Source organism: Triturus cristatus, chromosome 2_2 (assembly GCF_964204655.1).
Source record: "Triturus cristatus chromosome 2_2, aTriCri1.1, whole genome shotgun sequence".
Classification (NCBI taxonomy): domain Eukaryota; kingdom Metazoa; phylum Chordata; class Amphibia; order Caudata; family Salamandridae; genus Triturus; species Triturus cristatus.
This window is the reverse complement of record NC_140582.1, coordinates 222,725,293-222,797,381: the sequence shown is the minus strand read 5'-3', so window position 1 is coordinate 222,797,381 and position 72,089 is coordinate 222,725,293.

Here is a 72,089-nt window from a genome sequence, read left to right as displayed (position 1 = left end):
TGGGTGTTTGCTCTTTGTGTGGAACCTTCACTGGTACACACAGCCTTTGCTGTGAACGAGGTATGCAGTACATCTCTTCTCCCTAAGAAACACTAGATTTCAATTTGCTCAGCCTTTCATACTCTCATAGTATAGCGCATAGAAGTAGACGTTAGGGTGTTAGGTTGTAGAGAACATTTTAAAATGGCATTTGAACAATGCTGGAAATTTTCTTTTTATTCTTGTTATTCACAACGTGTTTTGTCACTTTATTTAAAATAGTCTGTGTAATTCTTTTAGATGTACTGAGAAACAGATTGGTCTTTTAGTAATACTTTTAACTTAAAATTGTTCATGCTTCTTAGTGCAGTGTGTGATACTGGGAATAATGAAATAAGGTTGAGGCTGTTTCCACTGTGCCCCTGGTCCCTTTATGGGATTGTTAGTAACCCAAAAGCTATATGTCTATGTCAATTACACTTGAATAGTGATTTGTGGCGCTACAATAACTTGTCTTTCGCATTCATCGCTGGTGCATTGAACCAAGTTCATCTGTGACGCCCGTGGGTGGGAAAGCACACCTTGTAGAGTTACACCAAAGTTGTAATTTACGCAACATCCAGGTATTTAACTCGAGTTCCGTAGGAATTTATTGTTGTAAGTGACCACTTGCAATAAAGCAATACTCCCCACAAGCATTATGACTATAGAAACAGCAAATCTGTAACTATTTAAGCTTCCTTTTTTACAAACTGTGAATGCTGTCATTATGCGTATCTATTCCACTGCCAGCCATGATTGATAGCATGGAGAAACGCTTAAAAGATCTAATTTCTGTATTCTTCAGTTTTTAAATATATATAAACACAGAGAAACAGATGTTTCCCTGTGTATTCATTTGTAAAATAGAAATCTCTGAAAACGGAAAACTGGGAGCAGAAATCAGAAGTAACAATTATCATCTTCACTGCTTCATATTGAAACTGACAATAACAGTATGATGTAGCACCTTGAAGGCATTCTAATGATGCGTAATGCTAATTCACAAAGCATGGACATTTTAAAAGCAGGAGCAGCTGCTGAACAAGATTACGCTACATGTTCTCACTATGAATTAAAAGCATGGCTTCAGGCTCAACTAGCAGCTAGAGGAAGATCAGCCAGGAATCTGAAAGAACTGAGGTGAAAGAGTTAAATTAAAGTGCCATCCAGTGCGGACTATTTGGCCAATATCACTCCTCTAACAATCACCAAAATTAGGCATTCTAGAATGTTTGTTTGATTATGTCAGCTGGGTTTTTAAGATCTTTTGAGAAATCATTCATGGGATGGCCTCCTTAAGTTACTGGATTACTTTTTAAGAACGAATAAAGGAGCATATTTACAAGCTGGCGATAAAAAATTATCGCCGCTTTTGCGGCCGTTTTTGGCCGAAAAGCGGCGATAATTTTATCGCCTAATTAGCAAGGCCACGTGAACACGTGAGACCTTGCTTTAGCGTGGGGATTCCTAACGCCCAGCTTTGCATCTCTAATGAGATGCATAGTGGGCGTTACTGAACTAACATGACAGGAGAAATGTCGCTAAGCGCCATTTCTCCTATCATCAAGCCCCACGCTATGAAGCATAGCGGCAGGGAAAGTAGCGATAACCCCTGTTATCGCTACTTTCCTTACGCCTACTTCAGGACTGACTTAGCCATGATATCCTATGGAAGGTGGATATCATGGCTAAGTTTGTGAGTCCCTATCAGCAAGCTAACGCCACACTACGTGAGATTATCGCTGGGTTTCCAGCGATAATCTCACGTTAGGCTGTTAGCGCTAGGATTTTTATCTCTGAGGAGATAAGCGTTGCTAATAGCATGCTATCTCAGCAATAAAGATCAACGGTACCCGGCGATAATTATCCTCACACTAAGAGCGCTGAGCGATAATTATCGCCGGTTTTTGCTGATATGCCCCAAACTTCTTAATTGGCCAAGTATCAACGCTATTTTTTATATTTGCTTGCTTCCTTTTATGCCTTCCTCTCTCAATCCTAATGATGACAAATAATCCCAGCACCCTGAAATGGATGTGTTTAGGACCTGCAACCACTGGCATAAATTAAGCACTGGCTAGCACCCCCCACCACTCCTTACCCCACTGGTCCATGTGGCAAAATCATGTTTGAAAGCAAGTTCCAACTCCTTACTTGGAACTGACTTTTCGTTGTCAAAAAAACAAAACACAAATTCTAAACACTTAAATATGTAAACTCAGAGGGAAAGAACGGAACTCGATGTTGCAAGGGCTAGAGGTATTCTCGAAACCCACAGAGCGATGTAGACACAGGTCAGAGCCGGAAGGAAACTGAGCATTATTTATGGCTGCTACAATGGTTCCGGGAACAGACAGGCCGGTCCAGCCCGGTGGTCCTTTTCTGTCGCCATTTTCTTTCACTAATATTTGTTAAGCAAGGCCATCTGGTATTTGCAAAGAGTGTGCTGGCAAGCTATGGCCACTTGAAAACGTTTACATTGGAGGACGTCATGTTTTAACAGTGGTCCATAAAAAGAATATGGATAGGTAGGCATATTTGCTTTATTATGCATTTACCCGGGCAAGAGTCAAGTGATGGTTAAGCCAAGCAGTGTAAACATGCAGCAGCATATACGAGAGTAAGAGACACTAAAGTTCTGGGTAGGGGAAGGACACCGACGATTTTGAGAAGTTGGCCCCAAAAAAATCCCAAATTGCCAGGGACTATACTACTGAAATTTGTAAGTCACTATAAACAAGCATTAAAAAAAATCACAGGGTTTTTAAATAAAAGAAAAAAGAAAGGAAAGTCGTGCAAAATATTAATTCTTTGCAAAGGAGTAAAAGTTCACACATATGTTTTGTGGGACTGCTGACATTTTTTGATACTGCCTGGCATTGAAGGTGAAATTCTAGAGCTCTGAGACGTACTGGAAGTCGCACTGTGGATGTCCTGTAACACCGACAAGCCACTGAAAAAGGTCCCACTGCAGGAGTGCTGTAGTGTCGAGGAGGCACTGCTGGAGGAAGCTGTCAGGGATCTCAAAGTCACCAACAAGACATTCATAGAAGCCTTCACGATTGGAACCTAATATCACTGATAAGAGACTTCTGGAAAAATGCTCGCATCTCTGGAGTCCTCAAGTGCTGAGAAGGTGCCCCTCAATAAGTTGGAAGCTCACACTGATGGAATCCTCTAGTACTTACAAGATTCTGTTGCAGGAAGTTCTTGCTGCCCTAATTTTCTACCACAGAAGCAGATTTGCTTTCATCATCCAAGCTGATGTGAATTATTGAGAGTTGTGTTACTTTACCTGTGTGGCTCCTCTCTGTGCCACATGGTTTCTGGGTCCTGCTAACTTCTGCCATGCTCAGAGTTTCTGTGGGGACACTGTGGCACTTTTGGGTGTGGTTTCCGGTGCTGCATAGCCTGGCAGGCTAAGTGGGCCATTCACTCCACACTCTAAAGCAGAGGTCTTCAAACAGTGGGGCGCGCCACCCTGGGGGTCCGTGAAGGCATTCCCAGGGGGGCGCTGAAGATCGCCTGGACGTGTGGCCTTCTTTATTTGGTGCATTTCCATGCCGTTTTAATTTACAAACAGACTTGAAGTGTAAAGTATAGAAACCCTCAATATGGGGGCTGGGGTCATTGAGTGTGGTGGCAGGATCAAAGAGGTGGCTAAGAACAAACGATTCTGTAAGGATTTTGTTTTTTTATACGCAGTTACACAGGCAACAAAGTAACCCACACACTGAAATAAAAAAATTAATGCAAGTTAAAGGTCCTGTTTTTCTGGACAAATCACTTAATCTCCCATGCCTACAAACGAAGGTGACCTTGTGTACTGTAATGTGTGCTCATGTAAAGTGCTGCAACATCTCGGGTCAAATTTGCACTATATAAAATTACCCCCCAAAAAAGTAATCTTATTGTGCCAAATGTTACATCTCATTTGGTTAATGTGATCACTGTAGATGTCTGTGTGTTTGTGTGTGAGACCAGACAGGCACAGAATTGTATCCTAGTTGGCGCAGTGTGGAATACTGACTTATGTATTTATAGTGCTATGAAGTCCCAGCCTGCGACAGAAAGCAATGTGAATATGTATCATTATTAATTAGTAACGACAGAGGAGAAACACAAAAGGAACAAGATCCATGGGTAGTGACAAAGATACGGCTCAGAACAAGGGGCACTATGTGGGGGCTAATTTTTTAATTTACAAATGAACAGAGACGACTTCCTCAGAGAGATGCCCCCTAGGAAGGGTGCAGTATATAGGGGCGTTTTTTTTATAAAAGGGCCATCACAATCATTAGTGTAACATGCACTGAGGCAAGGGTGTAAGTGACCACTGTCCCACAATTATTTCTTCCTTACTATGAAAAAGGTGCTGTAGGGGCCCATTGTCCTCGCTAGCATTAGAACCCGGATCACACTTACTGCTTTTTTTCCCCACACTCGAGGCCAGAAACTATGATTGGTGCTGCAGGTAGAGTGGCACCAGGGCCCCATGGCACAAGGAGCCAAGTAAACCACAATCATGGCAGTTTTTCCACACTCCTAGACTTGCGTTAGGGCCCAATGCACACTTGTATGTCAGTGTTGCTTTCAGCCTTGGAGAAACGGCTCAAGGGAGGGGAAAATTGAAGCAGAGAAGGCTCCTTAGTTTAGCCTCACAGAGATGGCAGAGAGGGGCTGTGGCAAATGGGAGCCCTGTTTTTAACAAATGGCAGAGGAGATAGCTTCTGCCATGCAAAGCGGACTATCATTAGTGAAGTAGGTGCAGCAGTCTAGGGTTTTGAGGGGCACACTGCATCACAATTATCACTTTCACTTTAAAAAGGGGTCAAGAGGACTTATTGTCAAATGTAACTTTAGGGCACCCTTGCAGAAAAAAGAGGGATATCGTGTGGGAGCTCCTGTTTGTTCTTGAAAGAGACAGAGAGCCTGCTGCATGGTTGGCATGATGGTTAAGCAAGGTGGTGAAGAGGTGAAAGCAGCAGAGGTGATAGCCTGCTATGCAGGTCCTCAGTTATCATTGGTGCTGCAGGCGCAGTTGCATTGGGGCCCAGTAGTGTGAGGGGTTCACAACACCCCAATTATGGGGAGCAGTATTTTTGGGTCAATTAGTGGTTTTGTTCGATGTATTTGCGGTTTTAGAAGTCTCACATTCAGTGTGGACTGTGAACTACAGTACCACTGAAATGATCTCATAAGTTTGTCCCCTGTGCTCGGCCCGTTTCTACCGCTCCCCCAATCCTTCTCATAAAGTTTTGGAGGGGGGCCTGAATTCAAAACAACTTGCTTAGGGGGGCTCAAAGCAAAAAAGTTTGAAGACCTCTGCTCTAAAGGATGGCAATGTCGTCACACAGCTGGTTCTAGTGCTGTTGTGTGCCTGGCATGCTACTATGGAGGGCCCTCAGGGTGGGTCTAGATAGGGGCAGACTGGTGTTAGGCTACTAACAACTTGTGACATCCAGGACATCTCTCTTTACGTGGGTTTACCTAGCTTCTACATCTAATCCATCTAATCTGGGTGGGTCTTGGTGCCAAGCAACAGGTCTGCTCAGTCTCGGGAATGCTGTCTGAAACAAGCGACGGCTGGGATCTAGGGGTGGGGTAGGCATCCACAAAATTAAATTAAAATGAAAAGACTTACCAAACATGACGTCCTCTGCGCCGGAGCTCTTCTTTCACCGATGCCAACAGGAACAGGATGCTGCAACTCTCTTCACCAATCCTAGCGCTGATTTCACTAGCATGAGAGCAGTTCTAGGATCGGTGGGAGTGGTCTCATTCAGCGCTCCACAGCGCTCTGGAGTCTTTGGCTTTCTCTAACCCAGCTAGAGATGTTTAAAGTGTGCATATCTGGCTGGCAGTCTGAAGACGGCCGGTCAAAAAGACATGTATACTTTAAACAGTGGATCAGGCAGCCCAGCCTCCTCCCTGCAGCTGTCACTCAGCAGCGGCCCTGCCCCCTCCTTGACGCTCGACTCGGAACGGGACGATGAAAAATAAAATGGTATTAAATTACCATTTTATTTTTCATCGCTGGGGCTTTGAGGGGAATTTAAGTGGGGGCGACGCACCTCTGCTCAAGTGGAGGAGCTGCCCCTGTCTGAAACCTGTGGAGCAGCGCAATTTAGACTCCACCCTTACACATCTCAATACCACAATATTTACGTGCACTTGACACTATATACCTTGTATGTCTTAACTTTATTAATATGAAGTGAAGCACTTAAACTCATTTTTGAAGTGCATGCACTGTAAAAACTAGAGATTCATTTACGTGTATATACTAATGTTTAGCTTAAACATGGAGACTTGTCATTCGTATTCACATTTACACTTGTCGCCATTAGAGGGGTGAACGGAACAGTGCAATTTAGACTCCACTCTTACAAGTCACAATAGTGCAATATTTACGTGCACTTGACACCATATATCTTGTGCGTCTTTTATTAATGTAAAGTGAAGCATGTAAACGCATTATTGAGGTGTATTCACCATAGAAACTAGCCATTTATATACTTGTATACTAATGTTTAGCTTAAATATGGACACTTGTCATTCTTTTTTACATTTACACTTTTTTTCAAGTTATACTACATTTAAGTACATTGCACATGTAACGTAACCTTGAGTTCGTTTATTCATGTTTTGCAGTTATTCTGAGTTTATACGTGCGTATATAATCACATACTCAAACTCCACATTCATTTGACTAAGGCCTTAATTTTGAAATGCATTGTGCTTGGTGTAGGTGATCTTTTTTTTGCAGGTGCTCTCTCAAGGTTTCATTAGCTAGAGAAAAGGAGTATTGTTGTCTGCTTTACTTTCTTGATAGTAAGCCCTGAGAAGGGAAATCTTGGCAAGAATGTGAAGATCTAATAAGCAGATGAAGCCTCCTATTCATCGTGTATCAGGAACGAAGGGAGGTTCAAGGTTACAGCATCTGTCCACGTTTTGTGGGATGGGAAAGTCTGGTAATGTTGTACGATGCATACCGTGAGGAGGAAAAATAATTGGGTTTCTGGTGACGTGGGAAAGAAATATGGTTGCTGCTCGAGTCTCTGTTTGTTTTAATTAGCATTCACACTTTTAGAAGTTAGAGCAGATCCCTTTTGACTTTGAGAGGTCTCTGCTTCCTTTTATTCTTGCAAGTGTGTAGCTTTATGCCAAACACCTACTCCCAATTTAGGAGACTTCTACAGGAGTCTTCATTATGCTGACACCTTCCTGCATTTCTGAATTTTCTGATGACCTTCTCTCACAACCACTTGTAGTTTAGATTCAGAACTTAGGTTAGATGACTTTAGAATCTATTCATGTTTAGGAAGAAGGATCAGAGTTTCTTAAAGGAACACCAATTTCTATTTCTCAGTACCTGTATTGCTGTGGCATGGTCATTGTATGTCTTATGTTATCGAGTCTGAATCTATTTCGACATTTCAGTTTGCCAGTCCTAATTCTGTATCTGTATAATATGGTTTTGATCTGCATATATACTGGGTTGATTATTAGTTTGTAATAAAACCCACTTAACTTCTCCTACTGATTCATGGTCCTCTCTGTGTGGCCAAATGGGCTACATGAAAGTTGAATTGCTTATCATTGCTCACTTCCTTAGCCTCTCAGTCAACTAAAAAGATTCATCGGAAAAGAGAGATGGTAATTATTTCCCTGCGTCTCTCCAATGGTATCATTTCCTGATGGTTAGTTACTGAAGCGAAGGCAGTTAGAGTATCACATTCTGGACTTACCCAAACCCAATCCGAACCCCTGAAGCCTATGGCTTGATTCGGAGGTCTGACAGAGTTTGGGAGAGAGTTCTGACAACAGAGGGGTGAGTATCAATAGTGTCGCGAGTTGGAGAAGTGGCGCCAATCCAAGTGATTCCCCACTGTTCGAGGTTTAATTTGAGTATGAGTAGGCCAGAAAGTGTCGCTGCGGACCATTTCTTGTATGAGTGAATACTATTGATTCTTCAGAGAAAGTTGTTGCATTGCTTTGCGTTTGTTATTGTGTTTGTATTACAACAAATTATAAAGGAGGGTGAGCCGATGCGAGGAGTGAGAAAGGCTTTACAGTGTGCTGCACTGAGGATGGTCAGTTGGTGTTGAGCCTTGCTGTTATTGGGTGACTACGTCATAGAGTGCTGTGGTGTTATTGGTTGTTGACGCCAAATGAGAATGTGGGTGAAGAATTATTTCCTGGTTTGAAACACAATTCTATTTGTGATTGCTGACATTATTGTTGAAAAGTGAAACTCTATAGGACTATACGAAATCTGGTGAGGGTAGATGTGAAAATACCTGTTGGAGAGTTAGAAGAGGCACCACCTGAAGAAATGCCAGGTCATTATGTGGCCATAAATGTGGGCCTTCACACATGTATTTGGCTGAATCATCACAGAGAAAGAAGGTGCATTGTTTTTTTCACGCTATGGCACATTTAACATGAGAATCATTGAAAATTGGAAAATAGTATTGTACAAAATGAAGCCACCTCCAAGGCCCACACAGTACAAAGCACTTAATGCTTGGAATCGTGCAGCTCATGTTAGGCAAAAGGAAAAATATCAGGGAAAAGTCAGAAAGGCAGTGCCTACTTGTGGCGATACTAGGTGGGATGTAGAACAACGAAGTTCAAGACTCTCTCGATTTCACGGAACTATGCACCAAGTTGGATTTCATACTGTTTGTTGCCTGGTCCTGCCTGCAGTACAAAGAAGGAAATCTGAGAGTTGCATACCCAGTTTACAAAGCCTCAGGTTTTATCAAAGCTTCCTGGCTTCAAGGAGTTATATCCACACAAGTGGCTGAATAGATAGCTCTTACTAGGGCGTGCTGTGTCTCTAAACAGCTGAAAGTACTGATTTTCATTGATCGTCAGTATGGCTTTGATGTCTTTGGGAATTTATGACTTCTTCAGGCTCTCCAATTCCTGATGAGGCTACTTGAAGCATAACAGTTGCCTGCTCAGGTTTCAGTTGACAAATGTGCTGCACACTGCAGTGGAGGTGATTATGTGACAGTTGGCAACAGATATGCTGACAAAGATGCACGATACTGTGCCCCTGGGGCTTGCACATTCAATGGTGAATATTCCAATGAAACAACAGATGAGACCAATTACAACCTTTTGTTAAAGACAGCTGATACGTGGGAGGAAGTTAAGAGATTAAAGGTAGAAGTGTCAGAGGCAAAACAGCAAGGTTGGGTAAGAGCAGGTTGTGTTAAAAGAGATGATGACATTTGGGTTTCAACAGATGGAAGACGTGTGTTGCCAGACAGTCTGTTGCCTGCAATGGCGAGACATTATCATGGCCCCCCTCTTGTAAGGTGGAATGCCATGGACAGACTGTTTTGACAGACTTGGTTCAATCAGAGATTCTGATTGATGACTGGAGGATTGTGTCACAGATGTGCTGTGTGCCAACAGATGAACAGGGACAGTGAAGGCTGGCATGTCCAGAGGGTGGTAGTGCGGGTGGGACATTAAAAAAACAAAAAAAAATTTAAAGCACTTACCTGCAAGCATGACGCAACGTCCTCCTCAATGGTCGTCTCACCTTGAGGTAGGCAGACAGGCTCCAAACTCCCAAAACAATCCTAACGCTACTCACACAAGTATGAGGGCACTGCCACGATTGGTGGGAGTGGCCTCACTCGGCACTCCACAGCGCTCTAGAGGCTTTGGCTTTCTCTAACCTAGCTGTTTAAGACAGCTAGGTTAGAAAGGTTTAAAGTACCCATGTGTGACTGATGGCTGGTCAAAAAGACATGTGCTACCAGTCAGCAGCAGCTGTGCCCCAGTCCTGACGCTCAGTTCAGGGTGGGGTGAAGAAAAATAAAATGGTAATGAATTAACTTCATTACCCTTTTATTTTTCTCTCTCGTGTCATTCCACTGGGGGACGCTCCTCCGCACAAATGGAGGAGCCACCCATGCATAGGGAAAAGAACTGCAGTGACACTAAGCCACATATGAATATCAGTGGTCCATTCAACAGGATGCAGTTGGACTTTATAGAGATCCCTGTGTGCAACATTGTTAGAAATGGGGTCTCTTTTTGGCAGAGGTATGCAGCTTGTCCAAGTAGGGACCACCACTGTAGTCAGGGTAAGCTAGATACACTCTAAAAGATAACTTGTGCTCACCCTCTGGTAGCTTGGCACAAAACAGCCAGGCGTATCTAACGAGGCAATGTGTAAAGTATTTTTGAAACACAACCCACAGTCACACAATGAAAAACACCACAAATATACTCCACACTGGGTTAGAAAAATAGAATATATTTTTATGAGAAAAACAAGACCAAAACAACAAAAATCCAATAAGTAGGACCGGATTTATGAATTTGTAAAGATTATTTAAAAATATAGTGCTTAGAGTCCTAAAGCCTCCATCCTGGGGTATCTGGTCATGCTTGACCAGGTTAAATCCAGAGTTCACACTGACTGCGTTGCAGCACGGGTCGGATACATGGACCAGTCTTGGCCCGCTGAGAAAGTATCTTGGATGGAGGATGAGTCGACATCAAAGAACCAATACGAGGAGCAGAGGAGGCAATGCGTGGTCGTCGATCCCTCGGATGTAGGTGATACATCGGTTCCAATACGTGTAGTCGGCAAATCCCTGTCGGCGAACTCCTTTGCGATGCAGGTGATGCGTTGTCGTCGAGCCATGCAGTCCATCGTCGTGAAGCCGCACAGTCCATCGAAGCAATGTCCTCAATGCAGCACTGCGTCGGCGTTGAAGAAGATGCGTCGGTTCCGATCAGCGCAAAGTCGACGATGAGTGATTTCTGCTGGGTCAACATAGGAAAAGTCAAGTCCAAGGACCCAGAACTGGATTGGCAACACTTGGCATGGCAGGACTCACAGATGGCAGAGTCTAGGTTGCAGGGTTCCAGGAGATCTTTGAAGTCCCTGAGACTTCAGAACAGGGGACAAGCCTAGAAGCCCTCAGAGTCACTCTGAGTTTAAGGGAGATGGGCCCAGTCCTTTCCTTGGTATAGCAGAGTGTAGCAAGCACCAGGCAATAGGCAGCAGAGCAGAAAAGCAGTTCTTCCAGAGCAGCAGTTCAGCAGAGTGGCAGTCCTTGTAACAGCACAGCAATCCTTCTTTCTGGCAGAGTTCTTCACAGGTCCAGCAGTGTACTGCCTTGGTGGGTCATAGGCCCAGTACTTATACCCAGTTGTGGCTTTGAAGTGGGAGTGACTTCAAAGAAGGGCATTTGAAGTGCACAGAAGTCCTTTCTTACCAGCCCTGGTTCCAGACTATCCGAAGAGGGTAATCAGCCATTTGTATGGAGACAGGACACTGCCTTCCAGGTGTAATTTCAGCTCCCCCATCCCTTCCTGCCCCGGAGGAGCCATCAGAATGCAGATGAGTTATCAGACACACCTAACCTTCCCGTATTTGTATCTGTGTAGAGGGAATGCACAAAGTGTAGCTGTACCCACCCCAGAAATGTGTTGGAGACAGGCTACAGGCACACAGAGCAGAGAAATGCCCACTTTCTAAAAGTGAAATTTCTAAAATAGTAATGTTAAATCCAACTTTACCAGCAAAGAGTATGTATTATTACCATTCCAAAGATATACAACGCGACAATGCCACTCCTTTCTAATCAGGAATTACTACTTAAAAGTGTATTAAGGAATACCCAATGTTAACCTGTGAAAGGAGTAGGCCTCACAAAAGTGAAAAAACGAATTTGGGTGTTTGTCACTACCAGGACATGCAAAACTTAAAAGTACATGTCTTACCTTTTACTTACACTGCACCCTACAGGCTACCTAGGGCCAACCTTAGCGGTGATGTATGTGTAATAAAAGGGGAGTTTAATGCTTGGCAAAGGGTTGTACATGCTAATTCAGACATAAGGTAAACTCTACACACAGACCTTGCAGTGACAGGCCTGAGACAGGTTTGAAAGGTTACTTGTGTGGGTGGCACAATCAGTGCTGCAGGCCCACTAGTAGCATTTAATTTACAGGCCCTAAGTATATGGCATACCAATTTACAAGGGACTTATAAGTAAATTAAATATGCTAATTGTGGTTACACCAATGTTACCATCTTTAAGAGAGAAGTACATACACTTTAGAACTAGGCAGCAGTGGTGAAGTGCTCAGAGTCCTACGGCCAACAAAAAGAATCATCAAAAAGAGGAGGAGAGCAAGAAAAATGTTTGGAGGGAGACCGCCCTATGGATGACACGCATAACAAATGGGTTGAGATATGTCCTGGTGGTTGTGTGCATCTTCTCTCATTGGGTTTAAGCCTACCTGACCAGGAGAAATGACAGTCTCACAGTGGCTAAAATGTTGTTGAGGGAGCTCATACCAAGGTTCGGTTTCCTGACTGCTCTGGAGTCAGACTGAGGAACTCATTTCAATATTGCAATCCTGAAATTGTTGTGTGCGGCCTTACAAGTGGAGCAAAGACTGCATTGTAGTTATCAGCCCCACCTCAATAGGAGCAGTGCCATTAACCCAGTCCTGGCAACTGGGTTCTGTTGAAGACACATATCCAGAAAACGTGCCTGTAACCTCAATGGCGTGATCCTTACCAGGTGATTCTGGTGACAACCACTGCTGTCAAATGTGGAGGTCTCTCCAGTTGGATCCATGCTGCACATACTTGCAGAGTTGAGTGTTCCCCTGACGGTGTGACAAAAAGTCTCCCAGAAGTGCCAGCTGTAATCGAGAGACAGCAAGAGCAGGGTAAACAAGCTGGAGGGAACCAGCAAGAGTCTAAGGTAGCACATGTTTGCCTGAGTGGTATCTTGATGAGTCAACAGTTGAAAGTGAGGCAGGGGAGTCTCATCCTCTGGTGTTGACTGAGCCAGATTTAGACCCTTACAATGGGCCTAATGCTGTAGTAATGCAAGTGGGCGTTGAAGACTGTTGGCTAAGAAGGCAAGAGAGAGAAAGTCCTGTGCCCCACACTATTCCAGAGAATATGGAGGATTTAGACGAGCGACAGTGAAGGCGAAGAGCCTGCATTAAGGAGCTTAAAAACAACCAGTGTACCATGTCGAAGGTACTCGTCCCCTGAATGGAAATTCTTTGTTGATGATGACAGAGAGAAAGAGTTTTGGGATTCTGAGGATAACGGTGCAATTTCAACTGAATCTCCGTGAATTAAGTATTGTGGCTGAACTGTGTTTTGAATTTACTTTGCCACTGAATAGGCTGACACAATTTATCATTGACATGATCTCTCATTGAATTTGAATTGTGCATTTATTAAAGGCATTTAAAGAGACTTTGTTGAAAGAATTAAGAAGATTTCCTAAGCCCGAGTCTGCTGAAGGAGCGTGAGGGTGTCATTTAGAAGAACATGGAGTAGGGTTAGGGAAGATTCATGAAGACTTTGTAAATACTCTGTAAATGCACATCATTTGAACTTTTGTTTTTCCATTTGCAAAGGTGAAAACAAACAGAAAAGTTTCTGCTGCTACTATTTTTCACTCAACAGTCTGAGTTTAGAGAAGTTATGGAAACTAATAAACATCATTGACGTAGGTTTATATTAGTAGGTGTAGTAATTCATCTAGTAGCTGTTTTGGTTATTTTGCTTGCGGTGTTATATTCACCCACGTCCTCGAGTTCACCTGAGACTAGATCTAGACCCACCCTTATCACACTGAGTCCTACAGACAATAGTTTGCATTCACATGACTTTAAAGCTTTGCATGTAGCCTCATCTAGAGGTGATTATGCATCAAATGCTTATAAATTACTTTATGAATATTTTGACACTATGAATGCAAGGGACTGCTAAGTGTCCTGCATCAGCTGCAGAGGGTATTACCTATCACCATATTCCTCTTATATATGGTGTTATGTGTAGCCTTTTCTCAAGTCTGTTTTATGGGAATGGACATTTCCAATATTATTTCTCAAATTATGATATGGTTTTTGACAAGGTTCCTAAGTTTAAGCATTTGAATAGACATGTTCATGCTATGACAATTGAGACAGTTCATAGTATCCTTAGGTCAACAAGGGATTTCAACAAGGCTTATGCTCATAGAACCAATATGACCTGTTCCTTGTCTGAGGTTGAGAATTTGTTTTTTTATTTGACAGAAGACAGGAATAGAGCCATACATGAAAGGGAAAAAGCGGGATGGGATGAGCGATCTTAAGGACCATGGGATAAGGATGAAGAGAAACACCGAGAATTGGGAGGTATGCCTGCACTACTTTTAGATTGGAAACACAGGAAAATGATGTGTGTATATAAATGATCTTAACACTAAATTCATGGGCAAGAGTGATTGTGAACATATCTTTGAGTATAGAGGAGTTTGACTTCTGTTTTTGGGAGGACAAGATCCCATTACTTCTGGAGTATATTTTGATTGTGGGGAGTATGCATATTTCAAATTGCCTAAGAGATGGCATGGTACACATTATTTAGGTATAGATTTCCCAAAGATTTACCATGTGGAACATTTTGATAATCCTGTATGGAAAACGAAATCCAGAACTATACGAGTTGCTAGCAGTGCAGAAATTCCCTCTGTAGGTATAATCTTGAATGACCGCAAGATAAGAATGTTTCCCACCATATTAGATAAATTGTCTGCAACTATACAGATGCCCTACTGGTCGTAGATACTGAAATGGTAACTATGAGATCCATGGTTTCGCAAAATTGCCTTGCTTTAGGCATCCTCCTCACAAAAGAGGGCGGAGTCTTTAGGATGTAAAAGGTTCAGCAGCGCTGTACCTACATACATGACAAGAGTAAAGATTCGAAGAAATATATCGAAAACATTACTGATCTGAAGGAAGATTTGAAAGAGTTAGAAGCTACAGGTGCTTGGAAAGCGATTGGAAATGGGTTTGCCGCAGTAGGCAGATGGTTTGGGAATCTAGGAAGTGAAATATTGGGTTCCTTTTTGAAACCCCTTACTTCAAAATTGCTCTTTGTGCAATATCTCTTGGTGTAATCTTTAAGTGGTATAAGAGTGTTCAAAGAGTGTACAAGCAAGTAGGGGAGTGAAAAGAAAGAGAGTGGATATACAATTAGAGGAGAGTCAGTGAAGATACTATGATGACATGAAACATCTGGAGGAATCCAGATGAAAATGTATGAACCCCATGAGGTTTTGATTAGTCAATATGATTAGATTTATATCTTGATTGTGATGGCTAAAATCGCCATCAGAGGGGTGAACGAAACAGCGCAATTTAGAGACTCCACTCTTACAAGTCACGATAGTGCAATATTTACGTGCACTTGTAACCATATATCTTCTGTGTCTTTTATTAATGTAAATGAAGCATGTAAACGCATTATTGAGGTGTATTCACTGTAGAAACTAGACATTCATATATTGTATACCAATGTTTAGCATAAACATGGAGACATTTAGGTGCCGATTCCGATTCGGAAAAAAAAATTCCCGTACGACTCGCATCCGTATTTTTTTCCGTCCGAGTCGCCCAAGTACCGTACAAACTGGCAAGTACGATTCGCATGGGAAAAACTCCATACGAATCACATCCGGAAAAGTCCCCCACACGTCCTCGGGTCGGAAATTGTGTCCGACACATCCCCGGACGATTCACCGTACGAATCGGATAAATGAAGTCCGACCGCGCAAGTACGATCACTCCCGTCCTTCCGAATTCACAACTGTATGCAAAAAACACCGTGCGGACCGAACACCCATAGCAAGCTTGGAGACACGTGCCCGCATACGCGCCCAACACCCCACCACAGACCCCGCATGTACGCGCAAAATGCCCCCCGGCCGCGGATGTACGCGCCCAACCCCCACCCGTGTATGTACGGACCGTACCCCCACCCCACCAGTTCATGTACGGACCGTACCCACACCCCATCAGTTCATGTACGGACCGTACCGCCACCCGTGCATGAATGGAGCGTACCCCCACCCCACCAGTGTATGTACGGACCGTACCCCCACCCGTGTATGTACGGACCGTACCCCCACCCCACCAGTGTATGTACGGACCGTACCCACACCCGTGTACGCATGGAGCATACCCCCACCCCACCAGTGTATGTATGGACCGTACCCACACCCGCGTACGTATGGACCGTACCCCCACCCCAACAGTGTATGTACGGACCGTACCCCCACCCCACCAGTGTATGTACGGACCGTACCCACACCCGCGTACGTATGGAGCGTACCCCCACCCCAACAGTGGATGTACGGACCGTACCCCCACCCCACCAGTGTATTTACGACCGTACCCACACCCGTGCACGTATGGAGCGTACCCCCACCCCAACAGTGGATGTACGGACCGTACCCCCACCCCACCAGTGTATGTACGGACCGTACCCACACCCGCGTACGTATGGAGCGTACCCCCACCCCAACAGTGGATGTACGGACCGTACCCACACCCCACCAGTGTATGTACGGACCGTACCCCCACCCACGTACGTATGGAGCGTACCCCCACCCGTTTATTTACGGACCGTACCCACACCCGCGTACGTATGGAGCATACCCCCACCCCAACAGTGTATGTACGGACCGTACCCCCACCCCAACAGTGTATGTACGGACCATACCCCCACCAGTGTATGTACGGACCCTACACCCAGCCCCCCTTGTATGTACCGTGCTTAACACCACCACCGATGGACGGTGCGGACCAACACCCTGCCCGTGTCCGTACGCACCCTACCCCAGGCCCACACACCAGCACCCTCACCCAACATCGGGCATGTACGAGTCGTACTAAGCCATAGCAAAGGACAGCACTGTACAACAACATGGCCCATGTACGCACCGTACAGATGCAAAAAACACTCCTACTGAACCAGAAACAACCAAAAAAACACAAGGACAGTCAATCTGAGGCACACAACACCACAAAACATATCCAACAAGGCCAAATACATCCTATACACTGACCTGCAACTGACAAACAGAGAAACAGAGGCCCAAACCACTACCACTCCTTATAACACACCCACCCAAAGTTCAAACACAGCCACACCCACAAATGGACCAATAAAAAGGCCCAACACACACAAACCATGATCCTTTGCAACAGATCCACTGCTGCCAGACCCCAGAGACAACGCACTGCACCATACTTCAACCATCAATACACCTTACACTTGCACTCCTTCACACAACAACCATCAGAAACACACCCTCATCACATTCACACACACACACCCACAACCATCCACACCCACACCCCCACAACCATCCACACCCACACCCCCACACCATGCCCACCAACAAGAATCCAAAGTTCACAAAGGACGAGCTGGAGTCCCTTGTTGACGAAATCATCAGAGTCGAGCCACAGTTCTTCGGAACATTGATCAGACGGACCAGCATATCAGAAAAAACTGCCATGTGGGAGAGGATAGTCAATTCCGTGAATGCTGTTGGGTCCACCAGAAGGACCAGGCATGAGTGCCAAGCCAGGTGGTACGATCTGCGGAGGACGGTCCGCCGCAAAATGACCGACGAGCACAACCAGGCCAACATCACTGGAGGAGGGCCGCCCCGCAGACCGATACACTACCATCCCTGGGAGGAGAAGGTGATGGCCACGCTGCCGCCGTTGATAGTAGACGGACTAGGGGGAGTCCGAGAGCCTGGTGAGTACACAAACAACTCACCTCACATGGGGGGAACGCCATATACAACCCAAATACCAATCATGCACGCAACCCCCCCAAAGCCAGCACCGGACACAACCACACTCCAAAAACACACACATGCCACTAGCGCCTCCATGCCCCATGCCCCAAGCAAGGCCATGCCAAGTCAAAGGCCACACAAAACACCTACACAAGACAGGATGTCCCCGATGCCGGGAGGGTGGGCCTCAATACTGACATAGAGCAAATCTGAAGCACACAACAATGCCCTCAGCCCATATGGCGAAGGGCACAGCCATACAAACAGTGTGTCCCCACACAGTACAGTTTTGCCTACTAATGGTGGCCGCGTTGCAGGACGACATGGTATGAAGACACAATTAGCACATAACAGCAGACAATCAAGACGCAGCACAGTGAAAGAGTGTCAGCACACACTGTCACAGCAGCAGCGCAGACTCAGACACTCCGCCCAATGGGTGCCCGCAGAGAAGAAACAAACCCACATGAACAAGCCAATGGCCTTTGCAAGACCTGCAAACTGTGTGTGCCCACGAAGCTGGGCTGAGGTGACAGAGGGTGACACACAGAGGGAGGGAGAGGGGCACAGAGAGGGACAGAGACAGAGGTGGACACAGGGAGACAGACAGAGGGAGGAGGCTGACAGAGGGAGGGAGAAGGGGAGACAGAGGGAGACCCACAGAGGGAGGAGGCTGACAGAGGGAGGGAGAAAGGGAGACGGACAGAGGGAGGAGGCTGACAGAGGGAGGGAGAACGGGAGACGGACAGGAGGGTGATAGAGGGAGGGAGAAAGGGAGACAGAGGGAGACGGACAGAGGGAGGAGGCTGATAGAGGGAGGGAGCAAGGGAGACAGAGGGAGACGGACAGAGGGAGGAGGCTGACAGAGGGAGGGAGAAAGGGAGACGCACAGAGGGAGGAGGCTGACAGAGGGAGGGAGAAAGGGAGACAGAGGGAGACGGACAGAGGGAGGAGGCTGACAGAGGGAGGGAGGAGGCTGACAGAGGGAGGGAGAAGGTGAGACAGAGGGAGACGGACAGTGGGAGGAGGCTGACAGAGGGAGGGAGAAAGGGAGACGGACAGAGGGAGGAGGCTGACAGAGGGAGGGAGAAAGGGAGACGGACAGAGGGAGGAGGCTGATAGAGGGAGGGAGAAAGGGAGACGGACAGAGGGAGGAGGCTGACAGAGGGAGGGAGAAAGGGAGACGGACAGAGGGAGGAGGCTGATAGAGGGAGGGAGAAAGGGAGACGGACAGAGGGAGGAGGGTGACAGAGGGAGGGAGAAAGGGAGACAGAGGGAGACCAAATCACCCTTGGGTGGTGTGGCCATGTCCGCTCGTCAGCAGGTGGACTGTGTGCATGTAGACAAGGTTTGGCAGTGCCTTAACCCCCCCTTCAACCTTTGATAAACACTAGGCCATGTGTCAATCTGTGCACGAGTACCTCCGTGCTGCAGGCACAAACAGAACCTTACACCCAGTATACCTACCCACTGTGTTCGTCAGAACCCTGTCACAAATTGTTAAGTTACCTACCTGCATTCTCAAATAGCATGGAATAAACACCATTTGGCCACGTACAGTGCAACACGTAAGGCGGCTCTGCATGGCTTGCTACGCCCGCTCACTACACTGCTGACTGCGTTCACAAAAGATGCATCAACTAAGATTGTGTCACACATAGGTAAAGTGTCGAAAGATGTGGCCAAGGGACATACCCATGCACAAGTGCACTGTGTGAGGAATGCTAGCCAAATCCAACCACCCAGAGGAACTGTGCCAAATCAAAAATGAATGGATGTCGCATGTAACACAATTAACACTGTCTCTCTCACACACAGGTCAACGTCATCGATCTCCCCCCAACACTGGGGGGGAAGACTCACAGGACCAGGCTCTGCATGAAGAGGACCCCACCAGCAGCGACGACTCTCACCACTCCGTGGATGACCCAGACCAACCTGGCCCCTCTGGTGTCCAACCACCTGCAGCACCTGTGTCAGGGACAACTGTGCCAACCACCACCCCCATTCCTGCCACATCCCAGGAGACACCCAGGAGCCCTGCCCGCACACAACCACGCAGCCAGTCTGTCCAGGAGGGACAAGGTTCTCTGGGCACCCATGAGGAGGCAGGCGACACCGCAAATGCCATCCCTCAGGGGTCCCGGAGACCCGATGTGCCCACAATGGCAGGCCAGGCGCAAGTGGGCAGGGGTGGTGGGAGTGGAGGATGGCGGAGGCGCGAGCCTGACCAGCCAGCTCAGGACCCGGCTATGGCACACGTCAGAACCATCCTGGACGCATACCGGCATGACTCCAGAGGCATCGCCCAGGTAGTGGAGACCCTCAATGAGATGAAGGCCCTGCAGGTTGAGCATCATGCCAGGATGGAGGCAAGACATGCAGAGCACTTGGCGGTGCAGAGGGACCTGAGCCAATCCCTCCGTCAGATCGCCCAAAGCCTGGCAAACCCTCCCTGTGCCACCAGGCGTAGAGCAGCACCACACATAGGGAGGGAGGAGGAGGAGGAGGATTCATCTGACGGAGCGTCCCTTGCACCGTCAAGCCAGGCGTCTGAGGGCCCCCGCAGGAAGGTGGGTCGTCCACGCAAAAGACCGTGAGAGTCAGCGGAACATCACCATCTCCCAGGCCACCTGGCCTGGCACCTGGCCCTATGGCCCAACAGCAGCACAGCAGCAAAGGACATTCTCTGCCACATGGCCTTGCTGGTCACTGCCTGACCAATGTTGACAAAGACTGTGGCACAGACTCTGATGACTGTCAATGGCAAGGACACCAACTCCCCCTGTGAACTTTGGATTCTACACTCCCGCCAAACACCTCTTGTCACCCCCCCAAACACGTACCCCAGCACTAATAAAATTCATCACAATCACAAGGTGATGCCGTCATTTTGCATTATTCCACTACATGTGTGTGTTGTAAAGTCAAACCATGCCTGATTTCTGAATTAACTCCGAACTACCATACCCTGGGGTCTGAGTCTGGCACAGGACACACATGGGTCACAACGTACCATCCAAGACAGACATGGAGCACCATACTCACCCGTGATGGGCCCAACCAGATGAGGGGGTGCCCGCACAACTGTGCCCACAGACCTATTTAGAAGAGCAACAGTCATGCACAGAGGTCAGGGATCATGTGGAGTGTCCTGGGGTTGGAGTCCCAGGTATGTGTAGACACGTGGCAGAACCATGTCCTGCATGCTTGAGTCAGGTGGATGTGGAGAATGGTGGGCCAGCCAAGGTTGGATGCATGGAGATGGCACAATTGGGTGTTGGATCACAGTGCCACAAGGTTGTGTTGTGGGTGTGGGCTGCATCCTGAGTGTGTGCATGGATTGAGAAGGTCATCCTGCAGCTGGCAGTGATCCACTCCCCCCATCTCTGTTGGACGTTGATGTGGCCTGGTCGCCGGATATAGTAGCAGAGCTGTGCAGATGCACCCTGGATGTGGACAAGTAACATGGGATTACGAACGCACATGTCCGTAGAGTGCAGGGTAGGAGTAGACACGGATGCCATAGTTGACCTGGGGGATGGTCTCCCTCTTGCCTTGAGGTGGATGGAACTGGGGATCTTGTGCACAATGCAGAGTGTGCTGCCGCATGAGGCACAGATGTTGCTGATCAGCATAGCAAATGTCAGCAAGCAATCCACGATGGACACCAGCTTGTTTGTGTGGACACTGGGTGCCCTTGCAGCAGGGCCTGCAGCAGCATGCGCCATGTCAAGGAAACAATGCCACAAGTAGCACACAAAGACAAGGATCCCAGGAAGGAACCATGCAAAAGGTGTATGTCAAGGAAGGAATGTCTGGTTCAACATGGCACACACACACTCAATGGATTCACATGCTGCACAGTGGCCGTCGTGGAGACTGACATGCCACAAAACCTACACAGCCATGGACATCATGCACAATACAGAATCTAATCCCTGACAAACAGCTTGCATCTTGCTACGCTACACATAGATTCATATGCACCATCTCTGAGAACAATGCCAGACATGCCGCATGCACAGTGGCAACAGACCACCATTGACAGAGATGAGGCACCTTGGAGGCAGAGGGACACCTTTATTACTCATGTGTGTCGGAATGCTAATGCAACTCTGTCAACACATACACAGGTCATGTGGATGAAGACGTGGGACCAACACTGGCACCCCCCTTAGCACCACCGATGCTGGAAATCCATGGCACTGGCACTCAAGTGACGGGTTACAGCTAAACACCCCCTGCTGCTCACGGAGAGCCTGCTATACACCATTGAGCCTCTAATGGGGAATTCACACACCATGTCAACCCGGTGCAACCCGTATGTTTCCGAGGCCAGTGTTACAGACATTGATGGCTCCATCACAATCCCATTACAGATGACTGTCACCAAGTCTGACCATCAATTCAGGTGAATTCTGCTCCAGGTCATGTGCCCCATGGTGATTCTACATGTATGCTAAGTAACCAAACATGAACAGGAGCAGTGCACACACATTCCAAACAAATACCACTCCCAAAAAAACGTGCTGCATCCCTTACCCGAAGGAGATTTTCAAACTTGTCCGTGCATGTAACGCTGATTCAGCACATGTTGCTGTGTTCATGAGGAATAGCAGGAGCACAACGATGCCACCAGCAGACAGCATGCGCAAGTACCTGTGGATGGGAGACACACCAGAAGTCAGCCAAATGAAGTACATCCGCATGCAAGTGCATGTACTCGACACGTATTAGGTTGTCAACATGCTAGGTGACAATGATGACTCTGGAAAAACATTCTTCTATTGCACCATCACTCGACTGACACATCCAAACACTCCTCAGACTCACTTTGAAGACATGCAGATGGACACACACATTGCACCACCTGCCAAACACAGCCCAATGCGTGCACACTCAGACACTGGAACTCACCACTAAGCAAAGAAGTTGCGTATGAGCCGACTCCGCATGTCCTCTGCCGCATCCTCCTCCTCCACATCACTTGCCTCGTGCCCAAGCCCTTCATCCTCCACGGGTGGATGGTCCTGCTCATCTGGATCCAGGATGAGTGGCACAGCTTTCTCCACTGCCATGTTGTGCAGCATGCAGCACACAAGGAATATCTTGCAGACCTTCACCGGTGCATATGGGAGTGCGCCACCGGTCTTGTGGAGGCAACGGAATCGGCTCTTCAGGAGGCCAAACGTCCTCTCTATCACTCGCCTGGTCCGCCCATGGGCGTTGTTGTAGCGGTGATCGGCAGCCGTGCGGGGGTTGCGGAGAGGCGTGATCAGCCATGGCATGTTGGGATAGCCAGTGTCCCCTACATGGAAACATCATGGACAAGAGTGGGTCAGGAGAAGCAGTAAGACAGGAGGATGACGTTAATTACAGGACTGCCAGAGTATACCCACCAACAATACATGCTCGTTCGTTTCGCAGCTGCAGCATCATTTCAGGCACCCTGCTACGCCTCATGATGTACGCATCGTGTGCTGATCCTGGAAAACGAGCACAGACATGTGAAATCACCATGTTGGCAAGACACACCGCAAGGGCATTAATGGAGTGGTAATGCTTGCGGTTACGGAAGGCTACCTCCTGTGCCTGTGGTGGTACCAAAGCCACATGTGTTCCATCTATGGACCCAATGACATGGGGCATCGCTCCCAGGGCATAGAACTCACGCTTGACACCTGTCAACTGCTCAGGAGTTGGGAATTTTATGAACTCATCAAGGTGCTCCAACATGGCCTCTAAAAAATCATGCAGAACACGGCTTAACATGGTTTGGGACATCCCACCCACATGGGCAATGGTATGTTGAAAGGTACCCGTGGCCAAGAAATGTAGGGCTGCCATCACCTTCACCTTGGGTGTCAGTGCACCAGGATACCTGTGTAGCGATTGGAAGTGTGCTGCCAGCCGTGTCATCAAGTCCTCAATCAAACGTTGGGGGAAGCGGTAGCGGCGTATACAGTCATTTTCCCGCATATCTGCCAAGTCCGGAATTGCTCGAGGGAGAGGCGGAGCCCTGCAGTGAATTAGAAGGGACAACGAAGAGTGAGTACAGTACACCACCAATGTCAATGTACTGAGCACATGGTCAACAGGCAATACACATATGCTACATGCAGAGTCAGGTCTGTGCAATATGCCCTGGACACGTTTGCCAGCCATGTGACACTCCTGCCAAGAGACAGCTCCAAACGTTTATTCTCAACCTCATAAGGCCATGCCATGAAACTAGCTGTGGGCCAGTGTAAGTGAGCAGGCAGACACATTGCAGGAGTTACAGACAACCAAATATGTGCAGAGGAAGGTTGTTTATTGTACAGACCGGTTGCGGAACACTAGAGGCACAGGTCCCATGTCATAGAAAAGGGACAGACCACACACCTTGCCATGAAGGATTACATTTCAAGAAAGATCCCACATACATTGAGAGGATGCAGATATGTCCTTGTTTTGAAACTCCGTGTCGACGCATACACACGCACCTTACGTCGGATTCCACATGTGGCCTGGTATGCGTATCACTGTGCCATGGCCATCTACACACAGACACATGTTGGTTGCAGCAACTGCAGATGCATTTGACCAAACACCTACAGCAAGCTAATGGCAACACACGACACATACATGACATAGTCACATCGTGCAACGCGGGTAGTCACATGTCAGGAGTGAAAACCCCTGTAGCTGGCATCAGGGGACAGTTGCATGTGTTGTTGACTGTGCAATGGCAGTGCCGCTTTTCACAAGTGTTCTGTACTACATGCACACATGTCAAAGGAGTGAAGGGGATGTCTGGCACACAGTCCACCATCACACATGACATCTGTACACATCTCATCATACATCTATTGCCTTCACAACTCAGGAGTAATGTGCCACATTACAGCCTGACACACCTGTGCCCCACACATGTAGTACTGCACAGACAATGCCTTGATGTCCAGCCTTGGACAAGTATGTCAGCTCTATTCCTTTCTGTGTGCTGCCTGTCACCACTGTCAGGTGTGAAATGCACCGTACATGCGCTCTGAGGGCGTGTGTATATTCCCCATCACTATGGGAGTGCTGCCGTAGGCCTACCCATAGTGAAACGGCCCGTACACGCGTGTGTACGGGGCGTATCACTATGGGTACGCATACGCGAGCAAAGCCATAGTGAAACGGCCCGTACACGCGTGTGTACGGGGCGTATCACTATGGGTACGCATACGCGAGCAAAGCCATAGTGAAACGGCTCATACACACGCGTGTACGGGCCGTTTCACTATGGCTTTGCTCGCGTATGCGTACCCATAGTGATACGCCCCGTACACGCGCGTGTACGAGCCGTTTCACTATGGCTTTGCTCACGTATGCGTACCCATAGTGATATGCCCCGTACACGCGTGTGTACGAGCCGATTCACTATGGCTTTGCTCGCGTATGCGTACCCATAGTGATACGCCCCATACACACGCGTGTACGGGCCGTTTCAATGCTTTTGGGGTTCCCTAGGGCCCTGGAACTCACCGTACCTGTGTGTGAATGTCCAAATTACATAGGGGACACATGAGGGACAAGTATAAAGCCCTACATGCATGCTGGTTGTCATGGAGACCGAGTTTAAAGTTTGAATTTTTTCATCAGTTGCCCAGCTAAAGTCGGTTTGAAAGAATCTACATTGTTGCAAAGTGGTTGTAGAGTTGACATCATGCTCAATACAAAAAAATGCTAAGGCACTGACTGTGGTAGGTTTAAAGTGATTGGAGGAAACATAGGATGCAAATGTGAGTGACCAATCACTCTGTACTCCTGTCAATGAAACAGGGCAGCAAGGCAGATATAAGGCAGCCAGCTCCCATGAGAGAGCACTTGCCTGCACAACCTTTGATTCCACACCACTGCTGCTGCTGTTCGTGATTCCTCTGGCACCATGTCCAGGTCTGTGGAGAGGGCCCAGCCTTTCACCCACGAGGAGAACCAAGCCCTGCTGGATGTGATCCTCCCACAGTACCCCATGCTGTATGGTCGACCAGGGGTTCAGGTGAGTGCTGAGTCCACTAGCAAGGACTGTGCCCCTTTTTTGTGACTGTGACTTCTGCCATTGTGTTCAGGTGTAACACACATGCAATGTACTGTAGGGTGGGTCCCGGGTGGGGGAATGCCTAATGTCTCCCAGCCAGAGCATGCTGTGGTGCATGTCTGCTCTCCTCACTTGCATTGTGTGTACTGTGACAATCACTGCATGTGGCATTACACATTCTGCCTGTCTAATCCTCCTGGGAATGTTGTTACTACAGTCCTAATGTGAATCTGTGGTCCCCCCAGTGTGACAGGTGGTAGTACCCACAGATGTGTGTTTGTTCAGTGTACCTATGCTGAGAGTGTACAAATGATGTGTTTGTCCCCTGGACATTGGTGTGTGTGTGTGTAAGTCCCCTGTCATGTGGGTGAGTGCATATGTGGAGTGTAGCACCCCAGCTGCATGAGGGATGGATATACCCTGCCCATCTGATGTGAGCAGGGAGCAGTGCTGTGTGTCTGCGGTGATGGGCCAGCCCCACACCTGTGACACCCCCCAGTCTAGTGGCAAATGTGCAGAGTGAGGTGTGTAGCTGCAGTCGGCAATGGCAGGTGATTGTCCTGTGGCTGTGTGTGTCTGTGTACTCTGCTAAGGGCGCCTCAGTGGCCTGTGGCATGTGACTGCTTTGAGGTGCTGCACATAATCCTGGTGTCGCTTGTGATGCACAGTGTGAGCCTGGATGATTGATTGTGTCATACCCCTCATGCCACCTGTGTACTCTACAATGCCACCTAGTGGTTTTTGCCTTCCACAGAGGAAAATGTCCATATGACACAGGTGTAATGAGTATGATGCATTCTATGCCCTGTTAAAACCAGCCAAATTGTCCTAATGTGTGTCTCTGTGACATGTCGCAGGTGTATTGATGTTGTCTCACTTTTTCTTCCTCACAGGTAAGCGCCTGTGCCAAGGAGCAGATCTGGAAGGACGCTGTCAGTGCCGTGAGGCAGATGGATGGTCGGAAGCGGCGCCTAGCCCAGGTGAGGAAACGCTGGCAGGATATCCGGTGCTGGACGCGGAGGATCGCACGGGTCCTGCTGGGGGACTCACCTGTGAGCCAAAAGAACCATGGGCGCCGCCGTCTGACCCACATCCACAACGTGTGCTGGCGGTCGTCTTCCCTGACATGGACAGGCGCTTACGGGAAAAGCAGCAGCAGGAAGGGGGTAGGTACATGTGTGTTTGTTTTGTGTCACCAGCATTTGTAAGTGCACAGTTGCATGGATACACTGCCAGGGTTTACATGTGCAGTGCAGTTCCTGGTCCCCAAAGTGTAGCGGTGCTGTCCTTCCTCCCTTCCCCTCCTTGCCATGGTACCCTGGTCTGTGTGTAGTCACACTTGCACAAGGTTATCTAGGCTGCCAGTTTATCGATGTGCCCAATGCTTGCAGCTTCATGTGTGGGGGTGGTGTGTAACAGGTTTTGGGACCTTGCCTGTGCCCTTTCCAGTTCAGTACTTGTGGGGTCCATGTCAGTTGGCACTGATGCTGAGTCCAGACATAGGAGTGTGTCTCAAAAGTGTATTGCATTACAGCATGCATGTCCTATTTTGTGGCCTGTGACATGATGTGCATGAGTGTGAGATATGCAGAGTGCAGGGATGGTGGCTTGTGTTGCAGTCATTACCATTCAGGACCATGGAGTAGTGTGGCCACTACTGTCCCCTGGGGCATAATTTCCTAGGTATCATGTGTGTAATCCAAAAATGTCGACAATCTCCGTGTCTACAGCATAGGTTGTGCTCTGTGCCATTGTACCCTGCCACCATTTGGATTTACGTGAACTCTGCTACATGTGTCCACTGTACAGGCTGACCAAATGTCCCTTGTTCATACTCACGGGGGCCAGTGCCTGTGTATCTTGGTAAAATGGTCTGATGATGGCCATTTGTAGATGATGTATTTGTACCGGCGCACCAGGGTTTTTTTGTGTCCAATCAGGAATTCGGGCAGGCAATGTGTTTTTATTTCAGACTAAGAGATGTAAGTGCTTCCTGTGTCTCAAAAAATTGTCTCATGTAGGGGGTGGTTGGAGCGGGCAAGGCCTACATGTCTAAACCTGGAGTCTCCTTGCTAGGTCTGGCCAGTGTGTGATGTTTGTCTGGACATACACTCAAGGTGCAGGGACCCATTAATGTTGGGCATGTTTTTAAGTGTTGCCTTTGCAGCATGTGCCTACAGTTAATAGACATGGTTCCAGCTCATCCCTTTTTACGCCAACGCTGTGTGCCGCAGATGCTGTGCTGGATTGTCCCCAGTGCCTGGCTCCTCTGTCCTAATCCATATCATGTTATTTGCTTTTGTGTCATGCTCTCCATAGTTGGTCAGTGGCATGGTGGGTCAACCATCTGTGTGTTGCAAGGCCTACATATGTACCTTGTATTGTAGATGTTATTCATGTTGCTTTTCAGGCAATGCACTGTGACCTATGTGGATTTGACTCATGTGACATATGTATACAGGTGTCTGATTATTTCCCGTCTCTTCACCTTGCCCACAGCATCGTCGGGGGACTCCGAGGGAGACACTGGCACGGACCGTGTGGAGGGAGCGAGCACCAGTGCCAGCAGTGCAGAGCTGTCTGGCACATCGAGTGGCACGGAGGCCGACGGGAGTGCAGCGGAGGACCTGTCCAGTCACACCACCAGCGACTATGACGCAGACGGGTCCAAGGCTGAGCACTCCGAGGGGGCGGTGGCTGGTCCCACAGCTGACACCAGCACTCCATCACTACCCGCCCCCTCCATTCCGATCACCGGCCTCCCACTTGCTCGTGTTCCTTCCCGCCGTGCTCGGTCACCACGTGTCTCCTTCTTGCCAGGCACCGCACCCCCTGCCCCTGTCTCCACTGCTGCCACCAATGCTGAGTCTGTGGACATCCTGCGGCAGTTGCGGGTTGGTCAGACTGCGACGCTTAATGTCCTCCATGGCCACAGCCAAGTGCTCGACCAGATGGAGGCATACTTGGAGGGCATTTCAGCCGCGCAGTCTGACCAACCCAACTTGCTGAGGTCCATAGACTCGACACTGACTGCAGCAGTGGGTCTCCTGCAGCGCTACGTCCCACCCCCTACCCCTGCCCCATCCACACTTTCCACTCCCATGCCTGTCCCACGTACACCCAGACGTCGGCATGCACGCACCCCACCAGACACAGGCACCACACCAGTAGGGCAGGGCAAGCGCACACCTCCAGGCACGCACACACAGGGTGAGGTAGGCACACCCACTGGGTCGGGGGGCAAACGTAAGTCACGCAGCCAGAGTGGGAGTCTGCATTCCGCAAAATCCACTCCCTCCATATCCAATGCCCTCAGCTCTCCAGGCCAAGAGTCGGACACAGAGTCAGTCCTGCCCAGTATGTCCATCAGCCCCAGTGTGGAACCACCCCGCAAGCGGTGGAGGCAGGACACCGCCAGGGGAGTTGACCCCCCCCCCCTGTCCACACCCTCCCCCAGTAGCGCTGCGACCCATCCCTCTGACCCCCCCCCCCTCCTTGGGGCCTGTGGTTCCTTCGGGTGCAGGGGAGACGCTGGGGGACCTTGCAACCGTGTGCAGCGCCATCCTCACCACCTCCTTTGGCGCTGCCCCACCCCCTGTGGTGGAGTCCTCCGTCCCTGCACCCACAACGCCTGCCCTTGCCCCTCCTGTCCCTGCGGTGCCTGGTCCTTACCCCCCACATGATGCCCCCCCCCCTGTGGAAGACAGGGTGGTCTGAACTGTGCAGGCAAGCTAGGGGACACGCGTCCCACTGTGTCCCCCATCCAGCTGTGACTCATGGACTGCCCTATGGGCTTTGTAAATATTGAACTTTCTACGAACAAACAATTTTAGATCATGCTGATTAAAGCCATTTTTGTTTCCTTTGAACACTACTGCTTTTCTGATATTGCTGTTGGTGGGGCTGCTACATGATTTTGGGTGGTGATCATGTGTTGGATGTGTGGGAAATGTAGTAGTGTGCTGGTCATAGGGGGGACCCTGGTATCTGTGTGCCATCACAAGGTGTTAGCTAAGTTTCTTTGTCCATGTAAGCAGTTACTGTATGGTGAAATTGTCCCAAGGTGTGTTCCTTCCTCTGTGTACCCTGACATCTTCCCTACAGGGTGTTTCCAATATGTTGTGCTGAGCTGTGTGTACATTAGCTGGGTGTGTGACGGACCCCTTCAACTTTGGCCATGCATGCAGAGCGATGTCTCCACCTGCATCATTCGTGGCATCCTTGGTGATCACTGTACTTGTGCATGTGGACTGTTGACATGACTTCATGTGGACATGTTCCCTTTTAGGCAGTATGCATGTGTGTACTCCCAGCCTCGCACACATGTGTTACATGTACTGCAGGGTCTTTGTGCACCTGACTGACAATTGTGGCCATTGGATCTGTGGGTACTCCAACCTTTTTTTTTCCATGGGTACTGCTGGGGGCCGCTGCACACACCCCTCCTATGTCTGGGCACTGCTGGGAGGACTCTGCACCCACCCCTCCTGTGTCTGGGCACTGCTGGGAGTGATAGGCACCCACCCTTCCTATGTCTGGGCACTGCTGGGAGGACTCTGCACACACCCCTCCTGTGTCTGGGCACTGCTGGGAGTGATAGGCACCCACCCCCCCTATGTCTGGGCACTGCTGGGAGGACTCTGTACACACCCCTCCTGTGTCTGGGCACTGCTGGGAGGACTCTGCACACACCCCTCCTGTGTCTGGGCACTGCTGGGAGGACTCTGCACACACCCCTCCTGTGTCTGGGCACTGTTGGGAGTGATAGGCACCCACCCCTCCTATGTCTGGGCACTGCTGGGAGTGATAGGCACCCACCCCTCCTATGTCTGAGCACTGCTGGGAGGACTCTGCACACACCCCTCCTGTGTCTGGGCACTGCTGGGAGTGATAGGCACCCACACCTCCTATGTCTGGGCACTGCTGGGAGGAATCTGCACACACCCCTCCTGTGTCTGGGCACTGCTGGGAGTGATAGGCACCCACCCCTCCTGTGTCTGGGCACTGCTAGGAGTGATAGGCACCCACCCCTCCTATGTCTGGGCACTGCTGGGAGGACTCTGCACACACCCCTCCTGTGTCTGGGCACTGCTGGGAGTGATAGGCACCCACCCCTCCTATGTCTGGGCACTGCTGGGAGGACTCTGCACACACCCCTCCTGTGTCTGGGCACTGCTGGGAGGACTCTGCACACACCCCTCCTGTGACTGGGCACTGCTGGGAGTGATAGGCACCCACCCCTCCTATGTCTGGGCACTGCTGGGAGTGATAGGCACCCACCCCTCCTATGTCTGGGCACTGCTGGGAGGACTCTGCACACACCCCTCCTGTGTCTGGGCACTGCTGGGAGTGATAGGCACCCACACCTCCTATGTCTGGGCACTGCTGGGAGGAATCTGCACACACCCCTCCTGTGTCTGGGCACTGCTGGGAGGACTCTGCACACACCCCTCCTGTGTCTGGGCACTGCTGGGAGTGATAGGCACCCACCCCTCTTATGTCTGGGCACTGCTGGGAGGACTCTGCACACACCCCTCCTGTGTCTGGGCACTGCTGGGAGTGATAGGCACCCACCCCTCCTATGTCTGGGCACTGCTGGGAGGACTCTGCACACACCCCCCCTGTGTCTGGGCACTGCTGGGAGTGATAGGCACCCACCCCTCCTATGTCTGGGCACTGCTGGGAGGACTCTGCACACACCCCTCCTGTGTCTGGGCACTGCTGGGAGGACTCTGCACACACCCCTCCTGTGTCTGGGCACTGCTGGGAGTGATAGGCACCCACCCCTCCTATGTCTGGGCACTGCTGGGAGTGATAGGCACCCACCCCTCCTATGTCTGAGCACTGCTGGGAGGACTCTGCACACACCCCTCCTGTGTCTGGGCACTGCTGGGAGTGATAGGCACCCACACCTCCTATGTCTGGGCACTGCTGGGAGGAATCTGCACACACCCCTCCTGTGTCTGGGCACTGCTGGGAGTGATAGGCACCCACCCCTCCTGTGTCTGGGCACTGCTGGGAGTGATAGGCACCCACCCCTCCTATGTCTGGGCACTGCTGGGAGGACTCTGCACACACCCCTCCTGTGTCTGGGCACTGCTGGGAGTGATAGGCACCCACCCCTCCTATGTCTGGGCACTGCTGGGAGGACTCTGCACACACCCCTCCTGTGTCTGGGCACTGCTGGGAGGACTCTGCACCCACCCCTCCTATGTCTGGGCACTGCTGGGAGGACTCTGCACACACCCCTCCTGTGTCTGGGCACTGCTGGGAGGACTCTGCACACACCCCTCCTGTGTCTGGGCACTGCTGGGAGTGATAGGCACCCACCCCTCCTATGTCTGGGCACTGCTGGGAGTGATAGGCACCCACCCCTCCTATGTCTGGGCACTGCTGGGAGGACTCTGCACACACCCCTCCTGTGTCTGGGCACTGCTGGGAGTGATAGGCACCCACACCTCCTATGTCTGGGCACTGCTGGGAGGAATCTGCACACACCCCTCCTGTGTCTGGGCACTGCTGGGAGGACTCTGCACACACCCCTCCTGTGTCTGGGCACTGCTGGGAGTGATAGGCACCCACCCCTCTTATGTCTGGGCACTGCTGGGAGGACTCTGCACACACCCCTCCTGTGTCTGGGCACTGCTGGGAGTGATAGGCACCCACCCCTCCTATGTCTGGGCACTGCTGGGAGGACTCTGCACACACCCCCCCTGTGTCTGGGCACTGCTGGGAGTGATAGGCACCCACCCCTCCTATGTCTGGGCACTGCTGGGAGGACTCTGCACACACCCCTCCTGTGTCTGGGCACTGCTGGGAGGACTCTGCACACACCCCTCCTGTGCCTGGGCACTGCTGGGAGTGATAGGCACCCACCCCTCCTATGTCTGGGCACTGCTGGGAGTGATAGGCACCCACCCCTCCTATGTCTGAGCACTGCTGGGAGGACTCTGCACACACCCCTCCTGTGTCTGGGCACTGCTGGGAGTGATAGGCACCCACACCTCCTATGTCTGGGCACTGCTGGGAGGAATCTGCACACACCCCTCCTGTGTCTGGGCACTGCTGGGAGTGATAGGCACCCACCCCTCCTGTGTCTGGGCACTGCTGGGAGTGATAGGCACCCACCCCTCCTATGTCTGGGCACTGCTGGGAGGACTCTGCACACACCCCTCCTGTGTCTGGGCACTGCTGGGAGTGATAGGCACCCACCCCTCCTATGTCTGGGCACTGCTGGGAGGACTCTGCACACACCCCTCCTGTGTCTGGGCACTGCTGGGAGGACTCTGCACCCACCCCTCCTATGTCTGGGCACTGCTGGGAGGACTCTGCACACACCCCTCCTGTGTCTGGGCACTGCTGGGAGGACTCTGCACACACCCCTCCTGTGTCTGGGCACTGCTGGGAGTGATAGGCACCCACCCCTCCTATGTCTGGGCACTGCTGAGAGTGATAGGCACCCACCCCTCCTATGTCTGGGCACTGCTGGGAGGACTCTGCACACACCCCTCCTGTGTCTGGGCACTGCTGGGAGTGATAGGCACCCACACCTCCTATGTCTGGGCACTGCTGGGAGGAATCTGCACACACCCCTCCTGTGTCTGGGCACTGCTGGGAGGACTCTGCACACACCCCTCCTGTGTCTGGGCACTGCTGGGAGTGATAGGCACCCACCCCTCCTATGTCTGGGCACTGCTGGGAGGACTCTGCACACACCCCTCCTGTGTCTGGGCACTGCTGGGAGTGATAGGCACCCACCCCTCCTATGTCTGGGCACTGCTGGGAGGACTCTGCACACACCCCTCCTGTGTCTGGGCACTGCTGGGAGCGATAGGCAGCCACCCCTCCTATGTCTGGGCACTGCTGGGAGGAATCTGCACACACCCCTCCTGTGTCTGGGCACTGCTGGGAGGACTCTGCACACACCCCTCCTGTGTCTGGCCATGTACACTCCATACATACACAGGTGTGGGTACGGTCCGTACATACACTGGTGCGATGGGGGTACGCTCCATACATACACTGTTGGGGTGGGGGTATGCTCCATACATACACTGTTGGGGTGGGGGTACGCTCCATACATACACTGTTGGGGTGGGGGTACGCTCCATACGTACGCAGGTGTGGGTATGGTCCGTACATACACTGGTGGGGTGGGGGTACGCTCCATACATACACTGTTGGGGTGGGGGTACGCTCCATACGTTTGCGGGTGTGGGTACGGTCCGTACATACACTGGTGGGGGTACGCTCCATACATACACTGTTGGGGTGGGGGTACGCTCCATACATACACTGTTGGGGTGGGGGTATGCTCCATACGTACACGGGTGTGGGTACGGTCCGTACATACACTGGTGGGGGTACGCTCCATACATACACTGTTGGGGTGGGGGTACGCTCCATACATACACTGTTGGGGTGGGTGTACGCTCCATACATACACTGTTGGGGTGGGTGTACGCTCCATACATACACTGTTGGAGTGGGGGTACGCTCCATACATACACTGTTGGGGTGGGGGTACGCTCCATAAGTACGCGGGTGTGGGTAAGGTCCGTACATACACTGGTGGGGGTACGGTCCATACATACACTGTTGGGGTGGGGGTAGGCTCCATACGTACGCGGGTGTAGGTACGGTCCGTACATACACTGGTGGGGGTACGGTCCGTACATACACTGTTGGGGTGGGGGTACGCTCCATACGTACGCGGGTGTGGGTACGGTCCGTACATCCACGGGTGGGGTGGGGGTACGGTTCGTACATACACGGGTGGGGGTACGGCCCGTACCCAGGCCTTTGGAACGTGGGTACGGGCCGTACCGCCATTCTTGGGGTGACGTAGGGTGACCAGGCCCTGAAGGTCAGGTATGTCCAGGGCATGTATGATTTGTGACTTGGGTGGGGGTTATGTGTCCTGCCCCTGCCCCCCCTTTGCCCCTGGGTGTTGTTCTGAACTTCTGCGGCATCTGCGTCGGTTCCTGTAGAGCAGATGGACTGCTATGAGGGCTGGGATGACACGTAGGTTCGGGTCCATGGCTGTCCGTCGCGTCCAGGTGCTCCTTGTGCGCGTCGTCCTGATTTCCCGGCAGTTTTTGGCAGGCGGAGAATTTTATCCGTGCGGGGTGACGTCGGTGCGGATCGTACTTCCTGGTTCATGAAACGCAGCCTGCAAGCGTCCCGACGTCACGTCGGCGCTTTCCCGGATCACATTTGCATGTTTATTTTCGTCGGTCGGTGATTTGTACGATTTGTACGGAAATGGTGTTTCCGTGCGAATCGTACTTGCATGTTTGTAATGTTTTTTAACTGGGTACGAGTCGGAAGGGGAAAACGCTCCGACCGACAGTTCGTACCCGCTTTTTCCCGGATCGGAATCTACACCATAATTCTTATTCACATATACACTTGTTTTCAAGTTATACTGCATTTATTGAAAGTACATTGCACATGTAACCATGAATTCATTTATTCACGTTTTGCATTTATTCTGAAGTTATTTGTGCACATATAACCATGTACTCGAAATGCACATTGAAATGCTCGACTAAAATTAACTTAATAAAAGGCCTTCATTTTTAAATGCATTTTGTTTGGCTTGCGTGTTCTTTTTTTTTCAGGCGTACGCTCAAGGTTTCATTAGCTAGAGAAAAGGAGTATTGCCGTCTGTATTAGTTTCTTGATATTAGGGCCTGAGAAGAGAAATCGTGGCAAGAACATGAAAATCTAATGAGCAGGACAAGCCTCCTATTTGTCGTGTATCAGGAATGAAGGGATGTTCAAGGTTACAGTATCTGTATAAGTTCTGAAGGATGAGAAAGTCTGGCAATGTTTTAAGATGCATACCATGAGGAGAAGAAATAATTGGGCTCCGGTGACGTGGGCAAAGAGATATAGTTGCTGCTTAAGTCTCTGTTTGTTTTAATTAGCGTTCACACTGTTAGAAGTTAGAGCAGATCCTTTTTGACTTTGAGAGGCATAGACCTCTTTGCTTCCTTTTATTCTTGCAAGTGTGTAGCTTTATGCTAAACACCTACTCCAAATTAGAAGACTTCTACTGGACTCTTCACTATGCTGACACCTTCCTGCCTTTCTGAATTTTCCGATTACATTTTCTTACAGCCATTTGTAGTTTAGATTCAGATCTTAGGATAGATGACTTTAGAATCTATTCATGTTTGGGAAGGAGGATCTGAGTTTCTTTAAGGAACACCTATTGCTATTTCTCAGCACCTGTATTGCTGTGATGCGTTCATTACATGTCTTATGCTATTGAGCCTGAATCTATTTTGACGTTTCAGCTTGCCAGTCGTAATTCTGTATCTTTATAATATGGTTTTATCTGCTTATATATTGGATTGGTTATTAATTTGTAATAAAACCCACTTAACTTCACCTACCGATTCATGGTCCCCTTTGTGTCCCCAAATGAGCTACACAAAAATTGAATTGTTTATGATTGCTGACTCCCTGAGCCTCTCAATCAACTAAAAAGATTCATCAGAAGAGAGAGATGGTAGTTACTTTCCTGTACACTCTCATCTGTCTGAGTACAATGCTCTGTGTCAGACTGTTGAGATGTCTCTCTGCTCTTCTGTGACGAGGCTGTGTGTTTGGTGGGCTGTCTAACTATTCCTATTACTGACTGGTGATGATAAGGTCTCTGTGGGGATATAGATGCTAAAATGGTGAAACAGCTGGCCGGAAGGCCTGAGTCTGATATCTGTGTCCTAGTCTGTGCTGTCCAGTTCTTCTGTGCAACCTGCAGTGCTTGGAGCAATGGCTTTACCTCTATAGTTCACACAAACACTGCCAACCAATAGCAGGTGGACGTTAGGTGATTATTTTTGGTGGATACATGGGACAAAAGATTTGTTGGGGGCTTTAGTCCCTTGTCTCCTCTCCCATATTTTCCACTCCTACAACACTCTACTGATGCATCCACCCCTATTAATGCATTAATTCCTTGCTATCAAACTGTTATTATTAAGCACTGTACAGCCAGACGGGAGTGTGCTTCAGGATCTATGTCAATCTATTTCATTTATATACTGCCATAGTTTAAATCATTCTCATTTTTCTAAGATGCTACTTAGTTTGTGGTCACATAATAATGCTATGGTATAGTCCCTGCTTTTTTTATTTCATACACTTATTGTACCATAGTAATGTAAGGCAATATGAATGAAAACAGAATAGTGCGCTATACAAATGTTTGGTAACCTGACATTATTGTCTTTCAAAGTTATGCAAGGCATAAACATACATTACCAATGTAATAGCTATTGAGTTAGGGCCATGTAGTGCTACCTCGAACTAGTGGTCTTTGTTAAGAGATGAGGATGGGTAGTATGCACATTTTATGGGTTGTTAATCAGCCGATCAGTCAGTAACATACCACCATACAGAAGGTGGGCTCTATGGAAGCTGGCCTCACCTTTTCATGATCCCATGGACAGGATTGTGATGGACCTAGGCCTACAGGAGCCAGAAGACCAGACAGTGACATTTATTTAATTACAGAGACAATTGTATGACCACTTATCGGCACTTGCCTAGTTTCGGCAACACATATCCCATATGTCTATAATAAATTTAAGTATCACAAAATTTAATTAAATGTTATTGTACTTACCTAACTCTATATAGTGGCATTCTCTGCAGTAGTAATGTTGACGCAGAAGCATTTAAGTAGTGATAAAGCTGAATATTTTAGATGATACTAACCTTACGCAGGTGTTAAAATTTAGCTTGGCAATAACGTAGAGAATTTGTAACAAAAACAAAACATAGGAAAAGGTGCGTTTCTTAAATGTGTAAAAACAGATGTGCAGCTTATTATTTGGCAGAAAGCTCCTATTTTCATCGTACGTACATGACTAGGCCTCTTTTTTTTCTTTCTTTTTTTTCTCCCTCCTCATTCCATTTAATAAAATAATGCCTTTTCAAACTGCTGATTTAGTCTAATATTTAGCTGTAGAACATGTCAGTATCAGAAAATGTTCAGTTTCAAGAAAATGTACTTCTTTCCTTCCTGCCACCATATGATTTCATCGTATTAGATCAAGTCACCTTCTATGTGTTATACGAAATAAAATGTTTAGTAGAATTAAGGCTTGTTGAAGAACACATTTCTCATGATCTGACTACAACATTGCGAATAGAAAATGTTTCATTTATTAGACTAGTCCATTGAACAATGGGACATTGCATAACTAACAGAGTAAGTTTACTGGAGGTTTTCATGAGAACCTACTTCAAATGTATTGAATATGTACAGTTTAGCAGTCTCTAGATCATTTTATGTCTATTCGCACGCTTTCCATGGGAACCGAGAGAAGAGGCAACGAACCCTCAGAAGATCGAAATCGCAAGCACCTGTTTTTGCAACATATGTTTGTGCCTTTCTATATAATATGTGTTCCTAACAAGAGAGTTAATGCATTCTATGCCATGCCCCTTAGCACTTTGTGTGTCCTCTCAAATTACTGTGAGCTACTGCTAACAGTGACTTTTCTTTGTTTTCCTTACCTTTCATAAGGAGACTTTCTTCTTCAGGCTAAAGCATAAGTACTACTGTGATTATCTTCTTTTTAACTTGGATTGACAGTGGCTACTGCAACTGTCAGGGAACTTGGCTGAGTTTCCAGAACTGCTCTTAATGAGGGGTTTGCACTCTTGTAACTATTAGCTTGATGTTCCGAATCCTTGCTCTTTTCCTAAAGGAACTCTTTATGGGCTTCATGCTAAGTTAGGTTAGGTCCTTTTAGATTAAGCTAGGGACTATTTATTTTATGGGATATGCTGTTTTTTTCTATGCTGCCTCTAACCAAATTTTTCTTGATATTTCTGTAACTGGATATACCTGACTAATCTGAATAAAAGACAAAATAAAATTGCTATTCTCATAATGAGAAATAATACTTTTAAAACTTTACCAAACCTCTTATCATTAACTGAACTCTATAATGCTATAAATTGATAAATTTTTTATTTGTGCTCCATTCTAACACAGAGGCAAAGATCTGTCGACCAAGAGACAGAGTTGGTGAGGAGTTGGAGATTTCTGCAGTAAGTTAAGCATGGAACGGGTTGTAAATTTCAACGCTATCAGTGGTAACGCCTCGAAGTAATGCTCGCGATGCAGCTGGGCTGACCCAGGCCTCAATGCCTTTACAACACTTCAGAGGGAAACTCAGCAGAGGGGTGGCAACATAGTGAACGTCCAGTTTTTCGAAGAATTTTCTTTTTCAGAATTAGATCTCCTACGCACCAGAATTTGCTAAGGAAGCATGAACATGAGTTAATTTCTGTCCATGTACTTTGTCCTCGTTGTGAGTCGCTTGCGATAAGTGTGCAGCCATAATGATACAGGCAGGTCACACCCGATTTACAAATCTGTTTGTCCCTCCAAGTGTGACTTGGACGCGCAAATAATTGTATTTAGGAGCAAAATGAATGTTTTATGATTCACAAAGTGTCAATTTACACTAGCATTGCAATTTATTCAGATGTAATATTATGTCAGAATGGTGTAACATTAGGTAGGAGTAAACCTCCTAATAGGGACAGGGATGAGAGTATCGCGGTTGCAACCCCTTCAAAAGTAGGTGAGCAACTAAAAACTCCTAAGTTTGTGAGCATCCACAATCTTTTACTGGTAAAGTCCTGTTCTAAATATTCTCTCAAATTTACTTCTGTCAAGGGCTCGATACTTGGAGTGTGAAAGTGCAGGTAGCACCACCAAAATCAGTTTTGGTGTAAGGGAAAGGATTTCTCTATGTAGAAGTGGAGGAAAATGTGTTTTAAAATCAAATAGCATGCTTGAATACTCTTGACTAACTCCCAACATTTTGGAGTAAGCCTAGAGTCCTACATGAATAAGTCACACTTCCTAATAGTTATGCGAGAAGGGTATACCGTTCCTCTTAGTGGGGAGTAGTGTGGAGAGTACACTTATCCCTAAGATTGAGACAAAGTGGGGGATAATGTCTAGATAGCCTGGGAGCTAATAGCATGTGATGGGTGGGGGAACCCACACTGGTGGAACTAAAACCCTCACACACCCAGCAAGCTAGGTGTCATGCTTCATCATCTGGGTTTTGCTCCTCGTCGGGTCGGCGCTGCAATTCCCAACGGGCATCCAAAGATGGGGCTCTTTAGCGGAGATCTTTTGTTCCTTGCCGAAGGTGAGTGCAAGTGAGGGCCAGGTAGGTGTAGACGTTGGTGAGTGTGTTTTAAAACAGGGTTGGTTAGTCTGAATAATAAATTTTATTCGGTCAGTAAACCACCCTATTAAAAACGAGGTGAGTGGCGGTGGTCTGGACACAATGGGTCAAGGACTACCCTGCTCTACTCAGATGGTCAACATGTTTCTTGCCTCAAGGTCAGGGGGATCCAGCGGCAATTCATCAGGACCAGTGAAAGGTGAACTATCTACAAATTGTGAGGGTGTAAAAAAGAATATTAAGTTGTTGTGGTAGTGCCTGGATAAAACTACCCTAGGGAAGTGTATGGAAAACTTAACACTTCCGTATTGGAATGGCCTAGAGGAAAAGGAGAGAGGAAGCACAACAGGCCAACGCAGAACATTAAAATTACACTTTGTCATATATATACAATTCGTAGTCTGGAGCCAAGGACTCCTCATATGCATGTCCAATACATGTAGCAATTGCGCTAAACAGGAGTGATCATGCATAAGTGGATGCAGTGTGAAGACACGTGTCAAGTGATACACAATCCAATCCAATCTGAATTTCACGTCATGAGGTCTGACAATGCTCACCTAACGTTATATAAGGTGCTGCTCCAATCGGTACATGGCGAGCCTCTTGGGATGGCGTGTTAGCCTACTGTGGATAGTAGTATAAACAAGAGGCTCAAACAGGTAGGTGTACACGGATGAAACACCTGCTAGTGCTGGGTGTTCTCTGAGGAACTGGTAAGCAAGGTCCCCCGGTACCCCGGTCACCGGAAACCACCGCCCGAGGAGCGAACCGGCCCCCAGTCCGGAGCGCCGCCCATAGGAGGACCAGCGCACGGCAGCCTGAGGGTCGGTCCACCACAACAGCCGCGGTTAGCCGTCCACCGGCGCATAGGGAATCCCCGACCGTTCAGTCTAAGTGATGTTAATCGGGTGGTGATTACTTACAGTTCTGTCGCCCAAGGGTGGTCTGCAAACCTACCCCGCTCCGCCGAAACCGGGAAGTGTGGTTCGCTTTCCAATGCTCAGTTAAGAACCAATCCGGTAAAGTGTAGGCGAGTTCTAATTGGGCGTCTACAATCTGACGACTAGTTTCGGAAAAACCCCGCCTACGTAGAGTGACTACGGGCGCCATCTTGGAATGGGGTGCTGGGGCAGCATCAGGTTGTATTTGGTATGTCTCAGAGGTCAGGAGAGGGTCCCCGGGAAGACTAATGAGCTCCATTATGCCCTGGTCTTGAGTATTGGGGTTGATCAATGTCTACAGGGGAGAGTAAAAGACTCGTTGTGTGCATCCTGCCCAAGATCAGGTAATGCGATCAGGTAATGCGGATAGAATCAAGCTATTTACGGGATCACTGTTATGTCAGTCACTAGTCAGTGATGCCCCGAAGAAGCTATAAGGTATGTAGGATCGCTGTCGTATATGTAAGTCTAAATCCAACCCTTGTCTCCCACATTTGGTCAGGTTTTTTGACAATACTCGGGCGGGTATCAGGATATCAGTGTGTTAAAGTACCCCATGGTATATCGTCATTCAGACCTCTTGTGTCAGATGCCAATCTGTGCACCCATCTTTGTTCTAATCTAAACAAGGCTTGTGATGTAATCCCTGGATGTGACTCTAATACGACCCATCTTAAGGAGTCTGGTGTGTGATGAAGACTCTTAAAATGGCAGTACAGTTTCGTGGTCTCTTTTAAGCATCTTATGTTACTTTTATGCTCCGTGATGCGTGTTTTGATGGGTCGTGTCGTCATCCCTATGTAGTTCAATGTACAGGGGCACTGCAATAGATAGATACAGTTGGTGGAGTTGCAATTGGTATGACGTGTCAGTGTCCAGGTTAGGGTGTCAGACAGAATCACTTCCTTGGTAGTCATCGTCTGTTTGCAGGACGTGCAGTTACTGCAGGGGAAATGTCCAGTGACAGGTGGAAGCCCCCATAGAGTGCTCTGAGGGTTCTGTGTTTCTTTTTTGTCAGGTCTAGTGTGGATCAAGATGTCTTTCAGATTTTGAGTTCTTTTAAAGGCGAATCTGGGTTGAGGAAAAGAGAGGTTACCGGCAACTAGTATGCCCCAATGTTTTTTAATTACTTTTTTCATTGTATTAGAGGAGGGGGTGAACGAGGTAACACAGGTCAGGATGTCGGTTTGTTCCCGGGTCTTGGTCTCGAGCAACACCTCTCTGGGGTTATTCCTAGCACGTTTCATGGCTTTTGTGATAGTGATGGTTGGATACCCTCTCTCTTTTAAATTGTTTGCTAGGATATCTGCCTCTTTTTTGTAGTCCGACACTGAGCTACAATTTCTCCTCACACGGAGAAACTGACCGAAAGGTAAGTTATCCCTCAATGCCTTGGGGTGGTGACTACTATACAGCAGAAGGCTGTTCCTGTCTGTTGGTTTTTTGTAGGGGCTAGTTGTTAACGCCCCGGACGCTAATCTAATATCTAGGTCCAAGAAGGCAATGTGAGACGGAGAGATGTGGTTGGTAAATTTTAAATAGGGGTTCTGTACATTAATCCATTGGCAGAACTCTTCACATCTACTCCAGGAACCCTTCCAAAGGATGAGGACATCGTCTATAAAGCGCCTCCACATGATCAGATTTTCGCCAAAAGGATTGGTGGGGCTCTGGATGACCTCTTCCTCGAATGCTGCCATATAGAGGCAGGCCAGACTAGGGCCAAAAATGTACTGCCCATAGAAGTCCCTTGGCATTGGTGGAACAGTTCGTTCCTGAATTCAAAGAAATTCTCCGTTAATGCCAAGGACGCTAGGTCCATAATGAAAGACACAGGTGTGGGTGATGTCCAGTCTTCATTACGAAGGGCCTCTTCGATCACTGTCAGGGTTGCTTGTTGTGGGATATTGGTGTATAACGCCTCCACATCTAAGGTGACCAGAAGGCTGATCTCCCCATTAGGTTCAAACCCTTCTACTGTTCTTAGGATGTCACTGGTGTCTTTGATGTAGGATGGTATTCTTTGGACCAAGGATTGTAAAAAGTGGTCTACAAATCTGGACAACGGCTCTAAAACAGAGCCAATCCCGGACACAATGGGCCTGCCTGGGGTCGGTAAAGTACCTTTATGGACTTTGGGCAGAGTGTAAAAGTATGGTGTTATAGGATCACGTACGTTAAGATAATCTGCTTCTTTCTTCGTGATCCACCCATTCGTCTCTGCCTCAAGGGTAAGGCTATTAATAGCGTTCTTCAATCTTGGTGTGGGATCTAATGTTATAGGTGTGTAGTATTTCCGATCACCTAGTTGCCTCCGACATTCTCTCTCATAGTCGAGGGTGGACTGGATGACTGTAGCACCACCCTTGTCTGCTTGTTTAATTGTGATCGAGTGGTCGTCAGCCAGGGCCCTGGCTGCATTCAATTCCTCTTTAGAGAGGTTGTAGAAAGTATTAGACCTATCTCGTGCCACGGCTAGATCTTTGAGTATAGCCTTTTCAAAGGTTAGGACTTCTGGGGGAACCATGCCCGCGCTGGGGGTGAAAGTTGATGGTTTATGTAGCCCAGTGTCTGTGTTCTCTGCATCTATAGAAGATTCGTTGTGAAAAAAGGCTTTTAAGCGAATCTTTCTAAAGAAACTGTGAAGTTCGCATGCTTCCCTGAATTTGTCTACCCTTGGGGTGGGTACAAAACCCAGTCCTTTTCGAATCACTCGTAGCTCAACGTTATTGAGTGATCTGTCAGACAGGTTAATTACTAAGTCCTTCTGCCCCTGCGTTGGCTCCGGGTCTCCATCGGGGGCTGGGCTTGGTCCTGCCACTGGACATGCTGTGTTCCTCGCCTTCGCCCTCTTCCTCTGCCCCAGCCTCTGCCTAAAAAAGGTTGGGGGTTAGCCCTTGGGTAGAATTGGGGAGGGCACGGTGGAAACAATGGATATTGCCAAAATTGAGTTTGTGGTGGACCGGGGAACATTGATTCCCCTCGATTATAGAAAGTTCGATTGTTCTTTCTTCTCTGGTTCGGGGTGTCCCAACTGCCAGAGCTCGAGTTGCTATTATTAGAGTCCCTCCTGCTATTGTTACTCGATTCCTCATCACTGGAGTAATTACTCCTACTAGGTGTGAAATCTGGTTTCAGGTAAGGGAAGATCTTTTCTTTGTCGAACCTCGAGATATCCTTCTGCAGTTTGGCAATCTTTTGTTTGAGAAGATACTCTCTATTCTCTGTTATTTCTGAGTTGATCTCAGCCAACTTGGTTTTAAAGGTACTGTTAGGTACTGTAGATTTCATAGTAGACTCAGCGGCTTGTATCCGTATTAGCAGGGCATCAGCGAGTCTTTTGGCAGTATTGATTATAAGGACTAGGAGATCACGGGTACATTTCCAAGAGACTGAGGACCAATCCTTCTTGAATGGGGGATCCTCCAGAAATAATCTGTGGAAGATATTGACGATCAATCCATTCGGGGCGATGTTAGCCCTCAAATACTCAGTCATTACTGCTCCGTGCATCGTTATTCTGAGCCAATCTTTCTTGAGGGAGATTAAGTTAGACCAATCATCCGAGTGGGACACGCTTGCTGTTGTACCGTCTGCTCCTAGGAGTGACGGTGTTCTAAGGATATCAGTGACTGCATCCTCGCCATAACTAATCCCTAATTCTCCATCCATTATATGGAGTATAGGGAACAATGGCCACTAACCCAACGTGAGGGATTAGTCTGTTACGGAGTGGGCCTACCAGCGTCAGTTGACACTGTAGGTAACCTCAATACGTTCCTGCGGTTTGTCAACCGCGCTAGAAATCACAATCAAGCGAAGGAAAATAAAACCGGGTGGGCTATGTTTAACGAGGTCCAGTATACAAGCCCTGAAGTAGTTATGCGAGAAGGGTATACCGTTCCTCTTAGTGGGGAGTAGTGTGGAGAGTACACTTATCCCTAAGATTGAGACAAAGTGGGGGATAATGTCTAGATAGCCTGGGAGCTAATAGCATGTGATGGGTGGGGGAACCCACACTGGTGGAACTAAAACCCTCACACACCCAGCAAGCTAGGTGTCATGCTTCATCATCTGGGTTTTGCTCCTCGTCGGGTCGGCGCTGCAATTCCCAACGGGCACCCAAAGATGGGGCTCTTTAGCGGAGATCTTTTGTTCCTTGCCGAAGGTGAGTGCAAGTGAGGGCCAGGTAGGTGTAGACGTTGGTGAGTGTGTTTTAAAACAGGGTTGGTTAGTCTGAATAATAAATTTTATTCGGTCAGTAAACCACCCTATTAAAAACGAGGTGAGTGGCGTTGGTCTGGACACAATGGGTCAAGGACTACCCTGCTCTACTCAGATGGTCAACATGTTTCTTGCCTCAAGGTCAGGGGGATCCAGCGGCAATTCATCAGGACCAGTGAAAGGTGAACTATCTACAAATTGTGAGGGTGTAAAAAAGAATATTAAGTTGTTGTGGTAGTGCCTGGATAAAACTACCCTAGGGAAGTGTATGGAAAACTTAACACTTCCGTATTGGAATGGCCTAGAGGAAAAGGAGAGAGGAAGCACAACAGGCCAACGCAGAACATTAAAAGTACACTTTGTCATATATATACAATTCGTAGTCTGGAGCCAAGGACTCCTCATATGCATGTCCAATACATGTAGCAATTGCGCTAAACAGGAGTGATCATGCATAAGTGGATGCAGTGTGAAGACACGTGTCAAGTGATACACAATCCAATCCAATCTGAATTTCACGTCATGAGGTCTGACAATGCTCACCTAACGTTATAGAAGGTGCCGCTCCAATCGGTACATGGCGAGCCTCTTGGGATGGCGTGTTAGCCTACTGTGGATAGTAGTATAAACAAGAGGCTCAAACAGGTAGGTGTACACGGATGAAACACCTGCTAGTGCTGGGTGTTCTCTGAGGAACTGGTAAGCAAGGTCCCCCGGTACCCCGGTCACCGGAAACCACCGCCCGAGGAGCGAACCGGCCCCCAGTCCGGAGCGCCGCCCATAGGAGGACCAGCGCACGGCAGCCTGAGGGTCGGTCCACCACAACAGCCGCGGTTAGCCGTCCACCGGCGCATAGGGAATCCCCGACCGTTCAGTCTAAGTGATGTTAATCGGGTGGTGATTACTTACAATTCTGTCGCCCAAGGGTGGTCTGCAAACCTACCCCGCTCCGCCGAAACCGGGAAGTGTGGTTCGCTTTCCAATGCTCAGTTAAGAACCAATCCGGTAAAGTGTAGGCGAGTTCTAATTGGGCGTCTACAATCTGACGACTAGTTTCGGAAAAACCCCGCCTACGTAGAGTGACTACGGGCGCCATCTTGGAATGGGGTGCTGGGGCAGCATCAGGTTGTATTTGGTATGTCTCAGAGGTCAGGAGAGGGTCCCCGGGAAGACTAATGAGCTCCATTATGCCCTGGTCTTGAGTATTGGGGTTGATCAATGTCTACAGGGGAGAGTAAAAGACTCGTTGTGTGCATCCTGCCCAAGATCAGGTAATGCGATCAGGTAATGCGGATAGAATCAAGCTATTTACGGGATCACTGTTATGTCAGTCACTAGTCAGTGATGCCCCGAAGAAGCTATAAGGTATGTAGGATCGCTGTCGTATATGTAAGTCTAAATCCAACCCTTGTCTCCCACATTTGGTCAGGTTTTTTGACAATACTCGGGCGGGTATCAGGATATCAGTGTGTTAAAGTACCCCATGGTATATCGTCATTCAGACCTCTCGTGTCAGATGCCAATCTGTGCACCCATCATTGTTCTAATCTAAACAAGGCTTGTGATGTAATCCCTGGATGTGACTCTAATACGACCCATCTTAAGGAGTCTGGTGTGTGATGAAGACTCTTAAAATGGCAGTACAGTTTCGTGGTCTCTTTTAAGCATCTTATGTTACTTTTATGCTCCGTGATGCGTGTTTTGATGGGTCGTGTCGTCATCCCTATGTAGTTCAATGTACAGGGGCACTGCAATAGATAGATACAGTTGGTGGAGTTGCAATTGGTATGACGTGTCAGTGTCCAGGTTAGGGTGTCAGACAGAATCACTTCCTTGGTAGTCATCGTCTGTTTGCAGGACGTGCAGTTACTACAGGGGAAATGTCCAGTGACAGGTGGAAGCCCCCATAGAGTGCTCTGAGGGTTCTGTGTTTCTTTTTTTGCAGGTCTAGTGTGGATCAAGATGTCTTTCAGATTTTGAGTTCTTTTAAAGGCGAATCTGGGTTGATAATAGACCAGTATTTGTGAAACAGATCCTTTGTAAATTCCAAGGTTGTCATGAGTTTTCTCCAAACACGGAAGGAAACCTGTGGGTCAGATTTCTGAATACCTTTTGTGAATCGGTTCCTTAAAGTTTACGGCTATTTATAACTGTAATTGCGGTGCTAAGTAAGCTCCTTACTGAAAGTAGGTTAAGTAAGCAAACTTACCTTATCTTATGCATATAAAATAAGCAGCGCTTGAGATAGAACCGCCCAGTTACTGAAAAAAGAAATAAGTGGCGCATAAATCACATCAGGTGAAAATAGCTCCTTGTTAACATTTCAAAGTACCATCTATCACACAAACTACTGGAACACTCCCAACCAATAAGAGCCTGCAAAAACTGAAAGAAAAGCCCTTTCAAATTATGCACCTGGGATTAAATATATATACCAGAATTTTGTAAAGCGCACAGCTACCTCCGGAGAGGTGTCCCAGCACTGGGGGCCATCGGGAAGATTAAGCAAGCTATTGCCCAGAGTCACATGGTGCTGGGCTAACCTGCCGCCGAAACCGGGGATCGAACCGTGATACCTGTGGTCCAGAGGCAGCCACCCTGGCCGCTGTGCCACACCTCTAAATTGAAGGGTTAGGATATGAATTTCAAAATTTCAAAATCGTTCGAGGTCAGTATATGACAAACTGAACCACACTGCATATGCTTAATAAATTGGGGGCATATTTACAAGAACTTAACGCCGCCATAGCATTTGATGCTACGGGGCTTTTTTTCCGTCGTATTTACAAGTTGCCGCTAACTCCAGTTAGCAGCAATTTTCTAGTGTAAACATGAATTTTTCAAATTGGCACTTCTGTTAGCGTGAATTACCGAAAATGAGATGCAAGGTAGGCGTTTCCGCGGAAAAACTCCAGCAAAACACACAATGCAATATTTACAAGGATTTCCCTGTATGTCACAAAACCAAAAAAACTGCTGTTAGGTCCAATTAGAGGAAGTTTGTTAAGGCCAGAATATAGCTGGTCTTAAACTTGGTGCAAGCACTTTTGGTCACATATAAGATGTTTGGGTGCTGGATAGTTCTGCAAGGAATATTGCTGTGCTGCTCTGCGCCAAAGCAAAATGTTCAGGAATGCAGGGCATGGGGCATTCTGTTCCTTAAAAAAAGGCAAGAACAGAAATCTTTATTGAGTCAAGACGTTCGGCACAGACAACCTGTGATCAATAAAGTGTACAATCTGCATCTGAATTATAGATGGCGATCTGACTCCCAACCATAACACGGTCAAGTACTCCACTGATTAATAAGAGGCTGCGTGTGTCTACTGTCCGGTGTAATCTGATGTATAAGGGGAAAATGAGTGTCATAAGAACATTCATCTGTTGGCGCGTGCCTGTTTCCCACAAGCTTTCAAGCAAAATGTGTTTTAAGAATTGTTCTTATCACAACTTTTATTTGAGTTCCGTTTAAATATAAAGGTACAGACCCTGGTGCTTGAAACACTTAATATGACACAATCTCTAGGCGTTTAACTCATTTATGAATGTCTGGAATTGTAGCCTGAGTCGCGGTTAATAAAACGCGAAGGCAGACATCTTGAGAGCAACAGCTAATAAAGCGATGCTTGGCGTGGCCTTCTCTCCCCAAAGAGATGTGGAGAGTAACAATCCGCCCTCCCGCCCCTCCTCCAAGAGGACGTTATCAGATTCCAGGCCAGTGAAACATGTGCCAGCCTTGTGTCGGCCATCTGTCCTCTCGACTGAGCAAACTCTGCCTCTAAGGATACTCTCACCTAGAAGGTGGCACCCGCCTTGACCTCAGCTTCATCATCCAAATGAGCAGGGGCGGCTCCTCCACGTGGGCGTCGGAGCGTCGCCCCACTGCTTTCCCGCAGTGCGAAGAGCAGAAATGTAAAATGGTATAATTACAATTTTACGTTTCTGCTTCTCGCACTGCGAGAAAGCAGAAGAAGGGTATGCCTGGTTGGGGGCAGGCGGGTGGGCAGATCGAGGAGGAGTGGCTAACCCAATGTTATGGGTGCTGACTGTTTGGTCGGCCCCAGGGCTGACCAAACCAGTCATAGCACTCTCTGTTTTCTGCATGAAGAAAACCGCCTCCCCCTAGACGCCTGTAAGGACGGCATCCTAGCCAATCACAATGCTGCCATTGCAGCGCTGTGATTGGCTTAGGGGAAGAGAGGGAGGTTGCTTGCTTCAGCTTCCTGTGAGCAGAGAGAGCAGGAGACACAATGCGAAAGTCCGGGACCGGAGGCAAGTTTTTATTTTTACATTTTTATTAAATCAACCCCCACCCCCTCCCCACGCAACCCCCCACACTCCCCACCCGCGATTCATGCCAGTCTCGACTGCAAACGAGCAAAGCGACCCCACTCTGATAACATTCCTCACCCTCCAATGTGCTATCTCCAGTGTCAGACTGGCCTGTAGGGCAATGAAGTATAGAGGTGGGCGAGCCACTGAAAGCTCGAGCCAGGCTCAAGCCAGAGGCCTAGCTCTGGATCAACCGTAGATCTCTTGGAACCTCGAGCTCAAAAGAAGCAGAGCTTTCGCAGAGGCGTGAAGCCTAGTGGTTATAGCTACTGATCAAGTGTCATCAGGGACCCGGGGTCAGGTCTCGGCTCAGCATCCAATTATTCTGGCAAATCCTCCATGTGCCAAAAAAAGTTGGTGTTTGTTGTGAGCCCACTTATATCCTTGGACAAAGTTCATCCTAAGTAAAACTGTCTAAAGTAAAATGTGGATTCTGCATGTCACCTGTGTTTTAATCTCACCCTCCAAGAATTGAGGACAAAGCAATAACCTTTGAAATCTGAAAGAGATAGCATACAGAACTGAAATCCAAAGTGTGAAACTAGAAAACCTGCAGTCAATCGCAGCTTCCCTGCTTGACCAGATTGTGTGATCCTGGGTAAATGCTTTATTTCACAGAGCCTCCTTTTTTATTACTACATACCAGAGCACCTTTGAATATGTGAGTTTAGAATGTGCGCTGTACAAAAACCTCTGTTTTGTCTATAATAAGAATCTAGGCCATATTTAACGTATATATGCCAACTGACTATCCTCTTAGTTCACTAGCATGCATCCTTATCTGGGCGGGGCAGGGATGTTTCTAAGTTCATGTTTAAAAATGTCCACGTCCAATAAAAACCCTTCAAATAATCTGTACCAAGATGAAACACTTCTGTGTGTTAAAGATATTCACTTTCATGACTTTTGAAGGCACCTCATCATATTTAACACAATGCTGCATGGTGTACGTGCCTATCATTTTCAGGGCTCGCCTGTGCATGGGCTCTAAGAGCAAAGCCAGACCCTTTGCTCAGCTCTGGTTCGACTCTCTCTGTTAATTTGCTGGTTCACTCACCTCTGATCAGGCAGAGCCCGAGGGTCTGGTCTGAGTGATCAGTGTGTGGGCTGTTTTTTGGGTATTTGGGGCCTGTTTTATGGTCTGATGGGCCGGTTTTCATAGTTGATTGTTATGATATTGCCATAAAAATTGCAGCAAGGACAAATGCAAGCAGTCTCTCATAATTTACAAAATATCTATGCAGTTTGCCTTTCAAATCTAAAACTGCTCTAATTCACAAATGTGGGCCACTCTTTCAACTATCTATTTTGCTAGTGGGGACCTCTTTAAATTTGGAGCCCGAGCCGATGTTCTGTCTCAGTCGAATCCCGGGTGTCTCCGTTGATTTCAACAGACGATTCACAGTTGCCACAGCTAGGCTATGGAATACACTCCCCCTTCACATTAAAACCAGTCCCACCCTCCTGACTTTTAGGAGGCTAGTAAAAACCTGGCTCTTCAACCAGTGGTCACCCATCTCAACTGCTCTCCTTTCACTGCACAGCGCCGAGACACCCCAGGGTATTTGTGCGCTATATAAATTGCATAAATAAATAAATAAACAGGCCAACAATTCACAGCACTCAATCTCCCCTTTCTTGGAAGCTCAAGTTTTGCAAGCTGGGGCAATGCTCTCTGTTCAATGAGGGGGAGGAGGACAGGAAGTACAAGGCAACGGGAGAGGGGGCTCCAGTAGGCACGTGGCTACAGGAGGGGAAACCATAAATGACATGGGGAGTGGTGGGAGGGGTCCAGAGGAGACACGTTTCCTCCTTGCGGCTCAAACTTCTTTTATTGACCCATCGGCAGCACCAAGCCAATAAAATGAGGGTAGGTCCCATTAAAAAAATTGCTGAGGATTTTGTAAAAATATCAAGATATTTAGATGGTTGTGTTTTGGTTTTGTTTGCAAAATCCTGTCCGTATAAGACACTAATTAACAAATTGCTCAATGGCCTACAACATGTAAGACAAAGATAGGATAAAGATCTGCAAGTAATTTAAAACTCATAATTTTGTCTCTTTTGCGTCTCCTCTCACTCTGGGTATTTTTCTTGCTTTCTTTCCTTTTAACTTTCATTTGTATTTCCCTCCCCATTTATTTCTCTTCCTTACACCTCCAGTTTCATGCGTGTGTTTATTACTCCCTCTCTCCTCCTCTTCTAGTTTATTTTTCGTTTGCTTTCCTTTGTCATCCTTTCTCTCCTGATTTTTTCTACATCTCTTTCAATCTTTCCTTTCATATTTTTCTCTTACGTTTAACTTTTCATTATATTTTCATAGTTTCATTTTCATAGAATGTAAAGTTCTCGCAGCAGTTCAGTTTCTTTGCAGAAATGAAAGTTGAAAAGTACAGTGTGACGAAGAGGCCCCTCTCCTCACTCTCTCAACGTTTCTTTTGGCCAAAGGCATTTAATTACATGTACAGTGTATTCTTTACTGTTGAATAACAGCTTGCATGTAAGGGTTGTCTGAGCCTCAGGAAAAATGAAAGATGCCGATACTCAATTAACTGTACAGAAAAATGAGGAATATGTAAATTTGAAGTGACAAGGAAGGGAGAGTGACTTTTAAAGCCTGGCTTGGGGATGAGAAGGATAGTGTTGCTGAATTCCATTTCAGGCAGAAGATGTGTTATTATAGAAGGACTGTAGAAGGAATCACTTTGGGCAGACTATAGATGTCAGTGTATAGTCCTAAACCGACTGTTCTGCCTTTCTTTGAGGACTTCTCCCAGTCTATTCAAGATGGTCTCTGTCCTGCCAATTAAGTCATTCTTCGACAAGATCCAAAAGGTGATCCTGTCTAAACACTTGGAAAATTAATTTGCTGAATATAGCCTTAGAGTCCTCCGTAGCAGCCTCTACTGGCCATTAAAAGCCCGCTCCAGCATTAAAGGCCCGAGCAGAAGGCGAGGACCTTCAACAAGAGAGCTGTCCTTTAATGGCAGGTAGAGCCTGCTATGGAAGTCGCTAAAGCTATTAGAACATTCCACCCCTCGAGGGCAGAATGTTCTGATTTGCAAAACAAAGGCATCTCGGGTGCGCAAGGGGGTTGAAATTCCCTCGGGCTCCATGAGGCCTTTGTTTGCAGCTGCTGCTGTGTACCAGCAGCGGCCGGCACGGGTAAAGGCGATGGGGCGGGGCGGAGTAGGAGGGGGGGAGTCGACAGACGATGGAATAGGTATAATTAAATACATAAATAATACCTATTCCGTCATCTGTTAGCTTCCGCCACGCCCGACCCGCCTCACCGCGCTTACCTGTGCCGGCCGCCACTGCTTTGAACAAACATTGGAATGTTGATGCTCCGGGCTTCTACTGGCCATTAGAAGCCTGGAGCACTCCATTGTTTTCAATGGAGTGCACAACTTTCCAATGTTCTATTACTGGTTCTTTCATGTATTAAATGGACATTGCTGCTAAATAACATTTAATGGCAAGGAGGCCTCTCTAACATTTATCATGCATGCTGCGAAAAACCCTTCTGCCAGAATTGCATTGAAACAAAGAAATCCCTCCACCAGCATTTGCATTTCCACCAGCTGCAGGCAGGAATCTCTCTTCTTTTTCATTCGTTTTCTGCTCCTATGCCACGCCAGTAAACAAGTAGAAGACTAGATTTAAAGATCCCAGTGTTAAAACTTCACATGTGAGCTATCAGACCAGCACAACAGGATATGTCACAAACAGGAGAGACAGCTCGCTGTGAGTTGTGTAAAAAGATTACATCAAGAAACCTTTCACAGAACTTCACTAGATAATGCAATCTACACCACACTATGCACCGCACCAGTCTACAATATTTTGAAATATGTTATTAAAAGTGTAAAGTGAAAACAAGGCAAGGATGGAGAACAAGATGCTTAAATAAACTAAATTATAAACATGATCACAATGTGTTTTTGGGAAAACTATCACGAGGGCAGACATTTTACATTGCTAAGTAAATGAGTAAGAAGCAGTAGCATTCATACTTCTTTTTGGTACAATAACCAGTTATGGTAAGAAAGCCCATTTGAAGAGTTCTGGTTTGATAACAATGGATTTTACTTCCAATGACATTAGAATATCATTCTGCAGCACACATAGAAAGAGGAAAATGTCTCAGAGGTCAGAGGATTGCTCTTGTGCAGGAAGGCGTGCCTTCCTGCACAAAAACTATCCTCTCTGCAGCACAAGCACCCTTGCATCACAGTGCAGGAGTGCCTGCGTTGGCGCTAGGCAGCACATTGTGCACCAGTGCATTGAAAGCACAGGAATGCACTGTATCATGTTAAATATGGCGCATTCCTGCCCTTTCATGCAGCGCAACAAGGTGGCAAGCTGCGATGGGTGAAATATTGACAAATCTGCCCTCTAGTGAGTAACAGATCAAAGTAATGTAGCTACTTTACCGAAGTTAGGCAACTAAGTTTAAAGGGTCACTCAAATAGCTCCATTTGGAAGGAATGACTGAGGATTAGATACATTGTAAGATCAACTGGAGAAGATAAATATTTGGTAGTGCACTTCAAGGAAATTTTATATTACAGCAGGATCATACAGTCCGTAATTGTATTGTAACACTTTCCGTCTGAGTTTGATAGCTCTGCATTCCTTATATGTAGCAACTATTTGGCAAAATCCTAGTGAATAAAGCTCTTTGAATCAAAAGCAGTAAAGAATATATAGTTTGTCCTGCTGCTTTCAAATCATTGACACATACTCAAAACAAAGTACTTTAAAAATAGTTCGCCTAAGTTTAGTTGTATTAGGTTCAGGGTTACATGAGATACAATAAATTATGTCAAATTCATAAGGCTCCCAGGAGGGTGGCGGTGGGCGCGCAAATAGACATCAGGTTGTCCCCCCCCCCTTGACAGTCGGCATGATTTATCAGCCTGTATAAGTTTATGTCTTACTGTATGTGATGCATGATGCCGTACAATATAATCCTGTACTAAAATTCAAACTCAATAAAAAAAGATTTGCAAAAAAAAAATTATGTCAAATTCATAAGCTTTATTAAATGTTAAATTTAGAAAACTTGGAATACACTTTTAAGTAAATGCTCTGCAATCTGATTCCTCAAACCCCTATTACAGATTAGAAATTCTAAGGTTATATTGTCTATTCCTGTTGAGCAAGTTAAATAAATAGATTTGTAGAAGGGAGATCTACCACTGATCTTACTGATGAAACAAAATCAGTCCTACCTTCAATTTTAAATTCTAAGTCAGAAACTTTCAAACTGATTTCAATCATCTCATTTCTACAAGTGGCCATGCCCTCTTTCATTTGCACAAAATTCTCTTTAATCACCTTTATTTCTGCTGATATAGTCCATTCTGAGAGTATTCAACTATACCCGGTTTAGTCTTGCCTAGGGTAACTGATGGAGGATTGTCATCCTGTCCACTCTTAGTAGTAGTAGATGGAAGTCTTCGTCCATTAGCCAAGCAAGTTGCTAGACTTTGTAAAACTATTAGACTTAAGAACAGTAGAGCTTACTGTAAATTTATGGCTAAAGTGCTTGCAACCCCATATTGAATCTGAAACCTACATTTTATAGATTCTGAAATACAATATGGTATATAGTCACTGAAAAAACCAAAGGTTAAAGTGATGTAATAGTTGTGTTGAAATGATTTAAAAACTAAGGTTTAAAAACACAAAACACTGAATTTCGCAATACATACTTCAATGAGATAACTATAACGTGCATCATGAAATACACTGCTTAAGATCTCACATAATAAATCACTCATGACATGTTAAATTAAATCATTGATGACATCAATGATAATATTTCAAATTACATCACTGATGACATCCCTGACAACATCATCCAAGGTTTCAAAACTATATAACTATATTGTCACTTTAGCTTTGTTTTTTTCTGTGAATTTCTCCTTTATTTTTAAGTAAACTAAGATCTTATTACCATAACTAACTAGAAAGCCACTTTAACCTTTGTTTTTTTCACCAAATTTCTTTTTTTTTAATATAAGAGAAGAACATAATGCATCCCTAGTTATAATGTCTCTTTAACTTTTAGTGAATTTTAGGTTTTTTTTCTATCATATTCAGCCAAGATCCCCACTGCATGTAGAATTCGGCCTTGTTCAGCGGGGGGTTGGTTTCGGCCTACCGCTTGCCAGTGGCCAATGCCCTACTATGCAGACGGGTAGCGTTGGCTGCGTGGCCAAGCCTTTGGAAGGAGCAGTAGTAGATTAACCCTAGCAGAAGTTAATCTCTGACAGGATGCACAACTGTAAGAAAGTGGCTCTGTATATACTGTTCCCAAATAGGTACAGTGTGCACAGAGTCAACAGTCCCCAGAAGTTTGGCAGAGGCTAAAGTTAGATATAACCTTACTCTCTAAAGTGGTAGCTTGGTCGAGCAGTAAGGCAGTATGAGAGGACAGTGTAAAGCATTTGTTGTACACACTCAGTCAGAAAATGATCTCACACACTCAAGAACTGAACTCTAGGCCAATGGTTTGTATATAAAAATATATAGTTGTTTTATTTTAGAACCAACAATAGGTATCAAAATATACTTTCTCAGGATGAGATGCTTCAGTTAAATACTTTCAATAGGCAATAGACTTTTGAACACAGTAGTTACAGTTGTTGCAATAGGCAACACACTTCAAACACAATTATAACATTGAGCTCAATGGGAATTTCTTAGTAAATGCAATGAATTACTTTTTGGATTACTTTTCTAACCACAGGACTGGATCCTAGATTCAGTCCTGGGACATTACCGGGAAACAGGTAAGTAAATAAGTTTTGGTTACAGGTATGATTTTTAAGGAATATTATTGTATTTCAAAAGTTGACACAAAAACTTTTTCACATAGAATCACCGATGTTATCCTATAGGAGGAAATTCACTTAGCAGGTAAGTAGGGTTATCGTTACTTTTTCTTACTCAGTGCTGGATCCTGGATTCAGCACTGGTGCATCTCCTGTAAACAGTTGAAAGAAATCGTTTTTGTTACACAGGCGATTTTTAAGGAGTATTTGATTATTTCAAAAATCGACACAGAAGAATTTCTGGTAAAAACCAAGCAATGTTATCCATGAAGGAAAACCAAGTTATTGGTAAGTACGGTTGTCATTACTTTTCAGGGTCAGTGCTGGGCACCAAGATCGAGCACTGGGATCTCTCCAGGTGAGTAATTTCGTTTTCGTTATTTTAGGTGAATATTTTAAAGTTTCACAACTCGACACTTAGAAGAATTTCCAAGTGAAACCAGTCAATGTTACCCTATGGAAGAAAAGTGAGTTATTGGTTACTCGACTGACAGAGTTAAGGTTCTGGGCATAGACTCAGGGGTCTCCAAGGGTCAGGCAGGTACAGTTGTTACACCCTCAGCGGCACAGGGGCAGCCGGGTGCAGAGAGAGTTAGGCCCAATGTTAGCCTATGGTGGGCAGGGGGCCTTTGGTTGGTGGCTGCTAGCAGGCAGGCCACGCGGCAGTGGGAGCTGGGCTCCTGGTCACTTGCTCAGGGCAAGTGGGGAAGAAAAATAGGACAGAGGTTGCACTCCCAGGGGCACTCGGTGCGGCTGGGTGCAGGGTGCTTTTGAGCCGTCGGGCGTTCAATGGATATCAATGGAGAAGCTCTAAGACGAACAAAGGCTGCAAGCTCGGGGACAAAGATTCTTCAGGTGCGACCACCACTTCGAGAGGTAAGTTGTGAAGCTGTAGGTTAGGTAGGCACCCAGGAGCTGGGCATAGGGGGCTGCAGGGCGTAGGGGTGTCTTTTCACGTCAGGAAATCTTACACTTAGCTGGTCGCGGTTGGAGGGGTCCCTGGTTCTGAGGCTGTAGGCGTCGTCAGGAGCGTCAAAGTGGGTCCTTGGGTGCTGGATTCTGGGTCACAGTCACTGGGGGGACGTCCTTGTGGTCTTTGTTCACTCCGGCACAGTCCAGGCTTGGCGGGTGCAGAGTGTGCAGGAGTCGCGGTTCCGGGCTGGCACCTGAGGTTTGTTACTTGCTTTGAGCAGAACCACTGCTCGTGGGAGTCACAGTCTTTTAGAGTCACAAGGCAGTCAGGTCCTCCGGGGTTTTCGAGGTTGCTGACCACTGGTGACGTCGGGGTTTAGCAGGAGCAGGTTTGAGGGTCGACAGGCCTGTAGGGCTGGGGCCAAGTCAGTTGGTGCCTTCCTCTTGTTAGCAACTGCACGGCAGGTCTTCTTTCTTCTTGTTCTTCTTGCTTGTTTCGAATTCGGGATCTGAGGAAGGAAGGTTCAGGGTGCCCCTAAATACTAAATTTAGGGGCGTTACATGTAGGTAGAGGTCGGGGACCAATGGGTCCCTTCCCTGGGGTGGGTACACCCCCTATCGTGCCACTCTCCTGTGGGAGGAGGGCAGTAGCCTAATCCTGATTGGGCAGGGCTCCCCGTCTTCAAGATGGCGAGAGCCTGGAGATGTGCTTCACCTCGCCTCCCCCACCTGAGGGGTGGGGTTGGCAGAGGCTGGCACACCCCCTTTCCTCCCTTGGGGTTTCCCGCCAGTCTTCCCGCCAGAGTGGGGGTCAGAACCGGTGGGGGCCAGTAGCTGAGTACAGCAAGCGACCTGGAGAAGCTCACAAAGGCGGCATGCCTTTGACGCTTCTCCTGCCCATCCTGGGGGAGGAGACCTAGCACCTCGCCCAGGATGTGCATTGTTGCAGGCCCAGGAGAGCGGATGGCTCTCTACCCAGGGGTCCAGCAACATGTCTGCTGTGTGGCAGCCTAGGCAGCCCCTCAGACAGGACGTGGATTGTAGGTTAGGTTCAGGGGGCAACTCGAAGTTGCCCTCTGTCTTGCATCTTACATTAAATCCCACACTGGCATCAGTGTGGGTTTAATGTGCTGAGAAGTTTGATATCAAACTTCTCAGTCTTCAGTGCAGCCATTATGGTGCTGTGGAGTTCGTGATGACGACCTCCAAGCACCATATACTCTTAATGGCAGCACTGCACTTACAGTGCCCAGGAATGGACCTGGGTACTGTACGGGTACAGGGCTCATGCCCTTGCACACATACCACTGGCATAGTGCACCCAGCTAGAGGGGTGACAGAGGTATGCCAGGGCAGTGTGTTTGTGGGCATGGCACACAGGGATGTGTGCCATGTCAACTCTCTGTTTTGTTCTGCACCAAGACACTCAGCATGCAAAGGCAGTGTGTGTGTGTCATGGTACAGGGCCTCTAAGGGGGGGGCACAATAAGTGCTGCAGCCCTTAGGGGCCTTCTCTGGTCACAAGGCCCTGGGTACCTAGGGTACCATTTACCAGGGGCTGACATGTGGCCAGAGATGCCATTTGGGTTTAGGCTTCATGCAGTTTTTAGGGAAGGAACACAGGCCCTGGGTACCTGATTGGCAGGAGCCCAGGGCACACTCAGTCAAAGCACATCAGCAATTCAGCAAAAAGTGGGGGCATACCATGCAAGAAAGATGGCAGTTTCTCACAACCACTGCCTGTACAAAGTTTGTGAATTCCCATAAACATGCAAGTTGCAGATGTTCACCATCAGTTGCATCTATTCCTGTACTGAAACAACCATAACCTTCCATTCAGCATTTACTTACTCATAAAATGATGCTGTAGTAATGTAATGCTCCATGTGAGTAAATCCATTTAGCAACACAAATTTATGTTTTGTGAATCACAAGCGTAAATTTGCATTTATTAGTGATGCTGAATACCCACCCAACTGCAACTTTCTTACATGCATACCACATTATATCCACACATTTAAGAGTATGCACTTGGAAAAGCAGTACAAAAAGGGAACTGTCAGTCTCCTTTTTCACACTCCTCACAAGGCATACTCTCTTGCTTACATGTGTTTCCTTATTTGTTGCATTAGCATATTTAGTAACACCAATATTTTCCAAATTCTCAGTGATTTCAGAGAAACTGTATCACTGGCCCGCAACCTCACTCTCAATACCATCCCAACACCAAATCGTGTGCTCCATGTGGAGGGGATGGAACTACCCTTTCTGTACGGGTCTTTGGTGCCACCATGGGGCATATGCATGATGGATGATGTACACAGCCGCGGGGCTACCACGTAATGTCCAAAGAGTGCACATGTAAAGAGATTTCACAATCCTTCCATTTTGATGCTGAGGAGGTGGTCGGTACACTGCATCCAACCACAGAGGCAACATTGCAGGCCACAGTGTAGCTGCTATTGGTGGCAGGGTAGTGGCCAGCACCCAGAGAAGAGTCCCCTGATTCAGGGTAACCCCCCCCCCCCCCCCCAAGGAATGGAGAGAAGCATGGGACCCCCAGGAGTGGCAGAGGTGCCTCCAGGTGAAAAGAACAAAGGATTAAGGCATTGCCCAGTGGTGAGGGGACTTAGACAACCAAAGCAAGGAGATAGACCCCTAGAAAAAGGTAGAAACAGAGGAAGAGGGCGTCAGGCCAGGCACAAAGGCCCTGGGTCCATTGGTGAGAGAAAAAAAGAAGGTGACACTTGACAAAAAGGGAGGACTATGAGAGCAGGCCTTTAGGAAGATGACATCAGGCCAGCACATGGGCAATGCTCGGACACTAAGGGGCAGATTTACAAGCCCCATGCGCCACATTTACGCCGCCGCTGCGTCACTTCTGTGACACAGCAGCGCAGTAAACCATGCGCCACCTTGCGCCTTATTTACAACGTGACGCATCTAGAGAGATGCGTCACGTTGTAAAGCCCTGCGCCACATGAAACCTGCATTAGGTTTCATGTGGGCGTTCCGGCTCAGGGTGGGCGTTCCGTCGCAGGAACGCCTCGTAAAAGTGACGCAGTGAAATCTACAAGATTTCACTGAGTCACTTTTGCGTCCATGCTGTGTCAAAACCCTGCGCCTGCTTGAAGCAGGTATAAGGAGTGATGCAGCATGTTAGGCATAGGGCGCCCCTGAGCATTGCTGGAGCCCCGCGCTTGCGACACGACTCCAGCAATGCGCCACCCTTACGCCACAGGATGCGACACGCATTGCCCTATCCTTGTGCCACGGTGCGCCGCATTGTAGTTGCGGCACATTTGTGGTGGCGCAGGGAGGGAATTGCGTGTCGCATCTTTTCTGGCTCATCCCTGCTGATTTGCAGAGATGCGCCAGAACTCGTAAATCTGCCCCTAAGATTGGTAAGACAGGGGCATGCCTCTAGGCAATGGGTGGTAAGGAGGAACGGACAGCTATAGAGCATGTGCAGGTGAGTGGCAAGCCAAGGTGAGGCTGGGACAGCTGACCAGATTAGCACCTCTTTAGAGGTGTGCACCTGAGCGACACTGAGGATACCCTTTGGAGCACCCACTTGGGCGTTTGTAAAGAACAGAATGAGCAGAAGGTGGCAGCATGGAGCTGTGACCCCGACAGGTCTAGAGAGGGCAGAATGGACATGGATCCTCCCCACCTCAAGAAAAGATGGGTTTTTAAATGAAAAAAGTAATTGGGGATAGGAAACAGCATGGACTTTAGGGTAGTCAGAGTGGGGACAAGTACAAGAACACAGATAGTAGCAAAAAAAATACTTAGGGCCCGATGAGGTGTCCACATTAGTGTGCTGAGGGCCCTTTGAAAATGCAGGGTCCACCGGACAGCCAAGGGGCTGTCTGACAAGGGGCATGGAGACTGTGGAGGTGCTGAGAGGATCCTCGATTCAGGGAGAGAGCATGGTGGAGGAGGAAGGTGAACACAAGATGGTCACAAGAATGGCAGGTGACACACAAAGAAGGGGAATGTGATTAATGGTGGTACTGCTGAGGGGACAGCATGGAAGTGGTGTAGGTGGTCAGAAAGGGACTGGGAGAGGAAGAGAAGGGAGACAGATGCTGAGGTGCTACAATCCATGTCAGTCTGCGTAATCCGACATCATCCCACAAAAGGCATAGCAGTGAGAAGATGAAACAGTCGAGCGGGAGAGTTCCTGGGAAGAGGGATACAGCTGAGAAAAGGCCAAGATCAATAGGGTCCTGGTTGCTGATGATGACAGAGATTGTATAGGGGAATTATGAGCAGGGTTGGAAAGTAAATCAAAGGATGAGAGTGAGGATCAAGTAAGGGCCACAGAAGGGGAGGTAATGAGAGCAAGATAAGAGGAGGGCATTCATTTCAATGGTTCCAGAGGAAGTGGTCTTGGGACAAACTCTTAGAAAGGAGGAAAGTGTTAAGAAAAGAAGGAAATAGGGTGGGGCCACTAAAATAAAAGAGACAGACACTAGAGGGCATGTTGGGATGGATGCCCTGAGTGGAGGAGGGGAGGCAGGAGGGTGGGAAGAAGTGAGACAGAACACAATGGGAGTGGTGGCAAGGAAAGAAGGACTGGGCAAGACAGCAACAGCTCATTTGTCATATATGAGGATAGTGGCCATATGAGAGGTTATTTGTTGACTAGCACCAAAGAGAAGATATATACTTATACATAAATGTATATATTTTTTTTAAATATATGTATATGTATCCAAAAATAGTGTTTGTACCTACCTGTACATTTTTCAGCAAGCCTGTGCCTTTCCAATGCATGGCTGTATCACGAAAATGTAAGGATTTTACATGAAAATATAAGCCTTTTTTATATATATATATATATATATATATATATATATATATATATTCAATGTTCAAACCATGGTTCGCGGTTGATCTCTGCCTCTTACGTGGTGGCGGGCTACCGGCAGGGTCGCGACCCCTTAATATCCAGTAAGCAAATCAATCCTTCTTCATTCAAAGATTGCGCCGAGCCCCAATTTTCTTTCAAAAGCGTGCTTTATTGATTAAAGCAAGGACAAACAATATCCCCGACGCGTTTCAGAACCTCAGTTCCTTGGTCACGGGTCGTCAGACATTCTACGTGCAGCATGTGATATAGTGCAAATCATAATGGCAATACAAACGAAGGACTACGGTGTGGCCTTAAGATTGTAGTAAAATACGCCACCATATTGGAATGGTTGATAAATCACATTGAATATATAATAATGTAATTGTTTGAAGCTTTACCACATTGATAAACACACAGTGCCAAACCAAAACATGATTTGAACATTCTTATGTGAATACAATTCAATAAATCAAATATTTTACAAAAGTATAGATCATTCCTGAACCAACAATAAAATTGAAACGTAGTTTCCTAGTTTGCCAAACAACTGTAACCCCAGTGGGTAAAATTAAATGCAATGTGGTACCCTCTTTGTAACCACCTTCAATGTATTTAAATACAATGAATTGTGAACTGGCAATCTATTTGACTGTAAATCTAATGTGTTCAGATCTCATTCAAGTTATAACACGGTATTACCCCAGTGGGTCTACATGATAACAATAAAGTACATGCCCAAGTGGGCTGATCTTTCAATCTATACTTGCTACAATAATATCAATTAATGGAGTATAACGCTGCAATTCATCACCATCAGGCATACACTCCGTCTCCTTTAAAAAATAAACCAAAATGCACTAATCAATACAATGGTTCTTATTAACCTGTTAAAAGCACAACAAACATCATACAAACAGGATGACACAGCGAGGTTCAATAGTTAAAAAATTAAAAATAACATCAAAGATGGTCAGATCAAAGCTGCTTACTTAATATTTCAATTGCAATACAAATGTTGAAACCTAATGTTATTTTAACCAAGATGGACTGATAATTCTTCATCTTTATTAATGATTCAATAGAGGTATTCGAAAAGGGTGTACTTAATGAATTTAAAAAACTAGCCAAAAGTAAAATTCGGTACAACAGCAATCTCACCAGGCGACAACAAACAGCTATCATGGAACTGCAGAACAACAGGCAGATAGTTATTAAAAAAGCAGATAAAGGTGGGAACGTTGTTGTTTGGCCTGTTACGTTACCATGTATTTAGAAGAGGGTAGACGCCAACTTGATGATGAGAACAGTTACATTAAAAGTGACAGAAAATGTTACGAAAGAAGTAACGAAATTTATACAAATGAATTGGATAAATGGAGAAAAGATAATTTGATTTCCACTGATGAGTATAAATTTTTATGTTGCAAATTTCCTAAATTAGCAGCTATGTACTTATTACCTAAAGTGCATAAAAACAAAGATGTTCCTCCAGGACGCCCTATCGTTTCCTCTATTGGAAGTATGTTTGAAAATACTTCTAAATACATCGATTACTTCTTAAGACCATATGTACAGGTTTTGCCCTCGTACGTCAAAGATACAGGGCATTTTTTGAAAATGATTGACAAGGTTACATGGGAACCTAATTACCTTCTGCTAACATTAGACGTAAATAGTCTATACACCTGCATACCACATGATTTGGGACTAGAAGCGTGCAGGTATTACTTAAAAGATCGACCGATTTGCTATCTCTTGCACACTGAGATGCTATTGTGCATGATGTCAACTTGTTTGAAAAACAATTTTTTCATTTTTGATCATGTGATATATCGCCAAGCCCGGGGAACGGCGATGGGGACCTGCTTGGCCCCTAGTTATGCAGGATTGTATCTTGGCTGGTGGGAGGAGCAGGTGGCGAGGAACATCATTGCCTTCAACCATCATGTCGTCCTCTGGGCAAGATATATCGATGATATTTTTTGCATTTGGCGAGGTGACGAAAAAGAGGCAGAGGTTTTTGTAGACTCTTAATGACAATAACTTGAATCTCAAATTCACTAGTACAATGAGTAAGAACACGATTGAGTTCTTAGATGTAGAATTAAAGTCAGTTGGAAACCGGTTGGAAAGTAAACTTTTCCGCAAATCCACGGCCGGAAACAGCATCTTGCATGCGGCAAGCTGTCATCCTGTTAATCTCATTAACAGTATACCCTATGGGGAACTTTTAAGGGCGAGAAGAAATTGTAGCTCAGGTATTGCTTTTGCACAAGAGATGAACACGATGAGACAAAGATTTGAGGAGAGGGGTTATTCCCAAAAAGTGATTAGAAAAGCTTGTGAGAAAGTTATTAAAATTAAAAGAGAAGACTTATTTGAAACCAAGGCCATCACAAAAGTGGAAAATGAAACAATACGATTCATCACGACTTTCAGCAATCAGGCAAATTATGTGAGAAAATGTCTGAATAAATTTTGGAAGGTGTTAAGAATCGATGAAACTTTAAGACAGCATATCGATGATTTTACCAGAATTACTTTTCGTAGATGCCCTGCCTTAAAAGATGTCCTTTGTAAAAACACTTTGCCCAAAACAGACAGCAGATCCAATATTCAGGGATTCTATAACTGCACTTCATGTAAAGCATGTAAAAACAGTGTCAATTGCAAACAGATAATTTTATCAAAAACCATGAAACCATTCATTATCACTAAACATCTGGGTTGTAAGTCAGATTTTTGTGTATATGCCTTGGTATGCCCTTGTGAGTTGGTTTACATAGGCAGTACCATCAACCAAGTAAAACTGCGCATTTTGGAACATATGCGTGCAATAACAAATGAGGATAGGCAATATCCTATTGCTAGACATTTTAAAGAATGTCACAATAAGGATATTAGTCTATTGAGGTATTGTGCTCTGGACAGAATTGGTATTTCTGAAAGAGGAGGAAATAGAACGCAAGAATTGCGCAGATTAGAATCACGACTGATAATCAAATATGGAACGATGTCCCCAGGAGGGATTAATAAAGATGAAGAATCATCAGTCCATCTTGGTTAAAATAACATTAGGTTTCAACATTTGTATTGCAATTGAAATATTAAGTAAGCAGCTTTGATCTGACCATCTTTGATGTTATTTTTAATTTTTTAACTATTGAACCTCGCTGTGTCATCCTGTTTGTATGATGTTTGTTGTGCTTTTAACAGGTTAATAAGAACCATTGTATTGATTAGTGCATTTTGGTTTATTTTTTATAGGAGACGGAGTGTATGCCTGATGGTGATGAATTGCAGCGTTATACTCCATTAATTGATATTATTGTAGCAAGTATAGATTGAAAGATCAGCCCACTTGGGCATGTACTTTATTGTTATCATGTAGACCCACTGGGGTAATACCGTGTTATAACTTGAATGAGATCTGAACACATTAGATTTACAGTCAAATAGATTGCCAGTTCACAATTCATTGTATTTAAATACATTGAAGGTGGTTACAAAGAGGGTACCACATTGCATTTAATTTTACCCACTGGGGTTACAGTTGTTTGGCAAACTAGGAAACTACGTTTCAATTTTATTGTTGGTTCAGGAATGATCTATACTTTTGTAAAATATTTGATTTATTGAATTGTATTCACATAAGAATGTTCAAATCATGTTTTGGTTTGGCACTGTGTGTTTATCAATGTGGTAAAGCTTCAAACAATTACATTATTATATATTCAATGTGATTTATCAACCATTCCAATATGGTGGCGTATTTTACTACAATCTTAAGGCCACACCGTAGTCCTTCGTTTGTATTGCCATTATGATTTGCACTATATCACATGCTGCACGTAGAATGTCTGACGACCCGTGACCAAGGAACTGAGGTTCTGAAACGCGTCGGGGATATTGTTTGTCCTTGCTTTAATCAATAAAGCACGCTTTTGAAAGAAAATTGGGGCTCGGCGCAATCTTTGAATGAAGAAGGATTGATTTGCTCTCTGGATATATATATATATATATATATATATCCACTGTTTAGTTGGCTGTTCCCAAGCCACTTGAACGGCGGGCACACGGCAGGGGTAGCCACCTCCAAATATTCCACACAAACCACTGGGTCTCACTTTCCCATCACAGTACGAAAGAACACTGGAGCCGTGGCCACAATCAAAATGCGTGTTTATTTTAACATCAGGTCCAACGCGTTTCGGAGTTAAATGGCACTCCTTTCTCACGGGCAACAGACTGTGGTTTTTTTCACAATATTAAAGTGCGAGTGCCGGTCACGTGCTCTAAACATAGAAAACATACTCAAATTCATGTCGTTTTAAATCAATTCAAAATCGGGTGACACAAATGCATTTTTAAATATATGCACGAAGATATATGGAACTCAAGCAACATTACTGATGCATTTACATGATCATGTTCTTTCGTCCTGTGATGGGAAAGTGAGACGCAGTGGTTTGTGTGGAATATATATATATATGTGATCAAGGCTGTGTGTTCACAGCCGAAACGCGTCATGCTGACAATGGAGGAATAAATTAAGCACGAAAAAACTCTCTACGGCGCACTTTGTGGTCTGTACCTGTGTAACTTGTGAAGTACTCTTCAAGTGATCCAGGATTATTGAACTTCTATATATATATATATATATATTCACTGAAAAAAACATAGGTTTCATGCACGTTATAGTTAGGAATTGGCATTTAAAAAACCTTAGAAATTCACTAAGAAAAACATATGTTTCAGGGGCGTTATAGTTAGCTGGACATTTCCCTCGTACAAACCCTAGAAATTCCCCCATTATAGTTAGTTCAGCTAACTATAAATCATGCCCCCGCAATGCACTGCTGATGACGTCACATATTACATCACTCATGACATGGTCAGTGACATCACTAATGACATCACTGATGACATCTCAAATTACATCACTGATGACATCACTTATGACGTCAACCAGTGAGTCTGTGTTTCTGAAAAGTTTAAATATGTTTAATATATATAGGGAAAGGCCTATGGAAGAATGAGTGGGTGTATAAGTGTATGAATGGATGATTTGGTAGGTGCGTGACTGACTCTATAATTGAGTCATTAAACGTATCTTACTGCAGACTAGTGACTAATCTGTGTGAATGTCTTTATCTGTCTGTCTGTTGGTGTATAAGTGGCTGCATGGTTTTGTGAATAGCTATATGAGTGTCTATATGGGTTATTGATTGGTTGTCTGAGTATCTGTATGGGTGCCTGAGTGTTTGTGTGGGTGGGGTGTGTGTGACTCTGTGCATAGATATGTGAGTGGGTGATTCTATGGGTGCATGGTTTTAAGAGTGCATCTGTAATGGACTGTACGGTTGGGTGAGTGTATGTATGGGTGTGTTAGTGATTGAATGTATATCTCAGTGGTACATGTGTGAGTAACTACATATGTGAAAGGCAGTATATATGTGTGTAAGAGTATATAACTGGCTATATGTGAGAGTGTGTGATTGTGAGAGTGGCTGTATGGATGAGTGTGTGCTTGTATCAGTAATTGTATAAGAGCGTAAGAATGTGGTACTATTTTTATGAGTAAGTGAACTTGTGTGTGTATAATTGTATAGGTGAGTAAATGGGAGTTTGATTAATTATTTGCATGACTGACTACGTGTGTGAGTACCTCTATGGATGATTAGCGGTGTGTGAGTGTTTATACAGGTGTATAAATGCATATGATAGTCCTGTACTAAGTGACTGTAAGGATGAGTGACTGTACAGGTGAGTGAGTGGATGTGTGTGTAGACCTAATAGTCAATGAGTGGGTATGTAGTTATTGGTATTGGAGTATCTATAGGTTTGAGAATGGCCGTCTGAAATTTTGAGTCGGTGTATCAAAGGTTATATTAGCGTGTGAGAAGATGAACTAATTTGTCACATGGATGATGTCATCAGTGATGTCATCAGTGATGTCATTTGAGATGTCATCAGTGATGTCATAAGTGATGTCACTGACCATGTCATGAGTGATGTAATATGTGACGTCATCAGCAGTGCATGGCGGGGGCGCGAGTTATAGTTAGCTGAACTAACTATAACGGGGGAATTTCTAGGGTGTTGTATGAGGGAAATGTCCATCTAACTATAACGCCTCTGAAACCTATGGTTTTTTCCGTGAATTTCTAAGGTTTTTTAAATGCCAATTCCTAACTATAACGTGCATGAAACCTATGTTTTTTTTCAGCGAATTTCAAAGGTTTTTTAAATGCTAATTCTTATCTATAACTTATCTCTAAAGCTATGATGTTTAATGATTTTCATTGGATTTCTAAATTTTTCTATTTCATTGTGTCAACTCCTTTAATTATGTTTTTTTAAATACTTTTTTATCACCATTTTTTAACTTATTTTTTCAATTAGTTCTTTTAAAAATTAAAAAATATATATATTTTTTTGTTTTTGTAAAAATTGTAAAAAAAAAAAGTAAATATTTTGTAATATTTTCAAAAATATTTTTTAAACTATTTTTTCAAAACTTTATTTCATATTTTTTACCCATTTTTTTGGCATTCGCGCACCCTATGCGCACCGTTCTCGATCCCTGCGCGAAAGCATCCGCATACGGTGTGCTTTGTGTACGTATTTTCGTGCGTGATTACTATGCGACTGGTACGCGACTCCAAGCCTATACGCGACACGTACGAAGCACGTTACGTGACGCTTGCGCGCTTCCACGATACATCATATGCGTGATGTTTACGTCCCCAAAATTGCAGTTTTTTTCCCTTGGAGTCGCGCACCCAATGCGTTAGGACCCGTGCACCCTACGCGAGAGAAATGTGCACCCAACGCGTTAGGATGCGCGACCCCTAATTTTACCGTAACAAAAAAAATTGCCCCTATCACTAATTTTTATTAACCCCGGTGACCCCATCCCCCGGGTCTTATAAAAAAAACGTTGGAGACCGTGGGGGGAGCCCCAACGCCCCCACGGTCCCAGCCAGCTCCCCGCGTCCTTCGGGAGCCGGCATTGCTTTTCCACACGGGGAGCTGCTGAAATGCAGCTCCCCGTGTGGAAAAGCAATATTGTTTGGATTTCGAAAGAGAGAGCAGGTTTCCCTGCTCTCTCTTTCAAAATCCTAACGAAGTTTGCTATGGGAGGGCCGGAGACTCCCGCCCTCTCATAGCAAACAACAGTGTCCTTGGGGTGGGCACCCCAGGACACTGTAGGAGCCGGCCCTGGGGGGTGGCAGTCCCCAGGGCCCTCGAGGGCTCCAGGAGGGGGGACACACAGCCCCCATCCCCCATCCCCATTAATTTGTAAAAATGTTGCCCCCGGGATTTGGCCCACGCAATTATTAACAAAGCACGGAAGCCCGCGTTTCGGGTTTTTTTTTCCCGGCTAGATCCGCGCAACCTGCGCGCATTTTGCCGTTTAAAAAAAAAAAAAGGGGCCCCAGGGGGTCCTTCTGGGACCCCCTAAGCAACACTACAGGGTCACAGTATTTCTACCCTGCCCCCTTTACATCTTTCACACACTTATTTCCCTTACTTAATCAGCCTCGCTTCTACCGAGGCACAAAATGGCTGCCAAAAGTTCCTGGTTTCGAATGTAGACAGACACTTGACAGCCAATTAGCATTCAGCGTGTGATCGGAAGGGTGCGCGCTCAGTTCGCAGAGGGTGCGCTTAGGGTGCGCGGATCCTCCGAGGCCATAGATATATCTAGCTTTTTTACTCTAATTTTCTCAGGAACTACTGAACGGATTTACACCATTTATGCAAAAGGCACGAGTCTGAACTGAGGACTACCTCTTTGCCAAATTTGGTGTAATTCCGTTCAGCAGTTCGGCCTGTAGCTGCGTCAACAGGTCCTATGGGAAATTGCATGGGGAAAACGCGTTTTGGGATCCCCCTTTTTTCTCGGCCCCCGCTTGACGAATCACCACAAAACTTTTAGGATAGGAGCAGACCGGAGTTGGCTAAAAGTTTGGAAAATTTCGCGAAGATTCGTCAACCGGCGCCAGACTTATTGGGAATAGAATTTTGCGAATTTTCTATGGAAAATAGGTCCTAACTATAACTACCTTCTGGCGACCGCCAGTAGGTAATATATATATATATATATATATATATTATATATATATATATATATATTCACTGAAAAAACCATAGGTTTCAGGCATGTTATTGTTAGGAATTAGCATTTAAAAAACCTTAGAAATTCACTGAAAACACCATAGGTTTCAGGGGCGTTATAGTTAGCTGGACTTTTCACTCGTACAAAACCATTGAAATTCCCCCGTTATAGTTAGTTCAGGTAACTATAACTCGCGCGCCCGCAATGCACTGCTGATGACGTCACATATTACATCACTCATGACATGGTCAGTGACATCACTCATGACATCACTGATGACATCTCAAATGACATCACTGATGACATCACTGATGACATCATCCAGTGAATGTGTGATTTTCTGAAAATTACATATGTTTTATATATGTATATCTCAAAGTCGATGGAAGAATAAATCGGTATATAAGTGTCTAAATGGATGATTTGTTTTTTAAAAATTGATTGTATAACTGAAAGATTAAGTGTATCTTAGTGAATACATGGCTTAGTGAGTAATGTTTAAATATGTAAATATCTGTATCAGTCTCTCACTTTGTGTATAAGTGGCTGCATGGGTTGGTGAGTAGCTACATGAGTGTCTATAGGTTATTAGTTGGTTTTTTGAGTATCAGTATGAGTGTCTGAGTGTCTGTATGGTTCGGTGGGGGTATTACGTAGTGCATAGGAGCATGAATGAGTGACTCACTGTTTGTATGTGTTGAAGACGCATGTGTGCAGGACTGTATGGGTGGATGAGTGTGTGCATGGGTGTGTTAGTGAGTGAATGACTGTCTCAATAGTGTCTTTATGAGTAACTACATATGTTTTAAACTAGTATATGTGACTATTGGTGTATAATATAAGTGAATATATGTGAGAGTGAGAGATTGAAAGAGTTCCTGTATGAATAAGTATGTGTTTCTATAAGTGATTGTTTAAAAGACTAAGTATGTGTAAGTTTCTGTAGAAGTAAGTGTGGTGGTGTGTGTATAACTGTATATGCAAGTAAATGTATGTTTGATTCTTTATTAGCATGTATGTATAGGTGTATGAGTACATATGATGAATGAGTACATGTATGAGTGACTGTATAGGACTGTTGGTGAATGAGTGGATGTGTATGTGGATCTTAGAATTACTGAATAGGTTGTTGTAACTGATATTGGTATGTCCATTGTTTTGAACATTTTAGTTTCTATTTTTGAATGTGTGTATCAAAGGTTATATTAGGGGGAGAGGAGGTCTGCCACTCTATCACAAGGATGATGTAATCAGTGATGTCATTTGAGATGTCATCAGTGATGTCATCAGTGATGTCACTGACCATGTCATGAATGATGCAATATGTGACGTCATCAGCAGTGCATTGCGGGCGCGCGAGTTATAGTTAGCTGAACTAACTATAACGGGGGAATTTCAATGGTTTTGTACGAGTGAAAAGTCCAGCTAACTATAACGCCCCTGAAACCTATGGTTTTTTCAGTGAATTTCTAAGGTTTTTAAATGCTAATTCCTAACTATTACATGCCTGAACCCTATGGTTTTTTCAGTGAATTTCAAAGGTTTTTTAAATGCTAATTTCTAACTATGCCTACAGAGATAGGACATGTGAAGAAAGAAGAAAAAACGCACAGAAAGAAAAAAAAGAAATGCAGAAAGAAGCAACAGAAGTCCTCAAAGACGAAGAAAAGTGCAGGAAGAAGGATAACGTGCAGAAAGAACAAACAGAAGAGCAGAAAGAAGCCTTGTTGCAAAATCATCCTGTACCTTCAACTTTTTCAGACGGATACTGGTGGTAACTGAGTCTGACTAACCAGTCCTAGAGCCAGTGCTATGTTAAAAGACACTCAGAATACAGTGAAAACACCTACATACACTAGGGCACAT